Below are 70,688 nucleotides of genomic sequence, written 5' to 3' on the forward strand. Positions count from 1 at the left end.
TCCACAATAATATCCCAGAGATCTGCATCAAAACCCAGAAAGAAACTTTCAAGTCTATCTTTCCAATATTCGAATCTTTGACCGTCGAACATGGGAGGCTTTGCATTGTAACCATCTCTTTGAGTTTCACTGGTGGTAGCCATTGTTTTTCACACCGGCCCGGATCACTGAACACTGTTAGGTGTGGTAATCAGAACTTGCGCTCTGATACCAATTGAAGGTATGAAAAACGGTAGAAAGGGGGGGTTTGAATAACGTTTTCAAATAAAAACTTCCACCTTAAAGATTTTAACAAATCTTTCGAGACTTAAGTGCTAAAGATAAGAGATAGAAAAGCACACGAGGATTTTTATCCTGGTTCACTTGATAAATCCCTCAAGCTAATCCAGTCCACCCGTCAAGGTGATTTCTTCCTTCTTAGAATGAAGGCAATCCACTAATTAGGTAAAGTGTTACAACTGCACTTGAAACCTACAAGTGACTAACAATTACACTGACTTAGCTCACACTAAGATTCACTCTAATAGTCTTCTCTAGGATCCGATCAACCTTGATCTCCTAAAGGTAACTAAACAAACTGTTTAACAAAGAATGTTTACAGGAAATTTGCTTCTGAAAAGCTAATAGTAAACACAATGAATTCAGATGAAAGAATGCTTGAAGGTTTTTGAATATAGCTTGTGCTTGAGTAAATTCTTCCAACCGCATCTTTCAATCTTCAGCCTCTATTTATACTCCAAGGATTAGGGTTTGAGCGCTGCATGGAAATGCTACCGTTGGAGGGCAGTTCTTGAAATTATAGCTTCTGCTGTGGCTGAGAACGTTAGGTAGGTCGTCAGGATGGTACAGTTACTTTTGTACTTGGATAGTGACTTGACCTTTAAACCTAGGAGACTTTTGATCAGGGGAATGCTTCATGTTGGAACTTGTGAAGCCGGTTGATCAGAGTCATAGGGAAGGCACAGATCCTCTGGACGTTGTATCTTCTGATTCTGAACTCAGAGGGAAGTACATGGTCTTCAGAGTTTCTTGCTTATGGACATCAGAGTTTCCACTATTCAGCTTCTGGATCTTCAGAGTCTTCTACACCATCAGATCATCTGAACCTTCAGTGTTTCTTGGTTATCAGAACTTCTGGATCTTCAGAACTTCTAGTGACTGAGTCCACATTAGAGCTTGTAGAACTTCAGATCTTCTGAAGCTTTTCTACTGTTCATAGTGAACATAGATGTTGCGAAAGCGTTGCTTGGGTCACTCTTTAAGCACAGTGCTTCTGATTTGTGTGAGATTGAATAGAGGTCAGAGCCTGTAAATAGCACACTCAGAAAAACACGTTAGAGTACCATAATTGTTCATACTCAAATGTTAACTTGTAATCATCAAAACATAAGAGTTGTACTACACGATCAAAACTTGATCTTACAATCCAAACCTATCTTGCACAGTCGAATTGGTAAATGGGCTTTGGCCCTAACCGAATATTCACTAACTTATGCCCCATTAAAAGCAATTAAGGGGCAAGCAGTTGCCGATTTCTTGGCGGATCACACTTTGCCTAAAGAAATCGTAACTTATGTGGGCATCCAACCTTGGAAGCTATTTTTCGACGGTTCCAACCATAAAAATGGAATCGGAATCGGAATGTTCATAGTGTCCCCAGGGGGCATCCCCACCAAATTCAAATTTAGGATTAAGAGTAATTGCTCGAATAATGAGGCTGAGTATGAGGCGTTGATATCAGGCCTCGAGATCTTGATAGCCCTTGGGGCAAAGAACGTTGTCATAAAAGGAGATTCTGAGTTGGTGATAAAGCAACTTACCAAGGAATACAAATGCGTTAGTGAGAATTTAGCTAGATATTATGTGAAAGCGAATAATTTGTTGGCTAAATTCGACGAGGCCGGAATAGGCCACGTTCCCTGAATAGACAATCAAGAGGCCAATGAATTGGCACAGATCGCGTCAGGGTACATGGTTGATAAATTTAGGCTGAAAGAACTCATTGAAGTCAAAGAAAAATTAAACCCCTCTGATCTCGACATCTTGGTCATTAACAATATGGCACCTAATGATTGGAGAAAGCCAATTGTCGATTATTTGCAAAATCCTGTGGGCACCACTGATAGAAGAACAAAGTACAGGGCGATGAACTATGTCGTCATGGGAAACGAGCTATTCAAGAAGAATGTCGACGGAACACTACTGAAGTGTTTAAGCGAAGATGAAGCGTTCATAGCAATCTCGGCTGTTCACGATGGGTTATGTGGTTCCCATCAGGCAGGAATCAAGATGAAGTGGATCCTATTTCGACAAGGGATGTATTGGCCTACTATCATGAAGGATTGCATGGAGTATGCAAAGGGATGCCAAGATTGCCAGAGACATGCAGGGATACAACATGTGCCAGCAAGTGAACTGCATTCGATCATTAAACCATGGCCATTCAGGGGGTGGGCTTTAGACCTAATCGGCGAGATTAACCCATCTTCTTCTAGGCAGCATAAGTATATAATAGTGGCCATAGACTACTTTACCAAGTGGGTAGAGGCAATTCCTCTACAAAACGTTACCCAAGACACGGTGATCGATATCATTCAGAATCACATAGTATACCGTTTCGGGTTACCCGAATCACTCACTACAGACCAAGGCACAGTATTTGTAGGTCAAAAAGTGGCATCATTTGCGGAATCTTGGGGTATAAAACTCCTAACCTCGACTCCTTATTATGCTCAGGCGAATGGCCAGGTAGAAGCGGCCAACAAAACATTAATCTCCTTGATTAAGAAACACGTTGGTCGAAAACCTAAAAGCTGGCATCAAACTTTGGGCCAAGTGCTTTGGGCTTACAAGAATTCACCTAAGGAAGCTACCGGGGCAACACCATTTCGACTAGCGTATGGCCAAGAAGCGGTACTGCCAGCAGAAGTGTATTTGCAGTCATGTAGAATCCAAAGGAAAGAAGAAATTCCAAGTGAAGACTATTGGAATATGATGCTTGATGAGTTAGTCAATCTCGACGAAGAAAGATTATTGGCATTGGATACCATAACCAGGCAAAAGGATCGCATTGCTAGAGCTTACAATAAAAAGGTTAGAGTTAAATCTTTTATGCCCGGTGATTACGTGTGGAAGGTTATTTTACCAGTCGATAAAAAAGATAAACGTTACGGAAAATGGGCTCCAAACTGGGAAGGCCCTTTCAAAGTCGAGAAAGTGCTTTTCAGTAACGCTTATTCGATCAAGGAATTAGGGGGTCAGAATCGACAGTTAACAATAAATGGCAAGTACTTGAAAGCGTATAAGCCAACGTTGCATGAAATAAAAGTCGAGTAAAGAAAATGAGAAAGATATTGCCAAAACTGAGTGTTTTATTAATTAGAGTAAAACATTACATATATGGCAAAAAACTCTAAAAGGGGGAATTGGCCCTATAACTGTTGTATCTAGCCCTCAGAGGCTCTATACGCCTCAGTACATCTTCTTGCTGGGCTTCCAGTCGTGATTTCTCTTGTCGAAGATCCAGTTCCTCGCAAGCAGTAGTGGAAATCTTGTTAGCCAAGATTTTCAGAGCTCCCACACTCCCCTCGGGACCTACTTGACCCAAAGCAGCCCTCAGCTCGTCAAACTCCTCCATCTTCTCATTGATTTGGTGTTCAGCAAAGAACACTCGAGCGGTGAATTCCCGGTGCTCTTCATACAGAGGCACTGCTTCATTCAGGAGTTCCAGGAACTCCAGGAGAGGAGTCTTCACGGAAGCAATGATATTCCGCTGCAGAAGTTGGTTAATGAGCCCAGTAAGCTCTTCAGCCAGGGAGAGAGAGGAATGTAGCTCCCAGAACAAATCCTGATCAAAGGCCAAGCTCCGGATTTGGTTAAGAAGACGACGGCTGGCCATAGTTAAAGGAGTTCGGAGAAAGAAAAATTCTGGAGAAGTTACTAAAGAGTTACAGTGATAAGAAGTTTGAAGAAGTTACTGAGGAAAAATAATAAGGAATACTCTATTTATAGTACTCGTAACAAAGGGTTGCATTAATTAATGGCAATCAGTTGCCAACTCTTCACCTTATGGTTATAGGCTACGTAGGTTACCACTATCATCGTAAATACCACTACCATGATAAATAGCTTTGGCCTTTCAAGAAGACATGGTAAAAGACTGCAATAAATTGGCCTATTTCCCAGAAATCAAACGACGACGGTATAAATAATGCGTTGAAGTTTGAACGGTGCAACAATAATAGGCAGCCGTTGAGGAGTAAAAGCATAAATGCATTGCAAGAAAACGAAGAGGTTTGGCCGATTAAAGGTTAGATTATATAGCCCAAAAGTCAAGTGCCAAAAACATTGTCGAAATAAGTACATGAAATTTGGCATCGAAAGCCATGATCAAAACGATGTCATCATTACAAACCGACAAATGAAAAGAGAAATCCTAGAGTTGAGACTTGAAAGAACTCAAGCGGTCAGCAAAGGTGGCAATCTTGGCTTCGAGATCCCTCTTGACAGCCTGATCAACTTCCAAATCCTTGATAACCTCCTTCGTCGAGAAGATCAGAGCCTTGGATTCCTTAGTGAGTGCATCTAGCTGAGTCTTCACAGCAGGGCCTTCCTCGACCAAATCAGCTCATTTCTTCTCCAACTTGGCAATCTCTCGACGCAGCTCCTCAAGTTTAGTGTCGACATCAGAAATTTCATCTGCAATTAAAACCTTCCTAGCAGTGAACCTCTTGAAGTCCTCTTTCATCGCCACCACCTGAGCTTTACCAGAAGAGACTTTGGCTTCCTTGAGGCTAACAGCTTGGCCCACATCCTTGGCTTGATGAAAAGTGGCTATGGCATCCGTCAAAAAGGATTGAAGGTTGGCCAAAGCGGCAGCCTGGTGAGAATCAAGCTTTTGGCTAAGCAGGAAGACGAGCAATTCTTTAGCAGTGTGACTTGTTTGAGAGTCAGCTCGAATCTGGTCGAGGAATCCACTGTCGAAGACGATAGCCTTCAGCCGACCCATGCTCTCCTCAATCTGCTGAAGATTGGCAATTCCACTAGACTGAGCAGTCTCAGCAGTAACATCAGCTTGATGGGGAGGAGAATCCCATTCCAAAGTGCCATCGAGAAAGCCATCCAAAGCCGCTAGTGGGTCTTCTTCAAATAAGGTGTCAAGCTTCTCGCTAGACACACGAGATGAAGAACCGCCCTTGGCTTGAGGTGAAAGCTGCACAATAGCAGTCATCGACTTTGGAGGAGGCATAGGGCTAGCATTCTGGTCAGGTTGCACTCTCGAATGCGAGTTATCGGCTGGCAGCAGGACTTCGACCTGAGGAGTTTCTTCTTCATGAATGGGAGAAGTTGCACCTTGAGTTTCCTACGAAAAAAATCAGAAAAGTAAGCCTAGGCCTCTTTAGTGGCCCCTTTAGTAAAATAGGATGCACATCCAAGGAGCCACCAGAACGTGGAAAAATTATGGGGATGAATGATTACCTGGCGAGGAGACCCTTTGGAAGGACTTGAATTGGTGGAGCTCTTGGAATGGTGAGGAGATTTGTGAACAGATTTGCTCCTAGTCTTCCTCCTCCCCTCAGCTGTCGAAGTCTTTTTAACTGAAGACGCAGCCTTAGGGGGCTTCTCGACGCCCCCAATTTTGGATTTTGCAAGGTTGGGAGCTGGAGAATTTTCACGGGATGGAGGATTTGAAGTGGAATGCTCATGGATATCAGCCTGAGGAAAAAGCAAAACTCGATTTAATTGAGAAATCACAAATTAAAATGCCGCAAAGTATTCTTGAAAATAATAAACATACCTGAATAGCGGTGTCGTCACCACCTTCTTTGCCATCGATTTCAGGCTGAGCATCGGACACCAATGTAGAAGCCTTGCTTGTTGTGGAAGCACCAGCCCCCTTGGCCTTCTTCTGGCTAACTGAAGTAGTAGGCTTAGCTTTCCTTTTTCGACCCTGCAGAAGAAAATATTAGTCAATATTCCTAAGAAGTTAAAAGGAAAAGGAAAAGCTGAAAGGAAAATACCTTGAGTTTGTCAGCAAGGCTGACATTATCGTCCTCATCATCATCATCCTCAATCTCGACCGGCTTGTCCTTAGAGGAGTGGGCCACTGGGGAAATAATTCGAGGAGCCGGTTGGATAATGACTTCAGCTGCAAATGGAAAGAGAAGTTAAGAAGTAAAACAGCAAAGGCAAGGCCAAGTCGAACTATTACCTTGACCAATACGCATGTTCAGCGATATGTGGTTGAAGATTTCGACGGGCACATGATACGGGAAGTCCCATAAGTGATATTTAGTCCAAGTCACTCGCTTTCGAGGAGGAAGAGCTTGATTGGCTAACACATTTATATTTATGTGGTCAACCCATTTGGGCAAGACCGGTGGAAAAGCCAATGCAAACCTACTCGTGGGCAAAGATGGGAACCTAAAGCCAGTTTTTCGAATAACAAAAGATAGACCTTCCTCACCAAGAGGAATAACTAACTTGGATTTTTTGGCTTTAGATTCCCATTTTTGCCATAATACTTGAGCTGCTTTCGCAACTGTATCTCGAAGGCGAAGAGTTGGATAATATACCACACCAAAGAACTCTTGAAAGGATCGAATTTCTGCCAGGTGCATACCTTGGTCTTCTTGAGGTCCTGCTTCTGCAAAAGAAAAGCATCTGTCATGCATTGAAGAAAATCTACGAGGGGCTTCGAAATCTGGGCCCAATACTCAAACCACCAGGTTTTGAAAGCATTAGTGGCATAGTACGAAGGAGCATAGTTGAAAGGGCTCAGGTTGAGAAGCTTCTTGTTATAGAAATGAACCGTCGTGTCAAAAGCAGAAGCCTTCTTGATGGTCCCGGGGTATAGGACAAGGCTCTTGTCAAACAGGGTGCTGGGCAAAGCCTGGCTAAGCCCGAATTGTCGAGATACCAATTGAGGGTTATAGCCACATAAAGTTTAGTCGTTACTAGCAAAGCCTACAGTCAAAACCCTAGGCGAAAGGATTGTCCTCCAGAGAGTAACGTGGTGTTCCTTGGGTGATGTGGGGTCACATGTGTTAGGGTAAGAGTTCCTCAGCCAAAAAGGGCCACGGCTAGCTTTGCTATAAGGAGAAAAACTAGATCGATAATGCTTCAGCTCAAGAAACATGGTAAAATATCTCCTGAAGTCAGCTTCAAAACTCGACGAGTCATAGGCCGGGGTCAAGGTTTCAAGCCTATGAGCATCAATCCTAGTGCTAAAACCAGTCGGAGGATTGTCTCGCGCCGGCAAGAGAGATTCGAAAACTGCATTCAACCAAAGTTGAAATAACCACAGAGGTCCAGCCGCAATCAAAGAAATGGTCTTGGTGCTCCGAACGTCCCCGACAGCTTCATTCAGCATTTGATAGAGGTTGCCGAGAACAAGCCTAACCATAGCGAGTTGTCGACCCTCGTGGAGCAGGTTGGCTAAAGGCAAAAGCTTAGTGGGTATGCGCAAGGACTTGGTACAGAAAACATAAGCTGAAAGCCAATACAACAGGAACGCAACATGTTCAGCATCGTACACCTCGCCATTCTCGACATAATGGTCTTTAATAAACCGGCCAAATGAGATGTTATCAGTAGGAATCGAGATGGACTTAACAGCTGCAGGCACGGAGTGATAATCATCGCCAATAGGCCATAATCCAGTGATGGCAGCAACATCCAGGAGGGTTGGGGTAATCATGCCAAAGGGGACATGAAGGCAATTAGTAGACCTCTCCCAAAAGTAAAGCGCACTCAATAGCATGGCAGGGTTATACGAGATTTGGGATCTCGACAGCTGAATCAAATCGAGAATCCCAACATTTTTCCAGTGTTGCCTCTTGTGCTCCTCAACCCTATCTAACCATTTGAGGTAGGCTTTGTCGTTAGCAGAAGGGTTAAGAGGAGCTGAACGAAAGGCCCGTTTTGGGTCGTTAAGAAATGGCATGCGATAAGAAGGTTGGAAAGCCAAAATAAGCTCTTCTCCCCTAACACTAGGGTGAAACGATTCATGTTCCTCAGGAAGACTATTGGGCCTATCATGCTTCACTACTTTCAAAGGACCCAAAATGGCGCGTAAAGTACCATTAACAGAGAAAGGAATGAGTACCTGAGATTTCCAGATAGCTCTCTTCTCTGCTTTGTTGGGGGGTTCTGGGATTGCCACACGTTTGGATTCATCCAGCTTGAGCTCGGTGGCCAACGGAATGGTCTGCTCAGGGTCAGAAGCCATTGAAGAAAACGATAGATGTGCTGAGGGAAACAGAGGAAGACAGGGTAAGAACTCTGGAGAAGAAAGCTGAAAGTTTTGTGAAGAAAGTAAAGCTTGAGGAGGAGCGTTAATGGGGTATTTATAAGCAGAAATGCAGACGGAACTAAGGCCACATTGTGCTCCAGTTTATAAAATTTGGAGTCCAAGTGAGTATTTTATTAATTAAATCATGTCATTGCCCAGCTTTTTGGCATAAAGGAAATCATGGCCCTAAAAAGGCTATGACTGTCAGCTAGTGGAAAGTCATCAGACGCTATGGCTACTGATTGGACCTAAGGATCGAACGGTCAGGGATGCAAAGCATTTGAATTGTTGAGATTGAACGGACGCGATAAAAAATGCTTGGTATCTTCAAGCTAAAGCAGTCGACAACCAACATTTTTGGGGGGCAACTGTTGAGCTGAAATTATCAACGCTACGATTCTCGACACCGATGTTGGGAGGACGGTTTCTCGACAGAAGGGACCATGGTGAGGCTTGAGACTCGTCAGGTAACATTCACCAAAGTCAAGGGAGTAAGGGAAAATTCGACAAATTCAACGAAGGAAGCAGTTACCGAGTGATGGGCTATTATCAGCACGTGCGTGCACCCACGATGCCACGAATGGCAACGGTTACCCACGACTCAAGACCACCCACGTTGCAATTAAAATCACGTGCTCAGAACCTCCGGTTGAACGTGGGGCAAGGCGCCAAAATTCAAACCCACGAAGCCCGCGTACATTGAAGAACAACCGCCAAGAATGTGGAGGAAGAGAGAACGCTATAAATAGAAGAAACAGCATCAGAAAAGGGGTTCCCAACTCAACTCTGAAAAACTCACTAAAAAGCTCTAATGTCCGCATCAATGAGACTCAAGGAGCAAGACGTGATGATGGAGGAGTACGTTACAGAACCAGTTGTTTATCTTTACCGCGTTTAAGCTTGTCGCATTATTTGTTAATTTCCTGGGATTCACTAGTCCTGTTGTTTAATTTCTTGTCGAAATTTACGTTCCCTGCAGTTTTCTTTTCACTTTGTTACACTTTGATCTTCATGTAATTGATCCGTGTTTAATGAAATCCAATTCCTTTCGAATTGTGCATCGTTGTCGAAAATATCAACTCACACACAACACTTTGGCAAGACGTTTTCCCAAAAGGACCCTGAATCTAAACGTCCTTTAGTCGAACTAAGAGGATATTTGTTTACCAAAAACCACCGTAAACAAAAGGGAAGAGATGAAATGTTGATTCCATATAACCTAAGGAAGATTAAAAAAAAAAGTACTTTCTTTGCCATTTCTAAATTTTAGAGGTCTCACATTAAATTTTTACTTTCTATGTTACAGCACAGGTTGCATTACCTGCTGTAGTAGGTAAAATTAGATGATGTATCATCAACCATCAGGAGGTGGTTCATGTCACAAACCACCTAATGCGAGATTAGAAGAAAAATATGTTATTTTTTATGGGATAAACATATGAAAATGTTAACAACACTCGCTTTTACAAATATTGTGTAGTCACTAAAGGATGAAGTGAAATGCTTCTAGGTTACATAGATAAGTGTGTTATATATCTTGGCTCGGGTCGAATTCTTTCTTTTTACGTCAAAATTTCTGACCTAAGACCATAAGCGACCTCTTCAGATTTGTTAAAATGAAATTCAATGGGTCAGCCCTGAGACCCGAAAATCGATCCAACCCGCAATTTTGTGCTCAAATTGGTTCAAGTTTGTCAAATCTACCTGACCATGGGTCAGCCCTGAGCACGAGAGACCTACCGTTTAGCAAAAGCTATAACTTGATTCTTCAACCACAACCATATCAAAAGCTATAACTCGATTCTTCTAACAAAACCATAATAATTTTGAGGATCATGCAATTTTTCGCCTGAAATAAATATTGCTCGAGCTAGCATTTGCTTAATTGCACCTGACAAACTCAGAAGTGGACAGGGTCTGCCAATTTAACGAGTAGTATTTAATATAACAACTAACTAGCTATCAGTTTCTCTAGTAAAACTAGTAAAATGTCCGACCATAATCAATGAATAGCTTGCCATGAAAATCAAGACCATATACTTCATCACGTGATGATAAACAAGTGGAGTACGACTATGGTGAATTATTCAGGGTCACTAAGACTAAGGATAATTTGTTGGCATACGAACATGAACTTTCAATTTATCAATTTCGTGATATCATCGTATCACTATTGTAGTTGGATTTGACTTGCTCACCTGTCGCACCATTCATTCTTGATATGCAATTCATACCTCTAATCAGTAGTAATCAAATTTTCAATCTCTTCGTTAAAAACTGGACTGGGCGAGACCCCAGGGTTCCTCGCCCAGGGAACCTGACCTTGAGTGGGGAACACGTCATGATCTTGGGTCTCCCTTCCCGAGGCCCAACTGACCCATTTGGATAGGTTAGAGGCGCCAAAGCCAACCTCACCTCTATAAATAGGAGGGAAATACCAATTGTAAGGGACTCTTAGCTCATTTGAACATTTATAGCATTGAAATTCAGTTACATTTTCTCTCTCTAATTGGTTAGAGCTTCTCTCTCTAAGCATTCTCATCATCTTCCTCATACTTTGGGTACTACCTTCCCTCTCTATGTTCTAGCACGGAACATTTTGCGCCGTCTGTGGGGAACGATAGATTTCTATTCCTGGACTATGTGGATCGTGCTTCAAAGGAGTGGAGCTTGTTCTTCTAAGCGATTGTTCTCGAGTTTTTTGGAGATTGTGATCCAGAGGAAGATTCTTTGATTTTCCATACAGTTTCTTCCGTTTCCGAGTTTTTCCGGAGAGATTCTCCAATTCCGATGGAGACACGTCGCAGACGACGTGATGACGATCCAGAGCATCGGCATGTTTCGCCGACGCGCCGCATGAGAGGCAGGCCACGACGCGCGCAAGTTCAACGAGAGGAGACGGATTAGGTGACTCCTTCTGCTCCACCTCCACCTCCTCCTTCTCCAACACCTCCGTTACCCTCACCGTCGTCCTCGCCGGAGCAACAGAGGTCACCAACGACGTCAGGAGAAGAGACTCAGGCACCTCAGGCACCGATCTCCAGTCAAGATTGGAGGCGTCTGATTAGTAGTATTGACGATATACGACAGCGAAACGAGTATCTCCAAGAGCAGCTAGAGTATTACCGCATTGACCACCAAGATGAGGGAGAGCGCGAGGCAGAGGCTGTGGCGGAGTTCGAATCGTTTTCAGCGGCAGTGAGAGAAGTTGCCATTCCAGACAATATGAAGAATATAGTGCTGGAAACCTACAGTGGAAAGGCCGACCCCAAGGAGCACTTGCTGTATTTCAACACGAAGATGGTGATCAGCGCCACTTCTGATGCGGTCAAGTGTAGGATGTTTCCAGCCACATTCAAAGGAACGGAAATGGCATGGTTCACGACTCTGCCACGTGGATCCATCACGAACTTTCGTGACTTCTCGTCCAAATTCCTTGTCCAGTTCTCGGCGAGTAAAACTAAGCAGGTGACGATTGAAGATTTGTACAATGTGCGTCAATCCGAGGGCGAGACTTTGAAGCAGTACGTGAAGCGGTTCAGCGCTGCGTCAGTAAAGATAGAGGAATCTGAGCCAAATGCCTGCGCCCGCACCTTTAAAAACGGATTGCAGCCAGGAAAGCTAAATAGTAAATTGAGCCGAAAGCCAGCCAAGTCAATGGCGGAGGTGCGAGCCCGGGCGTACATACTTGACGAGGAGGATGACACTTTTAAGCGGAGGCGCGCAAAGGTAGAGAAGGATGGCAAACAGAGGGACGTGTCACCAGAGGACAAGCCAAGTAAGGAGAAAGCAGAGGGAAGCAGAAGACGGGACAGGAAGGTTCGGACTGGGGAAAAGGCGTCGAGGGAATCTTTGTATCCCAAAAAAGGAAAATTTTGAGCGACGCCTGCCCTGGCATCAGGCTGACTCTCGTCGCCGAGAGGAGGCAGGAAAAAGCTTGAACGCCCACCTGACGGAGCTGCTACGTGAAGTTAAGGCGACGCATGCAGTTGAGGAGGGCGAAAGAAGGAATGACCCGCCGCGGGCAACGACGGACAAGACCAAGTGGTGTGAGTACCACCGTTCAGCAGGACATGACACGGGGGATTGCTTTACTCTGAAGAATGAAATCGAGAGGCTCATCCGAGCATGCCGGTCGCAGCTGAATGAACGTGGCGACCGTTGGAACAGAGAGCGACAGCAGGGGAACAGGTACAGGGGATCTCGCCAACAAGACGAATGTCGGCGAGAGGATCGTCGCCAAACGTCGACTACTGACAAAAAGGAGACGCTGGTTTCAGGAAAGAAGGGAGTAGAGGAAACCTTTAAAAAAGACCTTGAACCGCCGGTTGGCACGATAAATACAATTGCAGGTGGTTTCGGCGGGGGTGGTGCAACGGCTTCAGCAAGGAGTAGACACGCCAGGACGGTGACGTCGGTACAACAATACGAGACTCCTTTCGGTTTCCAGCATCCCGACATAATAGTTTCAACGGCAGACTTTGAGGGGGTTAAGACGCACAAGGATGATCCTATAGTCGTCATGATCAGGATCAACAGTTTCAACGTCCGCCGAGTTCTTCTGGACCAAGGCAGCTCTGCTGATATCATCTACGGAGACGCATTCGATCAGCTGGGATTAACGTATAAAGATTTAATGCCTTATAGAGGGACTCTAGTGGGGTTTTCGGGCGAGCAAGTTTGGGTGCGAGGATACATAGATTTGGACACAATCTTTGGGATTGATGAGAATGCCAAGCTCCTTCGTGTGAGATACCTTGTGATACAGGTCGTAGCTTCATACAACGTCATTATAGGAAGGAACACACTTAACCGTCTTTGTGCGGTGATCTCCACGGCTCACCTGGCGGTTAAGTATCCGCTAATGTGCGGAAGAGTGGAAAAGATAGCAGTCGACCAAAGGCGAGCCAGAGAATGTCACAATAACTGCCTCAGCATGTACGGCAAAAAAGGAGCTGGCGAGGGACATCGGTGTCATGAAATAGAGATTCAAGAGGGAAATCAGAACAAGAGGGTAAGCAGGAGCACAGGGTAGGAGAGATTGCCGGGGAAAAGGTAAAGAGACAACGGAAGAATCAAAGGCAAGCAAAAGAGGTTGAGGAAACAGAAAGAAAGGGACCGTTCACAGACATTAGAGCAGAGGAACGCTGGGCGGGGATAGTTTAAGATCTAGAAAGGTACAAATTCAGTAGAGGAGTGTTGGCAATTGAGCCCAGGCTCACGTCTGAACAGGAACGGCGTTTGGAAAAGTTGGTAGAGGAAAATTTTGACCTCTTCAGCTGGAGCCCTAAAGATATGGAATTTTGGGAACTTCCGCGGTTCAGGACGCCAGCTTTGATAAGCAAGGGACTGAGCGTGCAGGGGGAAAGAAGAGCAGTGAGCCCAGGGGCGGACTTGAAAATTCTCCAACGCCTGGAGGGCGGGAAGAAAAGAACAGAGCTGTTTAAACAGGATTGGGATAAGCTAGAGGCAGGGCGAGGAGGCCCGACCTACCGCATCAAGGATAAAGGTAAGGCCAGGGCGAGGCAGCAAAAATCGGCGAGAGGAGAGGTCTTCAGGGGCAAGAAAGGTAAAAGGAGCGTGCAAGAGAGCGAATTGGCAACCCGCTGGCAAGAACGCAAAATCCGCGGTGGCGCGGAATGGGTGGCAAGCACGTCAGGTACAAAGGATGAGGTTCTGGGCACGATACTTTGACAGGGAAGTTCGTTGACAAGGGCGAGAGCGTAGCGGAAGGGTCGGATCAAAGCCAGTAGGATCAAAAATAAAGATGCACTCTTTTTCTCCGACACGGGAGTTTTTTAATGAGGCATCCCTCGATGTACAACAAATATTTTACAAATGAAATACAAAAAGGATATTCACCAGCAATACTCCTAATTCAAAAGATACGGTCGCCCGGTGCGAAAAACACCCGAAGGTGGCAATCCCAACACGACCTTGATGTCTGGGGATTGCTCTGGGAAAGTCCGGTGCGAACCGGTGCTATCCAAATAGCAACTCAACTAACACGTCACGTTCGCTCGATGGGAAAAATTCCCCGAAGGTGGCAATCCCAACACGACCTTGATGTCAGGGGATTGCTCCGGGAAAGTCCGGCGCGAAACGCTAACCTCTCGTTGGCGATGTGTGCGGGAAAGCGACTCAGACCCAAAATGGGGTGGGTCCCTTATCCCCTTAGTCTCCCCGAAATTTGGGAATACGAGGCCTCCCCGAAATATGGGCGAGAAAATAAACTGGGCATAAGTCTGGGTAAACCCATATGGCCATTGGGCCCCCAGCAGTGTAAGCCCTTGGCGGGATGAAACCGCCAAGGCCACACCTGCTCTTACGGGAAATATTGGTGTGAAATAAAGCCTCAAAATGAGCAAAAGTCATAGTTTCTTCGGCACACCTTCAAATCGCTACACGAACGCAAGGCGAAAATTCCTAAAAAATTGCCTAAATGGCGACGGGCGAACAAAAAATTGCCTAAGTGGCGACGGGCGAGCAAAAAAATGCCTAAAGGGCGACGGGAAAACGCAAGATGAAGTCAAAATATAGAAAAATATAACAACATTAATCCATCACAAAAGATGATATTTACAAAAGATGACAAAACATAATTAACTTTACATTGACGATTTTTCCCTCTCAATTTCAGCAGCAGCGAAATGCTCGGCAGTAAAGCCTGGAGGATCGTCAGGGCCAACAAGCCCACGCGGGGTAATCTTCTTGAAAGCTCCCATTCTGTCAAGGTTAATTCCTTGATAAAGATGTTGAACTTGAGCCTTGGCAAGAAAGAAGCCGCGGCCACGTTCTTCCACAACCTTAGCAGCAACGTCAGCTACTAACCTGGCTTGAGAGGTCTTGGTCTTGGAGTCCATATCTGCGAGGGCCTTGTTTTCTGCCTCAAGTTGCGACCTCACGTCAGCCAGGGCTTCATTCGTCGCTCCCAACTCGCTCTGAAGAAAAGCGATCTCTTGACCTTGAAGGATGCAAGTGGCCTTGCCGGCGTTGATTGACTCCGTTTTTGCTTTCACTTCTTGCTGGAGTTCATACCAATCCAACTCCAATTCATCTGTCCTTTCCTTACAAGCAGCCATGTCCTCGTCGTAGTAGCTCATCTCAACGCCCACGTTGGTCAGTTTCCTCGTTTGAGCTGCCACTTGGGTTAACAACTTGTCCCATTCTTTGTAAGCCTACTGCGTGGCCACGCGGTAAGTGTCAGCCTCCTGTTGAAGCTTCTCCACTTCTGCGGAGGAAGCTGAGTCTTGGGATAGTTGGGCAAAGAGGCACCCCGCTCGTAAGAGGTGGTTGAGGGCTTCCTGCGCTGCGATGTCAAGGTCAGGAATCTCGGCAGCTCTCATATTGCCAAGGAAGGCGTTAGACAACATAAAGTCGATGAGGGAAGGCTGTTGGCTCGCTGAAGGTCCCGTTTGGTCGCCGGAAATAGCATGGTTAGTTTCAGCATTGGGGGAGCAAAAGACTGGCGACCCTTGGGAGTTCGCAACTTCGTCCCGAGGGCTCGCCGATCGAGCGAGAGATGCTCCAGCTGGGTTCGCCTCGATTGGATCACGAGAAGGAGTTGTTTGGGGGGGAATTTGCAGAAGGTTGTTGAGCAGCGGAAACCCCCTCCGGGCAAGGTGAGGACTCAGCACCGCCCAAATGCTTCGGCGTCTCTTCGCCCGCCAGGTGTGGGGCGGACGCTTCGTCAGCTGGGGGTCTCTCGCCTTTCTTTTTCTTCTTTTTCTCCAGGCGTGGGGCGGATGCTTCACCAGTCGAAGATTTCTCGCCTCTCTTTTTCTTTTTCAACTTTCGGGGCGAGGAAGTCTCGACCCCGGGTTTTCCCTTTGAACCAGGGTTAACTTCTTTGGATTTCTGGGACCTCTTCGGGGGGGAAGGCGGAGCGGCGTCACCATGGAATCTGGGAGTTAGGTCACCAGTAGGCTGCAATGGGGAGACACCTGGGGTAGCCTCATCAGTCCCGGCTGCGCCGGGAACAGGGTCAGCTGAGGAAGACCCTTTGACTTTCTTCGACGGAAGAGCGGCAGTTTCGGCGTCAGAGCCGACGGCGACGCGTTTCCTATTGCTCACCTGGGTATTGAAAACGGGAGGAAACTCGAGTGGATCGGCAGTTAAGGCGCGCTGTAGTGCGGCCGCAGTAAAATCAATCCCTTCTAGGAGGGTGTGGAGTGTGTTTTCGTGAGCGGCTTCGAGCAACTGGGAGCATTCCAGGATGGGGAACCCAACGAGGAAGCCAAGGATGGCTTTGTCTTCCTTATCCAGTGATGTGTCGGGTGGCGGAGGAACGTCGCAGAGATCCTCGGTCCGGTAAAGAGGAAATAAAGCAATCCCATCCCGGCGTGTGAAAGCTTCAGGATAGAAGGGGTGAACGATTACGTGAAAATATCGGCGCCCGGGCCCCATCTTGATATTACTCTTATAAGGATGGAGACGCTGTCGACCCGTTCGAGACTTCAGGGATACCCACCCGGGAGTCTCAACTTTCAAGGATCTTGGCTCCACGCCACAGAAGTAAAAGAAATGGGAGGTTTTGGCTTCAAGGTTGATGGCATCACACGGGATCTCATAGCATCGGGCGAAGGCCCAAGCGTTCAAATGAAGTTGGCTTGGGGCCACATTGATTTCTCTCAAAACTTGGCAAAGAAAGGGGGAGAAGGGTAGTTTGATCCTGAAGTCAAGAAAGAAGTACTCATAAACGTAGAAGAAGTGGGGCTCTTCCGCGCCTTGCTCGAGTGTGCGGCACTTCCAGGGGCGACGGCTGCTCAAGCCCCGGCTGGTGATAAGGACATCTTCGAGAGATTTTTCACGACATAACCCTCCGGCTCGGCATGCCAGCTCGGCGATGGATTTGTCAGTGGACAACTCGAAGGGTTGGAAGATGGCTTTCAGAACGGGTTCTCTGGTGGCGGACGAAGGGAATGTAGAAAGAATTTTGTGCCAGAAGACATTCTTTTCATTTTCATGAAGGGGATGCCCCCCGGCAGGAGGAGGAACGGCCGGGGCGCGGGATGTTTGAGCGGGGCTTTGGAGTCGTGAGGATCTTTTGGTGCGACGTTGAGGAGTCACCTTTTTGCAGAAAGGAACTAAGACGGAAGAAGGGAAGATGCTGAGGTAATAGCTTGGTTAACTTTGCAAGGCTGTGGAGGGTTTCAAAAGTGGCAAGTGAGAGAAAGGAGTTGAATTTAAAGGTTAGGTTAAGAGGCGGTTGGGAGAACGTGCCTCATCATGGCAAAGGTGGAATGATTACCTCAGGAGACGTGACACGGATTTTGGGGAAGCGGGGGTGCCGCATTAAATGAAAGCCGCAACAGTTGCTGCCGATTGGTTGAAATTCAAATTGTTAAAGTTGTGATGTGACTGGAAGGGGCATGTCAAGGGTAGCGGTTGAGATTTTGGGGATTCGCTGACCCTGTAACACCTCGATTTCGGTGGCGTCACTTTAGTAACCAAAAAGAAAGTTTAAGCGGAAAAACGTGAATATTTTTTTGATCGATAATATAAACAAGACTGAAAGAAATAAACTCCCAACAAAAGATAACAGAACTAATATATAATATAAATACAGCCCCAGCTGTAAGTAGCAAACCACGTCACGAGTAAACCTCCAGTGACGGAAAGTAGTAGAAAGTAGCGCCCGTAGGCAAAAAGTACAAACCAAAAGAAAGGTCAAGTGTTCGCAACACTATCCCTCAAAATGAGAATAAGTTAGCTCAAACGGCCTAAAACAAGACCTCCTAGCCCAACCAACTCTCTGTGATTCCCGTAGAGAAACCACACAAAAAGCTATAGGCGGGAAACTACCCTGTCCCCAAAGAAATAAATGACGGTCAGAGCTAAGACTCTACTCCTACACTAATCCTATCTCGAGGAGCTCACACCAGCACTAAAACCTACATGCTAGCATGATCGTCGTCCGAATTCGAAATCCAGAACGACCTAGTCTATGTACACCATCCATCCTCCTCTCGCGACCGCGATGCGCTCCTGTTCCAGCATCTCAACCCTAGTTCCCCCCGAAGGGTGAACCATCGTGAACCAGCCCGCCAAAGACATCTGACAAAGGGCGTAGTCCGCCAAAGCACACACAGAAGACGCGAGGGTCAACTCCAAAGAATTATGTAAGTAATATCACCAATAGATACAAATAAGAGAATAGCCACTTAGGCTTATAGTTATAGATAACATCCTAGGGTTGCATATTCCATAATGAATGTAACGACAGTAATCACAGTTAACATGCATCAAATAGAATTAACAAGTATCAAACACACTCAGCAACAATGTCAGTATGCATGTTGCATGAAATGAAATGACGGTTAACCCAGTTAACCAAATGAATTCCGGAAAAAGGATGGGCATCAACGGATCAGCCCTAACACCAGCCACGGTGGGACCATTTCGGCCTGCGTGCCTCTTACACCACACAAAGGTAGCCAGATCAGCAGTGAACCCGAAGGTCTGCCATTTCGGTCTGCTACTAAGAGTCGCCTAATAGCACTCTTACGCGGAAATCCGGGTCTTATGACCATTTTGGAATCCACCGAGGTCCGAAGTTCGTCTCGTGTTAATACCTCAAAATGTATGCATGAATGCAAAGTGATTAGCCAAACAACGTCTCCGACCTCACTCGACACGTCGCCACGTGTTCTAGCTAACTTATTGTCTCTAAAAGCATACCCTAAGGTAATAGTCGATTCTGCGACAAAATACAATTAATCATAAAATGAGTGCAACCACTCACGATAACTCTTCGAGTCATCAATGCTTCCACGAAGTCTCACGCTTCAGTGGAGTCTTATACAATCACGAAGTCTCACGCTTCAGTGAAGTTTTATGCTCTCACGAGGTCTCACGCCTCAGTGAATTTACACACTTGCACGAAGTCTCACGCTTCAGTGAAGTTTCATGCTATTCACGAGGTCTCACGCCTCAGTGAAGATCCATGCTTTCCACGAGGTCTCACGCCTCAGTGAATATTCTCGCTTTCACAAGGTCTCACGCCTCAGTGAAGCTTCTCGGCACATCCCTTGGATGGCTAAACAACTGCTCAAAGAGCGAAGGAGTATCAACATACTCAGAACTTACAAATTTTCTCAACACTTGGATCCGACGACACTTCTCGTTTTCCAAAGGCTTAAAAGCACATTTGATCCCCCACGAATGAGGTTTGTGCAAAATGAGTCCCTAAACTAATTTATTAGCATTCTCAGTCCCCCACGTTATCCCCCGTTACAACAGTTAGTCCTTCTGTTAAAATTTAAACGGATTTTTCATCCGTGTGATTTTTTTATTGACGTGGAAGGTGATTAAAATTAAAAAATATATCAGAATTGTTTATAAATCTAATATTTAATTAAAATTTAAAAAGCCTGACAATTTCAATCCCTTTCCAGTTTCCAGAACCTTCAATATCTGCAATTCCATACTCACCACCATCCAAACCATCAACTTCGTATTCACCATCATCGTCGTCCTTGCCCTTACAACTCATCCACATCTCAAAAGCTTCCTCTTTTATCTGACCTAAGGAGTTGACGTTGCAGATTGAAACAGAGACAGAGAGAGGTCGCAGATCCAGTCCTAGTGGAAGCAGAGGCGTCACGGCGAGGGGATCTGCGGAGGCGATTCTAGTTCTGTGTGGTGGTGGGTGTTGTTTCTGATCGTATCTGAGGGAGGGGATCCCAGATTCTGTTGTTTTCGGAATGGGATCTGAATTGTTGAGGAGATACCAAACCTTGCTTCAACCTGTTGATGGAGAGTTGATACAAAATTGCAATGATTGCATGTTAGTTCAGGCCTCAGGGTGAAGAAGATGACGATGAAGAAGATTAAGAGGAGGTGGGTTTGTGTTGTGCGTTGAACAATTGATGTGCGTTGTGTGTTGTTCTCCTTCTTATTCTCTTTGCTTGGTCCCAGATGCCAAAAGCTTAGGCTTACATCTTGGGTTTTTCATGCTTGTTTTAATATCTTTATTCTTTTCAGATTTTGACAATTAAAAAAAAAAACGTTAAAATGAAATTCTGGGTCTTGGGATTTTTTTTATTTTTTCTTTTAAAGATGATGAAGATGAATGGAGAAGGAGATGAAGATGATGATTTGTGTCCAATTTGGCCTCATCTCTCTCCTAATCAATATCCATGTCATAAAAAATGTGCCACTTAGGAGAGAATCGTTAGTTTTTGACGGAAAAGGGGTGAGGGACGAAGAATGTTAACGGAGGATAACGTGGGGGACTGAGAATGCTAAAAAATTAGTTTAGGGACTCATTTTGCACAAACCTCATTCGTGGAGGACCAAATGTGCTTTTAAGCCTTTTCCAAAACTAAGATTTGAATCCTAAGCTTCCTTTCGAGTTTGTTATCATTATTTGAAGATTTAGAGGTTGTTTAATGTCTTATGAGTTTTCTTTACAAAATAATATCCTTTTAGTCTTATCGCAAATCTTATGAATTTTCAACATCCCACGATCCCAATTAACTCCCCGAGAATGTCTCGATCCATCATAACCATAACAAGGCCCGAATCTCGTTCGTCCTATCAAGCTTTCCCCAAAATCTCAAAATAAAATAGGCATGACCTGTCCGCTATCCTCACTACTCAGAATCACAGATATCATTGAAAAGACATAAGTAAATCAGCACAGTCAACAAACGTGTCATATATCAACACATTCTAGAATAATCACGTAGCACTTAGCATATAAAGCATGCATCACACATCCTAGATTACCCACTTAGCACGTACCATGTAATTCAATCTCAAAAGCAATTAGTAGATGAATCATCTACATTGTCAGCCGAAGCCTCAGAAAACATTTTTTCCAGTCAACCACACACAAGTGCATAAACAGTAAATCAATGTCGAAAGCATCGACCCTAAGCATTAACTAAGGATTCAGTGAGTAGCCCTCACCTGTAGATTCTCCAGGATTGTCCTCGAATGTTCCTTCACAACCAGCTCCTTGTTCTTCAGGAAATTCTTCAAAAGAACCTTTAGAGTAAAACCACAGAATTCCATCAAAAACTATCAGAAACTCAGTAATCGATACTCACTAAGGTTACACGAAGTGGTATATACTCCGAGGTACGATAATCTAGCGCGAAAGGACAAGTTTTTGAAACAAGAATTTTCTTCCTCCCCCCCCTAGGGTGCTCGGCCACTATTGGTAATTAGGTGGGTCGATTTTTCTTCGATCAAACTTGGTTCCTAGGTTATTATTAGTCGTAACTAAGGGTATTCTAAACTCGGAAAAATTATCGGATCGAAAACTGTCGCAGGGGTATTTTGGTCAATATTTTAGCTCAGAATTTCAAAACTGAAATTTCGAAAAGCAAATTGGATGGGGACGTCACCAACGACGTTTATGACAACTAATCCTACTAGCACTAAGCTAAGGCGATAGTTTTCAGCCCAAAGGACGAAGCTTTGCCCCAAAATGGGTATTTTAAGCAGAATTGAAACTCGACGGTAGTTTTTCGAGAATCGGCGCAGTATTATTAGCTAAACATGCTCTTGGGCACGTAGGGAAGATGTTTAGAATCAAAAATGAGGTTATCAGGATAGTTTTGCAAAAACCTCAAAACTATGAGCACAGAAAGACATAGAGAAAAGTTACAGAAAAGACGATCAGAGGTAAGGATTAGCGACTATACCTCGATACCTTCAAGTAGCAACTGTTGAATCAACGATCAAGCAAGAAATGAAGAAAATCTCTTATCCTCCTCCTCCTCCAAAGCTCGCGGGTTCAAGAGAGAAAATGGGTAAGATTTTGTGATTTTTCTCATTTCTTGGCTATATATAGAGGTTGGAAAAACGCGGGAAAATGAAAGTTTCGCGAATCTGATTTTTCCGGCTTCATTCTCCGTGAATTCTAGGATAGGTTTTGGCGACATAAATCCAAAACTCAAAAGAGGTTTCCTTGTATTTTAGGTGACTAATGCAAAGTTGGTGTAAAACTATTTTACCCGATAAGTTACTTTTTGCATCGAATGTCGGAATAGAAAACTTCCTTCTGAAGAAAGATTGAAATCATCAAGAGAAATGGGTGTACGCGTGTAGAATCTTCATCTGAAGCTCCGAATAGAAAAAGTCTTCATCGTCGGTTGATTCTAGGGTTTTGAACTATCAGGGTTTTAGTTTCGGCAAACTTCCGAGGATTGGAATCGGACGTTCGTAGATTCTAGAGTTTCGCCTCGAAACGATTGTCGTATATGGAATAAGAGAAGTTCTAACATTTCTCTGAAGATTTTTGGAATTAATTTCCATCGTGACTTTAAGTGAAAACTAGCTATATACTAGGGTTTCTGACCTAGGTTTAAGCGTATATCGATCGTGCTATACCTTTTATCGATTTTGATACAATCCTTAGACTTTTCCTGAACTTTCTCCTTCATAAATTTATTCCATTCGATAAACTCTTGTTCAGGTTTTTCCTTCACGATACGTCAAGCCTAATCATAAATGGAAATCTCTTCCACTTATTCTAAGCTTAAAAACTTGGGTCTTACAGACCCTGACATCGTTTCAAGGCTTGACGCATGGGATGGACGCAACACGCGACATAGTATCACGATTCAAGGCACGTGCGTAACTATGTTGAGGCGGGCAGACTAGAAGCCTTCGCCACAAGCCTGCTTGTGGACTTGGATCGCCCGGAAGAGGAGGGCACGGCTGGAGATCCAAAGTGTTGATTGTGAAGGCTTTATTTATTAGGCCGTGTTGGCCATTATTTTCCACTTCTAGATTTTCAAGGTTTTTTAGGTCCTAGTCAGTATTCTTAGGGATTTCGCCTTATTTCTTACTTAAAGACACACTTAGCTCTCATGTTTCGAGCTCGGTGTCTTGTGGACTGGGCGAGACCCCAGGGTCCCTCGCCCAGGGAACCTGACCTTGGGCGGGGAACACGTCATGGTCTTGGGCCTCCCTTCCCAAGGCCCAACTGGCCCATTTGGATAGGTTAGAGGCGCCAAAGCCCAACCCCACCTCTATAAATAGGAGGGAAATACCAATTGTAAGGGACTCTTAGCTCATTTGAACATTTATAGCATTGAAATTCAGTTACATTTTCTCTCTCTAATTGGTTAGAGCTTCTCTCTCTAAGCATTCTCATCACCTTCCTCATACTTTGGGTACTACCTTCCCTTTCTATGTTCTAGCACGAAACAAAAACAAAAAGCTTGACTAAGACGTCAAAATTCAATAGAATTCAGATGTGAAAAGTTGAATAAATAAGAATAATAAACTAAAATCGTGCCATCCACTCTTGGGTAATTTATTTTATCATTATCCGCTACATACTCACAGAGATATTGTGAGTTTTAAACATATTTAAGATTATCTGCATGCATGATTCTCAAACTCTAGTTTTAACTCTTAAGATTGTGGCTACTGACTTCCCAGCAAGGTAGATTCATCCATCAGCAAGGGTCATGAAAATAAATATTGATGTAGCAATGGGGATATGGGAGAGATAAGCAGGCGAGCTTTGGAATGGTGGCGATGGATAAGGATGGTAAAGTTCTAGCGGCAGCATCCCTTTATCCAATTGTGGATTTGTCCCTGGCGATAGCGGAAGCACTTTGTCTTCGGTGGATGTGGAGTTTTCTTCTTAGTTGGACTTCAGGAGAGTTCAATTTGAAATGGTTTGCCTCCAACCATGCTTGGAGAAAGTGTGGTGGAGAGTCTTATTTGATTTATGTTGTTCATGACTGTTTTAGTTTCTTGGGGTTTTTTGATCGTGTTGATTTTTCTTTTGTTCGTAGAGAGGGAAACTCTGGTCCTGACTTTATAGCAGGGAACGTCTTCGCCCTTTCGGGTGTTGTTTGGGTTGAGGAGGGTCATTCGGGTTTGTTAGCTTTTTTGCACACTGATGTTTTGGCTTCCATGCCAATTACTGTTTAATCAAAAATTGCTCCATTAAAAAAAATCATATGAGTTCGCCCTTTCAGATGTTCTTTGGGTTGAGGAGGGTCCTCCAGGTTTGTTAGCTTTTTTGTACACTGATTTTTGGCTTCCATGCCAATTCCTATTTAATCAAAATTTGCTCCATTAAAAAAATCATGCGAGTTTATGATCCTAAGTAACCAAAAAGAGTTACAACGCTTGTAGACTCTTTTTTTAGCAAATCGGATGAACTCATGAGTTTAATTCTGAATTCACAAGTTGAACAGGAAATGAAGAAAAAACACTCTTAACCAAAGTTTCATCATTTCTTGATATAATATTTGTCGTACTACTTGTATTCTTCACAAATTCCTCTCACTTTTGCGGTTTTGCCTCTTTGCTTTTCTCTAATATTTCTTTGCTTTGTGCACACAAGAGTGAGCTACTACAATATTTCTAAAAGTAATTTTCTGAGAGAATGAGATTGTGATTTAGTGAAGATGAAGATGAAGAAGAGGGGTGTGAGATTTCGATTAAAAATTTTAGAATTAAGAATTTTAAGGGAGTAGGAAAATTAGTCAATATATAGAAGTCTTTTGGTTTTAGACTCTATTTGATGGCATATCCAATGCTGATGTGGACCTTCGTCAACCTTGTCACACTTTTTTTTTGTAACGGAGACTAATGACACGAACTAAAACCACCTATTTTATAAAGTTAGAGATCAAATCGACACGTTTTGAAATGGAGAGACTAATACCAAATGACTCCTATTTTATAGAGACCAAAAACATATTTAAGTCTATAAATTAAGTAAATCCATGAATATTTGTCAATGTCGATAATTTTACCGACCACAAATTTTTTATCCGCGGGTTTCACATAAGTAATTTTGTCATCCATAATCACAATTGGCCAAAGATATCCGTGCTTCTGTTCATAGAAATGATAACTAGCAATAAGATACCTCTAATTCTTTCATTTTCGTAGGCTGAAAATATGATCATTGAACTTCTAAGTTGTGCCAAAAGCTAAACTGTCACTGGGATGATTGACCGGAAGATTTTGCCCCAAAAGAATTTGATTCTGTGCCACAAAAAAAAGTTAGCCCTTTTATCAAATCACATGGAGGGATTAGCAACAACATATCCAGATTTGCGTGGATTTGAGGAATAGTTTTCTTAAAGCTATTTGAGTCGTTTTCCACAAGTTGAGATTATCTTTTCCTAGTGGGTCAGCATTATAGAAGGACATGCTTCAGTAGTGTCACATGTTAATTGTATGGATGTGATTCTTTTTCTCATCATTTTGCTCTCTTAATTTAGATGGGTACGTATATATTCCCTGTTTGCTTTTGTTCTTCTAACATGAATTCCAACTTGTGTTGATTCGCAGATATTATTATTCTCTTGTACATGCATCGTTGATCATACATGTATACATCCAATAATTAATGGAATCTCTATGCAAAAGAGCCACCAGATATGGTAGATGGTGCTATAAGTTAATAAAAAATTTATACAAGGGCATTCCTAGATCTACTTCCTCCTAATGACCCATTAATAATTAGGAGTCTGAACACCAGCCACATTAGCACAATGTTCAGCTTAGCTTTTTTTTTTTACCACTTTATGTAGTATATATTTTGACAAATTTCTCAATTAAGAAATTTTTGTATTTTTTTTTTTGAAATTAAGAAGTTTTTGTAAATAGCTTCTAAATTTTAGATTGACTATGTGAAAATGAAAACTGATCAAAATTGTATTAAACATAGATAAACAAGTATTTCATGTGCTAAGGCGATTTACTGGAATTAGGAATTGTGAATGCTTGGGTGGCACCTCACTTTATCATGATAGAGCCTTTCCGACTGCCTTGGATCTGCCTATAGTTGTACCTGCGAAGAGACTCTAACACCCATATTAGCATTTGAAAGAGTAGAGTATGATAAAAGAGTTAGAGAGTTACCTAGGTCTTCTCTTGTGGTATTTTCTATGGGTACGAGGTCTGAGGGGTCTGGGGTCACATTGATATCACAGTTGGTCATAGATTCATCGTGCTTTCAGGTCAACCCTTAAATTTGCCTAAGGAGTTGTGCTATCAGTCAGGAGATGAACGACTGATAAGCCCTTTGCTTTTTCTCTATTCCCTCGGGTCATGCGTCGGGGCGTGGAGAAATGTGCTCATAATAGTTTTAGGAGCGAAACACATTTTGGCATGTGCCCTATCTTCTACAGGCTTTCTTGGTTAGGTTTTACTTAAGTGTTGATTCATGATCCTTTGAGCGAGGCCTCCACCAAGGAGTTTTTAGTTCGTTTGGACAAATCTTCCCATTAGGACGTGAGTGCCTAGATCGATACCAGTCATGAGTGGGGTTGTTTTAACCCAAGTCGTTTCGAATGTTGTGTCCTAGGAGAGATGTTCCTAATTTTTTCCTAGATAAGGTGGTTATGTCTCGGTCATTGTAACTCAGTGGCGATTGCTATGTCTCAACAATAATCCTGTAAGTTAGCCCCAATGGCTATATCTAGGTCAAATGCTTATAGGTATGCGAGAGTGATTTAGGTCTCAATTCGTGGGACGTACTTAGAGACGAGGTTACAACATTAGTTTAGTTTTTATTGATGTGCGTCGAGAGACACCATAGCATAATGGTTTTGAGTATAAATTATAATTCCTATATATTAACATTGAAAATAGTTCTTTATATATCTGATTAGATTAGATTTTACTATATCTCACGGTATTGAAACTAAATTAAAATTGTAAAAAGATAATGAAATAAATGTGATCCAACATCTTTATAAAACTGTTTACATGTGTCACTTTGTAAATAATAGCATACTGGAGCTGTAGAAGGAAATGCTGCTCAATCAGCTTTTCTCCACCTGAAAAGTAAAGAAAGAGCCACGTATGATTTGGACATTCAACCAATATGGACAAATAATTTAGGCTAAAAAGCAGTTTTTGCCCCTGATGTTTCAGTTTTGTGCAAAATATACCCCCACACTATTTTTGTCATTGAAACTACCCTCCATGTTATTAAAAGGTCCACCGGTTACCCTTCTGTTAGCCTGACGTTAATTCACTAACGGAGAAGCTGACGTGGAATTTTTTTTATTTTTAATAAAGCCACGTGGATTAAAACAATGAAAACTAAAAAAAAAACAAATTGATTTGGGGCCCGGTTTGTAAACCCGATTTGGGGATTTAGGGTTCAAATCCCTAATTAGCAACCCTTCATCGTGTTCATCGACGAGAGAGACAGGTTGAAAGAGTGAGGGAGAAAGAGCAGTGAGAAGGCAATTCGTGGAGCTGAGGGAGAAAGAGCCGTCCCAAAACTTGGTTGAATTCGACATTCTCACATGGCTGGTGGGTCTTCAAATCGTGGATGTCGAGGAGGTAAAGGAAGGGGGAGCCCGAGGCAGAAGAAGGGGAAGCATGTGGTCCCTGAGCATGGCACATGCGAAAAGCCAACATATGACCCTACCTCTTGGTGGGGGGAGAAATTTCCAGACAATTTCAAGTTTAGGTAGGTACCTTTTCAAGATTCTTTGTCAATTTCTTTATCACTTTAGTTTGTCTCTATGTGGTAGTGATGTCTTTATCTGGTTTTATCTAGTTGTGGTGCTTAATTTATTGGGATATTGAATGTAATCTTGACATTGTTTACATTATTTGTAGGCCCATTGCTAGAAATTTAGTAAATGTCCATGTCTGGCATAGTGGCAAGTTTGTGTCAGAACCTAGTCTGGATTATTTAAATGGTATATGTTTTACTGTTGACAAATGGGATGTAGATGAGATAAATTCCATTGATTTAGGCAAAGTTGTAAAAAGGTTGGGGTATGTCTCATTTAATATATGGTATAGTCTATAGACACCCTGATTTTGGACTTTCTAGTGGTTGTAAGCCATTTAGGGATGATGGAGATGTGGTGGCTTTTCTGAATGATGTAAAGGGACATAGTGAAGTTGACTTTTATGTTGAGCATTTAGTAGAGGAAGTACCAGAACTTGTAGATGACTTTCAGTTCCTTGAATACACACAAGCTGGTCAGGGTGAGGGAGTTAAGGAGAATGGTGAGGGTTCTGTTGGTGAGGGTTCTGTTGAGGGACTTAATGATGGCCAGGGTGGTTCTGGTGAGGGACAAAATGAGATTGTTTATGAGGATTGTGAGGTAGTTGGTGAGGGAGTTAATGAAGGACAAAATGAGATTGTTAATGAGGATTGTGAGGTAGTTGGTGAGGCAGTTAATGAAGGACAACATGAGATTCTTAATGAGGATTGTGATGTAGCTGGTGAGGGACTTGATGAAGGACAACATGAGATTCTTAATGAGGATTGTCAGGTAGCTGGTGAGGGACTTGATGAAGGACAACATGAGATTCTTAATGAGGATTGTCAGGTAGCTGGTGAGGGACTTGATGGAAAAGATGATAGTGAGATCAGTTTAGATGACAGTGACTTTGATGAGAAGTGGGAGTGGTCCAAAGTCCTTCCAACCTTTGGTTCAGTAGATGAAGACCAAGTTGCTACCAAGGATAAAAATCCAGCTTGTTTGGATGAATTTGCAAATGAGGATGGAGCTTCTGATGACTTGGAAACACCACCTGACAGTGATGATGAAATTGGTCAGCAAAGGAAAAAGTTCCCAATTTTCAAACTCCCTCCAGATGGTGCAGAGGTTAAGTTTGTAGTTGGGCAGGTATTATTCTTCTTTGACATTTACTGTTTTAAGAACATTTCTTTGCTGTTTTAAGTACATTTTTACAAAAGAACATTTTCTAACTTGTCTTTTGTTGCAGAAATTTACTACTTCCAAACTCTTTAAAACAGCTATTAAAGAGTATGCTCTTCAAAGGAGGAAGAATGTAATTTTAGAGAAGAGTGATAGCAAAAGGGTTGTCATTAAATGCGAGGGTGAGTGTCCATTTTATTGCAGGCTTTCCAAGTATGAGCAGAACAATTTCTGGCAGATTGTCTCACTGGTTGATGAGCACTCATGCTATAGGACCTCCAAGAATCGCCATGCCAGGCCTAAGCTACTTGCCAAGAAATTGATGCAAACAATAAGGCATAACCCTGGAATGAAGTGCAATTCTGTGGTTGCTGAAGGCCAGCTTAGGTGGGGAGTAGTGCTGAATAGATTTCAAGCATCAAGAATTAGGACAGCAGCCAAAAAGATGATTGATGGGGCAGAGCAGGAACAATATAAACATCTAAGGAGTTATGCTAATGAGCTATTGAGGAGCAACCCAAACAGCACTGTGATTATCAAAAGTGAGATGGGAGCGGATGGCCCTGTGTTCTAGAGAATTTATGTGTGCTTTGCTGCTTGCAGAATGGCTTTTGCAAGACACTGCAGACCACTCATTGGATTGGATGGCTGTTTCTTGAAGGGTGTTTATGGTGGACAGCTGCTTACTGCTGTTGGTAAGGATGGGAACAACCAGATGTTCCCAATTGCCTTTGCTGTTGTTGAGGCTGAGACTAGAGATTCATGAGAATGGTTTGTGTCCCTATTACTGGATGATCTGAACACAATACAATCAAGGAGGTGGTCATTTATTTCAGATCAACAGAAGGTCTGTTTTCCCTAGGCTTCTATTATATATGACTATGTTTGTATTGTATTTGACTATGTTCTTTGATATTTCAGGGCTTGGTTCCCACCTTAGCAGCATTGAGTGAAGATGTGGACCATAGAGTATGTGTTAGGCATGTTTATGGAAACTGGAGAAAGAAGTATCCAGGAGAGGAAATGAAAAATGCACTATGGTCAGCTGCTAGATCATGCACTGTGCCTCAATTTGACAGGGCAATGCAAAAGCTTAAGGAGATGAATGAAGAAGCATGGAAGGATCTATGTGAGATACCTCTTAAGCAGTGGGCAAAAGCACATTTTAGTACTCATTCTTTGTGTGACCTGCAAGTGAACAACATGTGCGAAGCTTTCAACATGGCAATTCTGGAACACAGGGATAAACCCATCATATCACTCATTGAAGGCCTAAAGCACTACATCAGCTCTCGGATTGTGAAGCAGAGGGACTTAATGTTGAGGTACAAGGGAAACATATGCCCCATGATTCAGGAGAAATTGGAGGCTCACAAGTTAGCAGCACAAAACTGGGCACCACATTGGAATGGTGATACCCTTAATTCAAAATTTGAGGTTACAGATGGGACTAACAAGTATCGTGTGGAGCTGGCCAAAAATCATTGTGCATGTAGGAGATGGGATTTGACAGGTATCCCATGCTGCCATGCTATTCCTTGCATGTGGCATAACCGTACTCACCCTGAAGAATATGTGGACAACTACTATAGGTAATGGTTTAGCCTTGTGTTAATTTGTGTTGGTATACTATAGGTAATGCTGCCATCATAATGACTTCACAATTTTATTGTTTTGTTTTGTAGGAGAGATACTTTTCTGTCCACTTATGCATATATAATTGAACCAAACAATGGTCCCATACTCTGGCCTGTCAGTGATCTGACACCACTAAATCCACCATATGTGAGAAGGGCACCTGGAAGACCTAAGACTCAAAGAAACAAAAAGAATGATGAGCCCAGGAATCCCTACAAGCTTGCAAGGAATCAGACCAAGGTTAAGTGCAGTAGGTGTGGAAAGTGGGGTCACAATATAAGAACTTGTGGAGGGAAAACTGGTGCGGATAGGGAAATAGAGAAAGGGGGGAACAAGGTAATCCACTTAACTTTGAGAATTAATGTCTGAAGTTTCTATGTAATCCACTTAACAAGGTAATACTTGTCATTAATTACCATATGCCACACTTGCAGCAAAACTCAAAGAAGACTCACCCAAAACCTAGAACAAGAAGTGCAAGGACTGCTGATGCACCTCTAAAGCCTACATACAAGCCTGCTGCAAAAGGAAAGAGGAAGACTAAAGCAAGTGAGCCTACTGCTTCTCAGCCAATGACAGCTCAAGCTAATGGAAGTCAGGCAAATGCATCACAACCACAATCTCAAGCTAATGGAAGTCAGCCAAATGCATCACAACCACAATCTCAAGCTAATGGAAGTCAGCCAAATGCATCACAACCACAATCTCAAGCTAATGGAAGTCAGCCAAATGCATCACAACCACAATCTCAAGCTAATGGAAGTCAGCCAAATGCATCACAACCACAATCTCAAGCTAATGGAAGTCAGCCAAATGCATCACAACCACACTCTCAAGGTAGCACAATTACAGCTTCATTACCACCAGCTGGTGTAGCTAGAAGGGGAAGAAAGAGATCAAGAGCTGGACTAGGAACACAAGAGAGCACAAGCTGAATGGGAAAGTGCTTTGTTGTTTCTGCATTTTGTATTTTGTTTCTATGTACTTGGGAAGCCAAACTAGTATGGCCTATGATTATTGATATTTTGGTATGGCCTTGTATGACCTTGTAACTCTGCACTTTATTTTGATACTATTAGTTAAGTGTAGACCTTTATTGTTCAAGTTTAAATGTAGACAATTTAAAGCTTGGTTAAGTGTGAACCTTTATGGCCTTGTAATTCAAGCATCTTTATGTATCCATTCTCTTTTCAGTATCAATATCAATTCTGCATCTTTATGTATCCATTCTGATATTGCCATTTAAACTTGCAGATTACATTACATTTCAACAATTACATTAACCCAACATTACAATTTTGATACTGTTAGTTAAGTGTACAATTTTGATACTGTTAGTTAAGTATCCATTCTCTTTTCAGTATCAATATCAATTCTGTATCAATATTGTCATTCAAACTTGCAAACTCATTGCATTACTTTTCAACAATTACATTAACCAGACATTACAATTCCTCCACAGTCTAGAACACAAAACACAACACTTAAACACTATAATTCCTTCACACCCTAAAACCCTAAAATTCTACTTCATCAGTTTCAACATTAGTGACACAGTTACAATCAACAGAACTGCACAAAAGGACCATCCTAGAACACAAAACTTCATCAACACAACTTGGCTCTTCTTCATCCCCTCAATTCTACGAAGAAGGCCTGCAATTATCTTCTTGTCACGTGGGTTGCCTTCATTCTCATCATACCACACAAAAAAATCACATTGCCTCATCTTTTGTTCCTGTCAAGAGTAAAATTAGGAGCAGCATTAGGTGGAGGAATTGCAATAACAATTAGGAACAAGATTAGCAAGAGAAATTACCTGGAACTTTCCACACCCATAGAAGCGCCTTCCAATGTTGCCATTTTCGTTCGACCAAGTAGTGACCAACGGTGCCTGAACTCCACACTTGCAGAAAACCCTCCTCCGAGAAGACCCAGTAGTCACAGAGCTACATCCCGAGATATGGCTTTCTCCACCCATCTCAGCCTCTACCGATCGCTCCTTCTCACTGCTCTTTCTCCCTCACTCTTTCAACCTGTCTCTCTCGTCGATGAACACGATGATGGGTTGCTAATTAGGGATTTGAACCCTAAATCCCCAAATCGGGTTTACAAACCGGGCCCAAATCAATTTGTTTTTTTTTTTTAGTTTTCATTGTTTTAATCCACGTGGCTTTATTAAAAATAAAAAAAATTCCACGTCAGCTTCTCCGTTAGTGAATTAACGTCAGGCTAACAGAAGGGTAACCGGTGGACCTTTTAATAACATGGAGGGTAGTTTCAATGACAAAAATAGGGTGGGGGTATATTTTGCACAAAACTGAAACATCAGGGGCAAAAACTGCTTTTTAGCCAATAATTTATGGGGATGATCACCATTTCAATAAGTTATGAATTGCTTTTGTTGGAGAAAGGAGTAAACATAATTGAAAATTTCAAGAACTTATTCTCAAATTACAATTATTTGTTTTGGGGAGTGGGGAGGGAGAGGGGTATGTATAATTAAAAAAATTTAATATATGTTTGGTGATGATGAGACTGCTTAACTTAAAAATGGATTGGTTACACAACTCACTCCACCTTGTGCACCTTTGCTTCACATGTAATAGCCTTTCATCTAAATCCAAATGTATTCAAGTTAAATGAATCCTTCATGAATTAAGGTAAAGATGCTTCGCTATTAAAAAAGAAATCATTCTCAATTTAGGTGCGTTTTGCTTTGGTGATGATAGAACAGTTAATTTATCCATGACTCTTTTGTCCTACTTTCTTTATACAATAAAAAGAAAAAGGAAATAAAATGATATCATGGAACCAGTTGACCAGATTAGCAAGCTGCTGGTATCCCAAATTGGAGTGGTTCTTCTGAAGGATCTGTGACTCTCTCTCTCTCTCTCTCTCGTGAGGTCTCAAATGCAGTTGTTAATGGCATTGGCTAAGCATATAGTAGATCAGTTATGTGGGTTTATTTATTTATTCTGTAGACACACTAGCCTTTCATTCTGAGTGTGTTGTCTGTTGATTACAATTCTTTGATTCTAAAAAACACACATATCCAAACCCTGAAATTCTCACTACTTTTTTTCATCAAAAAATAGAAGATGCCAAGTTCAGTTTAGCTCATTGGTCTGCATCATCATCTTTCTCTTCCCTCCAAAGTCCAAACCACTCTGTAAAAACACTAGTACCTAGAAAAAAGAATAAACCTTTTCTCTTCCCTCCAAACTGTGCAGGACCTAATCTACAACAACAAACCCACTCCTCTATCTCTTTCTCTGGTACAACCTGATGGGTTTTGGCAACAACAAGTACAAAATGAGATTCCTTTCCTCAAATGTTAACACCCCAAGTTTATGGGCTTTCAAAGTTCACAACCTTAGCACAAAGGGTTGAAGAAACTTGAAAGGAAAGTAGATAAAATCATCAGAAATGCGTGGTTTAAAGCTCCCTGAACGTTTCAAGAGCACCCAAGTTCACGCTCTGAGTTCTTCATCATCAGAAACCAATGGTGGGACTAGCAGCAAAGGCATAGTAACCGCCACAAAACCTCACAACATTAGCAGACACAGAATCTGGTCAAAACCCAAATCCAGCACCAACAAATCAACCTCAGCATTTGCAAACCTTGTCCCTCTTCACCTTCCTTCCACCGACACCATTGAACCATTCCTAGAATCTCACCTCAAACCCATCAATCCCATAGAGACCTTAGCAGAACTCTATCATCGCATAGAGTGCTGCTCACAGTCCGAGAAAGCTTCACTCTATGTGGAACAGTTCTCTCTCTTGCACGGCCTCGGTGACCAGAAGATTCTCCGAAGATGTCTCAGGACAGCGCGACAGAACGCTGAGGATGTGTTGTCAAAGGTAGTGTTGTCTGCGTGGTTGCGGTTTGAGAGGAGGGATGATGAGCTTGTTGGTGTTTCTTCAATGGAGTGTGGTGGGTATGTTCTTGAATGCCCAGAGAAGAATTTGGAACATGGGTTTAGTCTCTGTTCGATTGATGATCGCTGTGAGTGTCAGCAAGAGCCAAAAGAGGAAAGTGTAAATGAGAATCTGTGGTTGCTTGGTGAGGAAAGTGATGTTTTGTTTTCTGTTGGGAATGAAGAAATCAATTGTGTTAGGTGCAGAATTGCTGCACTTTCAGACCCATTAAATGCCATGCTTTATGGTGGTTTTGCAGAGTCCCAAATGGGGAAGATTGATTTCTCAGGAAATGGGATAACCCCAGAGGGAATGAAGGCAGTGGAATTTTACAGCAGGACCAAAAGATTGGACCTTCTCTCTCCCATGACTGTTTTGGAGCTTTTGTCCTTTGCCAATAGGTTTTGTTGTGAGGAAATGAAGTCTTCCTGTGATGCCCATTTGGCTTCAATTGTTGTAAATATTGAAGATGCATTGGTACTTATTGAGTATGGATTGGAAGAGAGAGCCACTCTTCTTGTAGGCTCTTGCTTACAGATGATGCTAAGAGAGCTTCCTAATTCTCTGTATAATCCAAAAGTGGTAAAATTGTTCTGTAGTTCTGAGGCAAAGGAAAGGTTGGCTATGGTGGGGTGTGCTTCTTTCTTATTATACTATTTCCTGAGCCAGGTTGCTATGGAGGAAAGCATGGTTTCTAAAACTACAATGATGTTATTGGAGAGATTAGGGGAGTGTGCTAGAGAAAAGTGGCAGAAAGCCCTTGCTTTTCATCAATTGGGGTGTGTGTTGCTTGAAAGGAAAGAATATAAAGATGCTCAGCATTGTTTTGAGGAAGCAGTTGAGGCAGGTCATGTTTATTCCATGGCTGGTGTGGCCAGAACCAAGCACAAGCAGGGTCAACCTTATTCAGCTTATAAGTTAATTAGTTCTCTCATATTTGAGTATAAACCAGCTGGGTGGATGTATCAGGAGAGAGCATTGTATAATATGGGTAGGGAAAAGAGTTTTGATTTGGATGTTGCCACTGAATTGGATCCCTCCCTTTCCTTTCCATATAAATATAGAGCCCTGGCAAAGGTGGAGGAGAAGAAGGTAAAAGAAGGAGTCATGGAGCTAGATAAGTTTATTGGGTTTAAGCTCTCCCCTGATTGCCTTGAATTGAGGGCTTGGTTGTATATTGCACTTGGGGATTATGACAGTGCCGTGAGAGACATTCGCGCGTTGTTAACCATAGAGCCAAATTACATAACTTTACATGGGAGGATCAAAGGGGAATGCTTGGTCCAACTTCTAAGCCGTGGAATTCAGAAGAGTCAGGCTGAATGCTGGATGCAATTATACCAACAATGGTCTTCTGTAGATGATGTTGGTTCTTTGGCTATTATACATGAGATGCTAGAGAAAGAGCCTGGAAAGAGCGTGCTCGAGTTTCGTCAATCTCTACTCCTATTGAGGTTAGCATCTTTTCTTTGAACTTTGAAATTCTCTCATTGTGTTGTGTTTGTGGCCCCATTCATGGATCCTTAGAACCTGAGTTGAATGTTTGACACAATCAAATGAATCAATAGCTTGTTACATCTTGTAATGTCCATAATGTCGTTGCTGGTATGTAGATATTGTATGCCTCTTGATGCTTCCTGGTCTTTTTGCGCATGTAGCTATTCTCATATTCAAAGTACTCACTATTTAGCTATATTTACAATTTCATTCAAGAGAATTCCTCACTTCTATGAAATTCACAGGTTAAACTGTCAAAAGGCTGCGATGCGCAGTTTGAGGATGGCCAGAAACCATTCTAGCTCAATGCAAGAAAGTCTAATTTATGAAGGATGGATTCTATACGACACCGGTAATCGTGAAGAAGCTCTTACAAGGGCTGACAGATCCATTACAATTCAGAGAACGTTTGAAGCTTTTTTCCTAAAAGCATATGTGTTAGCAGATTCTAGTCTAGACCCTGAATCTTCTTCTTATGTTATCCAGCTTCTGAAAGAAGCACTTAAATGTCCTTCAGATGGTCTTCGCAAAGGACAAGTTCGTGATATCTTCTGATACTATCCCTTTTGCTAATGAAGTCTGTGTTGTGAAGTTATTTGATTGTCTTGTGCAATGTTTTGCAGGCACTGAATAACTTGGGGAGTATATATGTGGATTGCGGTAAACTAGAACTTGCAAAGGAATGCTACAACAACGCGCTTGCAATTAGGCACACCAGAGCTCATCAGGGTCTGGCAAGAGTTTATCATCAGAAAAGTCAAAGAAAAGCTGCATATGATGAGATGACCAAGCTAATTGAGAAGGCGGAGAGTAATGCTTCAGCATATGAAAAACGATCAGAATACTGTGACCGTGAGATCGCAAAGGCCGATCTTGATGTTGCAACACAACTTGATCCTTTAAGGACATACCCTTATAGATACAGGGCAGCAGGTACACAATCTCCTATCTTGCATTTGATTTTTAAGAAACTAGACAAAAATCTTTAAAGAACTATTGTGACGACCTGACTTTTTAGGATCAAGTTGAGAGTTAACTCTTAATTTAAAAATTCATAGGATCTCTAGAAAAAGTTATTTTATCTGTTGTCCTTGCTTTGATGGTCTCAATTTATTATAAAGATTCACTTTGTGTAAGTTCATGTTTTAGATGACTTAGTATCTTTGGAGAAGGTAGTCAATACAATAGCATGAGTGATTCAAGGCTACGTATCACATTTAACTTGTAAAACCAGTGACTATACTTACATAGAGTATCACTTATACATGACCAGTGATGATGGATGAGCAAAAGGAAACTGAAGCTGTAGAGGAACTCACAAAGGCCATAAAATTCAAGCCTGACGTGCAAATGCTTCATCTGCGAGCAGCATTTTACGAGTCAATGGGAGACCTATCCTCTGCTATCCAAGACTGTCAGGCAGCTCTTTGCTTAGACCCCAACCATGCTGGCACACTTGACCTGTATCAAAGGACACGCAAATTGAACATCTAATCTTAAACTATATGTGCATTAGAGAAAAAAAAAAAGTGGTGGTTTCGGTAAGAGAGTTTTGGGAGCATCCCCAAGGACTGTGGAAAAGGAAAAGAAACGCACGAAGCAATACTTGTTTGGATGAAACAAGAAAAATATGGATAATAGAGATTGAGTTGTGTTTATACATTATATCATCAAATAGGGAGGGTGATTCAGGTGTAAATCAAAAGAGTATCATAGCAGTAACACCATTGATATTATATAGATTCTTGTGAGCCATGGACACAGAATGTCTTGCACTATTTACACTTCCTCTTGTACAGATACAGGGTTATAAAACAGATTGATACCTCTTGTTTTCATCGTTGAATAATTTATTTTTTGCGCGTTTTTCACAAAGATGGGAGAATGATCAAATAATAACTTGCTCTCAGATTTCCTTCTGAGAAAGTAAACCTTACAACCTGAAATTCACATGTTCATTATAAAGAGAATATCACATCTTAAGTGGGTGTATATTGAAGATTCTATTGTATGACGATTATCCTATCTTATCTGCTCAATCTCCTGTCTCTATCTTATCCTAAGATGGCGTGGTGGTCTTGTTTTCCATGGCTAGTATTTAGAGAAAGAAGCTCATTGATGTGCTGACTATGTTTCATTTGACAAAAGGATGGAACTTGTTTACAAAGTTCATGTAGAAAAGCATAAAAACTTGAGATTTATAGGAAGCACTCTTCATTCCTCAAATATTTACAAATATCAACTGCTCTTCAGTACTTTTGTTAGCTTCAAAAGAAGAATCTAAAACATAATCAATACAAAATTAGACGAAAAAACCTAAAAATGACATCAAACTCCAAATTCAGAGCAACTTCTCAGATTATTATCAAAAGTTATATAGTTCTTTATTTTGAGCTATGGATTAATGTCTGAACTTAAATCAGCGGAAATGATTTCCAACTCTGCCCACCAAAGAGGGGATGATTTTGGAGTTGCTCCATCAGGCCCCATGGAAGTGATCTCCTTCAACTTAGCTGTAACCTCTCTCATAGTTGGTCTTTTTTCTGGATCTGGATGTACACAGTTATTAATAACTTCGGACCATTTCTCAATTTCATCTGGTTTCAGAAAGTTCAAGCTTATATCCACCATTTCTCTCAAGGGTTGCCCCCTTATATATTCTGCTGCCCAATCTGCAAGAAAGTCATTGTCCACTCCAAAGGGAATCCTCCCTGTGATCAATTCAAACAATATTACACCAAAGCTATACACATTTCCCTTTATGTGCGCTGAAGTTGTTTCTAAGAGCTGTGTGGCTTCAGAAACCTTCTCCGTAGCTACTATGTCGCTCCAGAGACTAAGATCCGATAATTTAGCAGCATAATCTTCAGTCAGATATATAGAGGAAGTTAGCAGGTTCTTGTGGGCAATGGGTGGTGTCAGCTGATGCAAGTGCTCTAAACAGTAGGCTATTCCCATAGCTATCCTCATTCTCATTGCCCAGTCTAGTTGTTCTGCTTCTCTAACTGCAAGACATAAATGAATGGTGTCAAGCTTAAGTTTTGAAGTAAAAACCCAATAATGATTTTCAAATATATGTCCACAAATCTTTCTCTTGCAACCTGATTAGTAAAACATGTAAAGGGAAGGTCTAATAACAGCTCTTCATGCATATTTCTTAGTGCTATGTAACACAAGAAGTAGCTAACCAAAGCTATTTTGATAAATTTCTTACGAATAACTAGTAAGTATCAAGTAATGTGAGAAGGATACACCATAATGATAGCTGCTTGTTCGGCAGCAATGATTCATTAATTCTTAAAGCGCATGATCGCCACTGCAATCGTGTATGTTAATTTTGTACAAAACGACACTCACTGTGTAGATGCTCAAATAGCGATCCATTTGAAGCGTACTCAAAAACCATCATCCTTGTGAATGGCTTGTTCTCTGCACAATACCCTATAAGATTCACAAAGTTCTTGTGGTTCACCCTTGATAACATCTCAATCTGGAATATAAAAAAGAAAAGTTCAGAAGTAAAACCAGATAAAATCATTATAGTGCATTAACTACTTTTGTTGCTTCCGTACCTTCTTTCGGAATTGAGCTTCCATAGCTTTTGACCAATTTTTGGATGACGTTACCGCAGGGGACGCTACAGCTATCTCAACTCCACTTGAAAGAGTCCCTTTATAAACAGCCCCATAGGGCAGAGAACCAATGATGTTGCTGAAATCTTCACAAGCTACCTCAAGTTCTGCTCTTTTCAGACTTGGAACACCTAAATCATACATGCTAATGAGTATGCATTTTTCAAATGTACAAATATAAAGGAGGAAAAGACTAAAACATAAGCTTCAACCTTGGTAATGATGTAAATAAAATAAACACGACAAGGAAAGATCCATTAGAGAGGAAATTTTACCTGTTATAAATGCTTTCCTCAGCTGACCACTCAACCCTGTGGCCCAAGGTTTTACAGTTACAACCTTACTACTTCTGAAGCAAATTAAAACAGTTGCTGATACCAAAATCAGGAAGGAGAAGCCTCCAATTGTAAACCAAATAATCACAGAATGTTGCTTTATGTTTGAACTGTTTGAATTCTCTTGGTTTGGAGATGAAGCAGAGGAGTTTGTTGAATCCCAATTAGAATTTGGTGGTGTGGACTCAATTGAAGGTGTATTTGTTAAAAGTGATTTCTCTGGAGTTGGTGCTACCAGAGGTGAAGGTGAGGTTGAAAGAGTAAAAAAGAAACTTGAGGGTGAGGGAGAGAGGGAGGGAGATGGTGAAGGGGAAACTTCTGGAGATCTCAAAAAAGATGACGGTGGATTTGAGGGACTTTCTGATGTGGAAACTATTGATGGTGATGGTGTGAAAGGCTCAGAAACTGGTGATAATGAAGAGGGAAAATGTGATGTTGTTGGTGAAAGAGTCTCATTGTCTTCATCCCTTTTAGTGTTGGGTGAGGCAGTATTTGATGCTTGGAGAAGTGACCTTCTATATGCATTAACTCCTTGTCGTCCAATGTGCCTGTCACAAGCAAGCAACTTTTAAGGCTATGTTTGTATATCGGTATAAACTAGTGCAAACAAACGTTAACACACACTTCAAGAGAAAAAAGTGAACGAAACTATTCTTATGAATTGGGTTTAAAGTCCATTCACGTTGCACTAGTCAAACATGTAACGCCCCGAATTTCGGGTGTCACTTTAGTAACCTATTAAAGTAAATATGCAATATTTTCCAAAAGAATGTATAAACACGAGTATATTTTTTTTCTCCTTTTGAAGTATTTCCAAAACATATCATGTATACTCCCAACTGTAAATAAATTTACATTAAACCTTGAACAAGGCGAGTATCTGCAACCCCAAATATAAATCTCTAAACTCATTATGCAAGCTTAAACCAATAACGGTAAGCTCTCTAACCCAAGGCTCTAGCCCTACACCCGACTCTATTCCTCGAGTCATCCACAGTTCTTCAAGTTCTTCTCTCCGACTCGTACGAAGGTCAAGCTCCATTGAAGATTCTCCATCGCCTAATAGCGTTAAGCGCCCAAACAACAAGTAGCAAATAGAAAGGGTTAACTCCATACAACTACCACGTATAAAAGAGAAAAGCATGTTATTCAAATTTAATTGCATAACATGATGAATAAACTAGCAACTTAATTCAAGTTAGATGACAACTCATCCAACAATATGAAGTCAAATTACCTATCAACGAAATCGACAATAGGGATTTAAAACATATATCAACGACTTCACAACATATAACCACAAATAGATAAGCTAACAATATAATCCAAGACAGATATCAAGAGAAGCAGCAACATAGAATTAAACCAGATATTAACAAAACTTAACAACATAAACTAACTCGTGAATCAATAACTTAACAACATAGATTAATTCATATAACGATAACTTCAACAGTATAGATGTAGATCAAATTTCAACAAAACCAACAATACAAATCAACTCATATATCAACAAAACCCACAATATAAATCAAATCAGATATCGTCAAGCCAACAATATAAACCAACCCAGATATCGATAGAACCAACAATATAATCAACTCGGATATCAATAACCTCAACAATATCAATCAAACAATAACGTCTCGCAAGACGGGACAATCACGTGGGACAAACCCACCTCATCGCCACTTTAGCGTCTCAAAAGACGGGACAATCACGCGGGACAAACCCACTTCATCGCCACTTTATAACGTCTCGACAGACGGGACAATCCCGTGGGACAAACCCACCTCATTGTCACTTTAGCGTCTCAAAAGACGGGACAATCGCGTGGGACAAATCCACCTCATAGCCACTTTATAACGCCTCGACAGACGGGACAATCACGTGGGACAAACCCACCTCATCGCCACTTTAACGTCTCAAAGGACGGGACACTCGCGTGGAACAAATCCACCTCATTGTCACTTTATAACGCCTCAAAAGACGGGACAATCCCGTGGAACAAACCCACCTCATCGCCACTTTAAGCAAACCAAAACATCTCATCCAACTCAGTAGTCACTCAAACAACAATCTCAAATCCAATAATCAAATCAAGGTAACTACATGTTATTCATAATCTCAACGAACATAAATCAATTCAATGCATACCAGCTCAGTTCAATGACAGAAACCAGTAAACGGCCGAAGCCTCTCAGAAAACGGAGACACACGTCTCAATAAGTTCACTCGGCCGAAGCCTCCAGAAAACATTTGGCACAAGCCTCAGAAACAGTCAACATAAGCAAGCATATAACATTGCAAGCATACCAACATTTCAATCAATTGCCAATCAAATTAAACATCTTCATCTCAAGCGCATGTAGTGCGAATAAATCATGCAAGACTCAAATGACGCTCTAAAACTGAGTTACCCTTACCTTAGCCAATTTCTCCATCCAAGCTCAACATCCCAGTCCAATCCAAAATAAAGCTCCCGAACTCAGCAAGTTCCTCGGGCGTCCTCCTCAGTTGTGAAACCTCACCAATTGCTCCAAAGTCTCTTTCCTCAACTCAACTCGTTCCAAACCTTAAGCAAAGTATCATTGCTTAGTTGCTAAGAAACAATACAACTAATAACACTATCATAACCCGAAAAGAAGCTTTCGAAGCTTTAGAGTTCGACATTTAGGCACGAATGGACAATAAGACATGTTTTCGCTAAAATGCGCATAACTCGAGATACAAAACTCGGAATGACATGAAACCAAAGCCAAAATTTCGATAACAGAGAGGGCTACGCTATGACTCAGGCCATACAAACCCAAAAATTATTTTTGGACACGGTACAGCTCCAAAAAGTTTCGACCACTACCAAAAATCGGGTTTCCCGAACTTTTCTTCGATCTAATTTAATTCCTAGGTATTCGTAGGTGATATCTAGGCCAGGGAAACTCTCAGAAATATTTACCGACTGAAAATACGACTTAGGGGTATTTTGGTCAAGAATTAATGACCCAAAACTCAAAGTTGAAATTATGAAAAACAAAATTGATGGGGTTGTTCACAACGACGTTTATAACACTTAATCTCAAGGGCACTAAGCTTGGTTGTGACTTTTTGATAAAAAAGTAAGCACATGTGAAGAAAATGGGTTTTTAGTCCGTTTTTCAGATCTACGACGACTCGGTGAAAATCCGAACGATCCGACAGTGATTATAGCATGTTGGGTTAGTGGGGAAGATAGTTGAAAAGAAAAATCAAAGCTATCGGACATTTTGACATTTTGCCCCAAACTTTTAGCACAGAAAGAAATAGAGAAAAGCATCAGAAAGAAAGAAAGGATGCAAGGGTTATGAAAGTTACCTCGCTAACAATCCCATGCAACTGAAATCGTGACGATCGGGCAAGATACGAGAAAACGGCGCCGGAATCTCCTCCTCCCCCCTTGCTCGCGGCCATGGCTGGTTGGTGGTGGAAAATGGTGAGATTTTTCATTTTCTCTCCTTTTATAGCGGAGCGAAAATGTGGAAAAAGAAAGATTCTGCTGATAAAAAGTGAATATTTGGCGACAGAATGCCAAAACTCAAAACGAGGTTCTTTAAATTGAAGAAAACGATCCAAACGCAGTATGAATCGATTTACGCCGAAAAATTACTTTTTGCAGTTGACGTCGGATGAAGAAACTTCCTTCTGAAGAAATGTCGCAATTGCTGAAAGAATTGTGACGGCGCGGATAGAAACTTCGTTAGAAGCTCCGAATAGAAAAATCTTCATTCAGGGTCTTAATTAAAGTCCCTAAGAAGTTAAAGTCTAGCTTCGACGGACTTCTGAGAAGCAAAACCTAACAAGCGTACAGTCCAGGGTTTCGTATCGAAACACTAGTCATGGGAAAAATACCTAGAGGTTCTTATTCTCCCTTCAATTCTAAAATTCTCTTAAACAGTGCTCTAGGAGCGGATATAGCCTTTTTCGGACACTCTCGACCATAGTCGGGTGCAAATATGGCTCGTGCTATTACTTAAGCTGACTACAGTGTCAACCTTAAACATAATCTGAACTTAATTATTATATAAATAGTTTTCGTGACTCGTAATAGGATTCGAGTCATGAAAATAACATAAAACAATAAAATATAATTACTTAATTAATCAATACGACGAGAGTAAATAAATAATCTAATTATTTAATTCGGGGTCTTACAAAACACACAAACATGATCTGATGTATCCAACAGATAATTAAAGAACTTAAAGCAATGACGGGAGTTAGAAGAGAAGAAAAACTCATTGTATGCTGTGGTCAAAGGCTAGTGAATCAAAAGCAAAATCTGATTCAACCGAGGACTTCTCTTACTAGTTGATTGTTCAGTTGCTTACCAGAAATTAGAAATGCCACCACTTGTGTTTCTTGTCAAATCACCAGTTTGCTGTTCTTCATGTACATGCAATTCAGAAATGATCTTGAGCTTATACACATCATCTGGAGTCAGGTTTGATAGATAGTCATTGTTGTCCAATAAACTGCAGTGCAAATTAGATCATTTAGACTGTGTTTGAATATGCGTTAGTAGTAGTACCGGTACAAACAAACATGAGGGCACATTCAAGAAAAAAGTGAATGGAAGTATGTTTGTATTGTACTCAACTGGTATCTAAGCACCGATTTAATAACAAAAGATCATGTGAACAAAATATTTGGCATGAAAGAATCAGCTTACAGGGTAGTCAGAGATGGATTGTTGGCAAGGTCTTCAGATGGAAATGGTCCACTGAAGTTGTTAAATCCCAAGTCAAGAACTTCCAGTTCCTCCAAATGTAGTATCTCCTTTGGGATGTCTCCGAAGAAAGAATTGTTACGCAAAATACTGCATAACATAAAATGGTTATAATAATGGCTGTTGAATTTTATTTATTTATTTTTGGCTTTTTAATCATAACTCATAATCAATGATGGCATTTATATAATGTTCTTACATTGATTTTATGTGAACCAGCTTCCCAATTTCTGGTGCTAGTGTTCCGTGGAGGCATAGATCTTTCAAATTCCTGCAAGTTGAATAATCTATAATTCATGTACATGTTGGTGTGATTGTAATTTAACCGAGCCTAATTGGATCGAATGATCACCCGCTTAGGGTGTGTCTAAATAATCATATGTAAAGTTTGAGTTAAATTATCCGAGTCTTAAGTAGACCAATAATATTTAAGATAAGTGAATTAAAAATTTCATATTTTATTATTTATCTTAAATATCATTGTTTCTTTTAGAATTTGAGTGATTTAACCTAAATTTTTGCTAAATTCATTTACTCTTATATAATGAATTTTTGAAATATTTTGCTCACGTTTTTCTCTTTTTCTTTTCAAGAAAGAGACATTGTTGTTTTATTAAGAAAACAAACCACTACATTTTAACTAGATTAAGTGATAACCAAACCCATAAGGGTTAAGGCCAAAATCCTTGAGAACAAGTGCAAAATGACAAAGGGCCAACAATCACATTCAACCAAATATAATTTAAGAAAAACATACTTGTAAATCCTTGGGATGCTATAAGGAACGTGAATATCCAGTAAAAGACCCCAAATATAAAAAATAGAAGAACTGAAATATCGAATCCAAGATTCATTCATATTGAAAAAAATGATGGATTGTTATAATGAATTTCCTATTTGTAGAAACACATACTAGTATTCTTATAGATGACTCATACCCCAAATAAAACATGAATAAAAGATAGATAAATATATAAAGCTAATGATTGAAAAATAAGAGAAATTGAGAGAAGTGAGGGGTGTGAAAATTTTACAATGTGAAAAAATGGGTTAATCTTCTAATTGGTCCCTGTGGTTGTGTGGCCGTCTGAAATTAGTCCCTCCCGTAAAATCTAAGTCCTCGCGTTTGAAAAAGTGTGTGTAGCAGGTCCTCGCCGGAAGGACTAATTTCCACACACTTTTCAAACGCGAGGACTTAGATTTTACGGGAGGGACTAATTTCAGACGGCCACACAACCACAGGGACCAATTAGAGGATTATCCCTGAAAAAATCATAACATTGTAATTTAATGATTTGAGAGTGAGTCCTACTCCTACACTAAGCACGAGGAAAAAGAAAAAAAAAAAGCAAAATCAGAAAACAAATCTAACATGAAAAGGAGGAAGAGCTTTGCTTACAAGGAGACAACATTGCCTTCGGAGCACTCCACTCCGAACCACGAGCACGGATCAATGACTCCTTCTTCATCATTCCAACTCCATAAAGCCTCCAAAGGATCCCTCGTCACTCTCTCCCTCATCTTTAACATCGCCAACCCTGCACACATCTCAAATAATGTTTCATCTTAATTATGATAGATCGAACTCTAAACTTTATAGAAACTCTGATATCACCTCATAAACTAATAATGGTAAAAGTTTAAGCTGTTAGGAAAATAAATTAACTATAGTCATTTGCAGCTATTTTCTCAACAGCTCTCTACTGTAGCCATTAATTTCTTACATTAAATGGTAAATTAAGATTGATTGATTAGGAAAAAGTTGAATTGATTAAAAGTTTTAACAAGTACTAGCTTGTGATCATTTTGCACAGGGTATTAGAAATTGGGAGGCCTATACTCAACCACAAAAGCTAGCTCAAGAGTTGAGGTTTGCACAACCCTTATAAACACTTGATTGGCCTTATCTCTAGCCAATGTGGGACTTCTAACACACCCCCTCACGTCCAGGATTGAACAGACTGGAACGTGGGAACAACAACGGGTGGCCCAAATATGGGAGGTCTCCACACAACAAATGGATCTAGGATAGGCTCTGATACCATATTAGAAATTGGGAGGCCTATACTCAACCACAAAAGCTAGCTCAAGAGTTGAGGTTTGCACAACCCTTATAAACACTTGATTGGCCTTATCTCTAGCCAATGTGGGACTTCTAACACAGGGTAGCAGAGAATTCGAATTCATGACCCTTACCTTCGTTGTTCAAAGTGGAACAACGACAATGATGCATGCTCAACGGGAACGGAGATACCATCAGCATAAATGCCACCACGCGACAGAACTTTAACCAAGTGAAGAATCTCCATGCTTCTTCTTCCATTTTGAAGATGAAAAGAATCTCTGAAACAATAATATCTTTAATTAGCTCTCTCTGTTTATCTGGTCTATAATAGAGAGAAAATGAGAAGAGAAAATGAAACTAACCGATACAAAGTGAAAATGTTAAGAGAAAGCAAACGGAAATGGCATGATATGGAGAAGAAAAACAGTGTTTGTGGGAAGTGAGACAGGGTCTGAAAAAGCGGATTAATTGTTATTGTCGTTTTTTTAAAGAGTTTGCCTTATGCGGCGGTCAAGTGTGTGACGGCACGGTGGCTTTAATTCACCGATTCAGAGGATTGAATTGGTTTGGTTTGTGTCACGGAGTTGGAGGAGTCAGCACAACCACCCCCTATCACTATTTATATATGTGTGTATTTTTGTGTGACCAATGTACCTTACCTCATAAAAGGCACGTGCCACCCTTTAATTTGTATTTTATATATCACTAGTAGCAAATCTAATAGCTACATTGCACCATAAACAACCTTGCATCAAATTAATATATGATAAATAAATGTTTTCATAGTTGCTAGTAGTAAGAGCATTTTCAATGCAAGGTTCTTAGTTCTTATTTTTGAGTTAAGAACTAAGAACTGAGTTCTTAATTATTGGAGGGGAAGATGTGGAGTTCTTATTTCTTAAAAATAAGAACTAGGTTCTTATATAAGAAGTTTTACTTTTTGAGTTCTTAGCATAAAATATTATTATTTTTCTCTCATTCATTTAATCTCCAATGCTAGTTATTAATTGTTATTTCTTAGTATTATTCATGTGGGTCTGTACTGCCACATGTGCTTAAACAACTCTTTGCAAATTTTGCTCCAACCACGTGGTATATACTAGGTAAACCTTGACTATATAAATGGTTTATTTTAAATTCTGTAAATGTGGCTTAAAAGAAAAAAAAAATCTTTAAATATTCTTTTCCCACTCTAAAGCACTAAAAAAATTATGACTGACAGCTTAAAGTTTAGATAGAGTAAAAAACAATAAATAATCAACATTAGAATGAAAAAATTTAATAAGGCCATTGGCCATCATCTTGCAAATCAGGTAAAGATAACACGGTATGTTATCATCTGAAATATCATGGCATGGAAGAAACCCAATTTTTAATATTAGAAGGGGAAATTTCATATCCTATTCATTTTGAGTTTGGTCGAATACACATAGATCTTATGATAAATCTGGAGATGACATATGATAGATTGAGTTCTAGCTTCTTCAGGGATACTCTCTTTGAGATCAGCATTTCTCCTTCTTTATGTGATCTAATTCTCAATTGTGTTATCTTATGTTCATTTCAGGTTCTCTTCAATGATGAGAAGACGAAGAGCTTCGTTCTCTATAGAGGCATCTGCCAAGGGGTTTATCTCCCAATTTGTTTGTTATGTGCAATGAAAGACTTTCTCATCATCCAGCGTGAGGTTGGAAAGGGAGGTGGAAGCTTATTACTCTCTAGAGATGGTCCTTATCACACATCTCTTCTTTGCTGATGATTTGCAGTTGTTTAGTGAAGCTTCAATACTGAGTAGATGGATGTCATGATGAGATGTTGAGATGACTTTTAAGAAACATATGGATAGAAAGTGAGCAAAGCTAAGTCTTGCATCACGACTTGGCTAGGAGGAGGATCAGCCAATCAACGAGGATTAGATTGAATTTTGATCTTAGTAAGTGACCAGGCTGTTGGGGTTGATTGCAATGTAAATCTCACATTGCTAATGAAGGAAAAAAATGAAATCAGAAATTTATTGGAGAAGTCCCACATTGCTTATATTAGTGAGGGGTGGGGGAGTCCAAGGCTATATATATGGATCTTAGGTTCCTTGTTTCAACACACCAAAAACACCGAGCAGTAGCACCTGAAAACACTTTAAGTTTGTATTTGTGTTTTCTTTTACTCTTATGCTCTTGTTTTAGAGCATTGTGAGATGTAGTTCAAATATTTACTTTGGAGACTGTGAGTGTACTGGGGTCATGGGGTGGTTGAGAGTGAAGTCTATATGTTGTAACATTTTTCACATATTGTTTATTTTCTGGTTGTCGGTTTTGACAATGCCCGTGGTTTTTTCTCCGATTTTAGAGTTTCCACGTTATATCATTGTGTTGTTGATTGCGCTCCTGATTTATTTTACTTCTTCAACTGTATTATTTCCTAACACAGTCATCCCTCTAATTCATAAGACACCCACACGCGTGCCACTTGTGATTTTATTTTGTAGAAAACCCAGAGGAGATTATCCTCTTGAAACGTTAATTCTATGAGCTTTTTAAGTAGAGTGAGTCTTACTAAATCTGTCATTTATGCTCTTCCTAGCTATTGTATGCAAACTATGCTCCTTCTCTAAGGAGTGTGTGCCTCCAATTGGATAAGATGCAAATAGGTTTTATATGGGGAGTTGAAAACGAGAACCAAAAGGCTAGTCAAGTCATTTAGGATGTTATTTGTGGACAAAAGGAACAGTGTGGTCTTAGTTTTAGAAGGTTGTATGATTTTAACCAAGCCATTGCCATTAAGATAGGTTGGGGTTTGGTCACTAGTCTACACCAGGTTCTCTTTACACAAGGGTGATTAGAGGGAAGTATGGAGGCGGAGGCTCTACAATGTCGGTTGTGAGTAGATGCAAAACTAATTCTCTTATGTGGAAAGGGGTTCGTAAAACTTGGGGGACCGTTCTTTCCGGCTGTAAGTGCAAGGTGGGGGATCGGAGGAGCATTAAATTTTGGAAAGATGCTTGGCTTTTATCATACCATGTTTCAGAGCAAGTGGCTACAGATACATTCCTCTGGAGATAGAGGATCTGACTGTTAGAAAATTCTATATCGAAGGGAGAGGATGGAAATCTTTTTTATTTTCACATTTACTTCCTTGCGGATTTTTTTTCAGAAAATTATCTCTTCTGCTTCCCTTGACTCGGCGTGAGGTTCAGATCTGGTTGTTTGGGCTAGAACACCGTCAGGGATGTTCACCACCAAATTTTCCTACGACCTGGTGGCTGCTCCTCAAAACCATCGACCAGTGGAGGATTGGAAGCGGATGTGGAAGATCAAGGGCTCTCAAAGGGCGAGGACTTTCATGGGGAGATCTTGAATAACGGAGTTCTAACAAATTCTCGCAGATACCCCAAAAACATGGTTGATTCAAATTTATGTCCTATGTGTGAGACTTGCGAAGAGACTTCTTTGCACTTCTTCTGTTATTGCATGTCAATAACAGTCATTGGTAAGAAGAGTTGTTACGCCCTTCTCCGATTTGGTCCAAGATCTTAGGCTATCTAGAAATATCGTTGAAGCAGTACATGACAAGATTTTGATGGATTGGCCGTTTTTCTTCATTTTTCCCCTCTAGGTGATCTAAAATGTGAGAAACGATTGGGATATTAATCGACTAGAACCCAACATCAATCGCATATGGAGTCTCATGGCCTCCTTGGGATGGATCAACAAGTTCTTGCGGATGCGAAGCAATCCCTATCTATTTTTCACAACTAGCAAGAGACTTTCAATGGTAATAGATTGCGTCATCGTGCTGACCAGGAAGGGCGGATGTACCCTGCTGAAGGATGACTGAAGATGAATGTGGATGGTTTGATGATGGAGGTATTGCAAGCGAGTTGTGGCGGTACAGTGAAGAACTAAGAAGGACAGTGGGTCTTGAGGTTCTGCAAAAATTTGGGTAGTTATGGTAGTGCTAATGCTTTCCTAGCACAATTGTTCGTGGCACCTACGACGATGAATGTAGTTATTAGTGATAGAATAGAATATTCGTTGTAATAATTTCTGATTATTCTCCTGTAATTACGTTGTAACACAATTAGTTAGTTGACCATACGTTATAACTAATGTATATATATTATTCACAAATCAATGAGAAAGGTACCCAATCAATTTCTCACATGGTATCAGCAGTAAAATTTTGATCCAAAATTAACCTAGTTTATGTTTTCTCTCTCCTGCGCCTGTTCTTCTCTGGTTTGACTGGTCTCCCTCTGTTTTGACCAGCCGCCAGACCCAATGCTAATATTATTCGTTGTATGTGGATTTTTCGGCATAAGAAAAAATTTGATGGCTCTGTTGAGCGTTACAAAGCTCGTCTTGTAGGTGATGGCATGTCACAGGTTGCAGGTGTTGATTGTGATGAGACTTTTAGTCCAGTGGTGAAGCCTGCTACAATTCGCACTGTTCTCACCATAGCTCTCTCCAAGTCTTGGCCCATTCATCAACTCGACGTCCAGAATGCCTTTCTGCATGGTGACCTTCATGAGACTGTCTACATGCATCAGCCCCTCGGTTTTCGTGACCCACATCATCCTGATCATGTCTATCGCTTGAAAAAGTCCCTCTATGGCCTCAAGCAAGCTCCCAGGGCGTGGTACCAACGGTTTTCTGATTATGTAGCCACCATTGGTTTTCGCCATAGCACTTCAGATCACTCTCTCTTCATCTACAGACAGGGTTCTGACATGGCATACGTACTACTTTATGTTGATGACATTATCCTCATCACTTCCACTCAGGATCTTCGACGTCGGATCATGTCTCTCTTGGCCTCTGAATTTGCATGAAGGATCTAGGCCCTCTGAGCTATTTTCTGGGCATTGCCGTTCATCGCCATCCTCATGGCCTCTTTCTCAGTCAGAGAACTTATGTCCCAGAGACTATTGAGCGTGCTGCCATGGCGTCCTGCAAACCGTCTGCCACTCCTGTTGATACCAAACAGAAGCTCATTACCACCTCAGGCACTCCTTATGAGGATCCCACTCTATATCGGAGTCTTGCAGGTGCATTACAGTATCTCACTTTTACTCGCCATAATATCTCTTATGCTGTTCAGCAGGTTTGCCTTCACATGCATGCTCCTTGCACAGATCACATGCTTGCTCTCAAACGCATCCTGCGTCATGTTCAGGGTACTATTCATTTTGGCTTGTCTTTGACCCCATCTCCCATTCAGAAGCTCATTTCTTACACTAATGCTGATTGGGGTGGATGTCCTGACACTCGACGTTCCACGTCTGGCTATTGTGTATTCCTTGGTGACAACCTCATCTCCTGGTCTTCTAAACGGCAGCCTACTCTCTCCCGTTCCAGTGCTGAGGCTGAGTACCGGGGCCACTTTGGTGTATTGTGACAATGTTAGTGTCATCTATCTCTCTGGTAATCCTGTCCAGCATCAGCGTACAAAACATATTGAGATGGATATTCATTTTGTTCGGGAAAAGGTAGCACGTGGTCAGGTACGAGTTCTTCATGTTCCTTCCCGATACCAGATTGTATATATCTTCACCAAAGGTCTTCCCCGTGTTCTTTTCGATGATTTTCGGACCAGTCTAACCGTTCGTGACTCTCCTGCTTCGACTGCGGGGGTGTGATAGAATAGAATATTCGTTGTAATAATTTCTGATTATTCTCCTGTAATTACGTTGTGTCATAATTAGTTAGTTGACCATACGTTATAACTCATGTATATATATTATTCACAAATCAATGAGAAATGTACCCAATCAATTTCTCATAATTAGTATGGATATGCCCCATGTAATCATTGAGAGTTACTCCCTAGAGTTTATTTAGTTTGTTACGTCTCCCCGTGATGTTAATGCTTCCTTTGCTCAAAGGCTTCTGTTCTAATCTTAGCATCCTTGCATCTGCCAACATTTTCCTTGCATAATTGAATGCGGTGTTGACAGCTACAGAGGTCGTGATGAGTTTGGATTTGCTCCAAGTAGTCATCGAGAGTGATTCATTAGAGGTAACCCAACTCAGTCGGTGGTGCGTATGAAGGAAGATCATGGTGCTTTGTTTTTCCAGCATACTTATAGGGAGGCTAATACTCTTACCGACTATTTAGCTCATGTGGGGTTTGCTTTTCCTTTTGGTTCGCATTAAATGGACTCCCCTTTTGGAGAATGTCATAAATTATTGCATCTAGATGATTTGGAGGCCTCATCCTCTCTTTCTAGTTATGCGTCGGTGTAGCATGTCTCAAGGCCTAGCCCCTTCTAATTGTGTGTTTTTCTCTTTGTTGTTGACTTTCCGATAAAAAAAAACAAATTAAATACAATTAATTAAATGTTTAACCATTCTTCAATAGAAAAAAAAAAACCAGATAAACGTTTAGTATATGTGAAGTTTATATATCTTAATACTTACTCTATGTGGATAGACAAACACATAGAGAGAAGAAAGATACATACGGTTTTGAAAAATAATATAAAGATTAACATCAGTTCAATGATTTGGTTTCTTCTAATTAAATTGACATGGTTCTCATCACTTGCATTGCATTAAAAATTACAATATGCTTGTCTTTCTGGAATATAATAATAACATTCTATCCAATTCTTTTCCTGTGACTATGCGTGTACACCATCGATATTTTGGCTACTCCTTTATTGTTATTGGCTACTACAATATAAGCTATGCCTGAACTCAACCATCAAAATAAAAGATGCCTGAACTCATGGTCAATTAATTATATTGATTGATAATTCTAGGTAGCAATATAATGGATATTACTCCTATATTATAAATATACACGAAAAATCTTCTTGCGTATGGTGTACTAATATTGACCGCTTATACATCACTCATTCGTGGGCCAATTCATGTTTTGGAAACATTTTTATATAAGCATACACCTATATATATATATATATATATATATATATATATATATATATATATAGGGCTCCTTTGCCTATATAAGGAGCACTCCTCCTCATTTGTAAGCATCAAGTTTCCTACCTCATATTGTTGAAGAACTTCCAAAGTTCCCTGAGCATGTCTCTAAATACACTTCAAAGTTTTCCAAGATGTTAAGGAAGAATGCACCGCCATGGGGAAAAGCTCCTTTTCTAAATATTTTTGCCCTTTTATCAGTATGCAGATTTAACAAATGCTCTTATGGCTACCGCCATAGATGAAGAACCTTCAGTAACGATGGATTATTGCCATAACTTGATCAGTGAAGGATCTATTTCCAGATCCACATATTGTTCTACAGGTTCCCTGTAGTACGATTGTCCTACACGATGGTGGGACAATAGGTTCGACAATCGCTTAACAGTAAAACAGAACTTTAAAACAGAAACAACAAAACACAGTAATTGTTAACCCAGTTCAGTGAAAAACTTTCACCTACGTCTGGAAGGTTTGCACCCAAAGAAAGGAAATCCACTATCTCAAGATTCAGGAATTACAGACACTCATGAACACCTCAGTTCATAGTTCACTTCCTAATCTACCCAGTGTATTTCTACTTAATATCTCAACCTAAGTATGAGAGCCCCTCTCACTTTCTCTCAATCACTGCCACAATGATTGGTGAACACAATAAACAATCAGAGTTTGAACGCAATCAAACACACAGAACCCTTCTTTGCTTTATAGAATCAGTGAGCAAAGAGGATTCACAACTAACAAAGGACAAAGCACAAACACAAATCCTAAAACACTTGATGTCTCTCTATGGCTTCGGTAGTCTTCAAGTTTTAGGTCTTCATCCTTTTATAGACTTCAGCAGTGGTAGCATGGGCTATAGGGTTAGCATGGACTGAAGTAACAGATTGCAGCAACAGCAATTCAAAACGTAATCTTGATAGATTTTGTTTACTTATTGCACAAGTAAAGATATAAATCAATCTTTTAACAAAGATTGTTTCAACAAATAACAACCCATAAGTAAAACCCTTCTGGAATAGCTACTTGTTCATCAAGTAACACGAAAACATATCTTCAGTTAATCTTCAGAGGGCCCACAACAGAGATTCAAGCTGAAGTCAGATGCCCTAGCTTCACAGAATCAGATGCCACGGCATCTGCTTTGACAATCGATTGTTTTGACAAAATGCAAGGCAACATGTACCAACATAACTTTTCAGGGGGAGCTATATAACTTGATGTCTAATTCTTCAATTTGGTAGAGGCATTTTTGAAGAGGTCCACAAATCCACATATGTATCATTTGATTGGATGAGTACCTAAGAGACATAACCTTTCAATTGAAGGGCCTTAGTCAATTACCAGAATTCACATATTTAATTTGGGTGCTCCTGACCCTCAATAACCAACATTATCTATAATATATATGAAGATTGATATCCAAGTTGGATTTGTATATATGATTTCCATGTGTGGACCAAAGATATGTGGATGAAAGCTGAGGATGAACTAATAATAATTTAAAAAATGAGACTAGTTAGCAAGTTAATTTTATGTTGAAAGGATATGTTCTCTCTATTATATAATGACCAAACATCACTGTAGGAAAGAAGAAAAGTCATGGCGTGAATAATAAGTACATAGAGGATGTTGGTATTGGGTGTCTGAAGGGAACGATAATCATTTAGAAACAAGAAAACGATTGAAGGATAAGGAGATCCAATCTTTTTTGTGAATATGTTATCCGAGAAAATGTTGGCATATAGCATTAAAAGAAAATATGTTTTTTTTTTTTTGAAATGGCTGAAAATATGTAATTATTCATGACTTTTTACTAATGGTTTGAAACCATTGCAAATCCTAGCATCAGTAAAGCGTTTTCTAAAACAAAATAAAAAAATAAAGGGCTTCATTGCATTTTTGGTCCCCCAACTTTGGTCTTCCTGTAAAAATCGTCCCAAAATTTCAAAATTAGTAAAAACCAACCCTGAAGTTTACACCCGGTTGCAAAATTGGTCTTTTATTAAATTCCGTTTAAAATCTAACAGAGTATTCCGTTAAATATGAATTAAAAAGTAAAAAAAAATCTAGCAAAAACAACAATAAACACTTAGAAAAAGGAGGAAAGGTTGGATCTATGGCTTGGAACGATGAAATACAAAGGTATCGTGGCTGAGTTTGTGGGTTTTTTTAATTGTTTTTGATGTGGTGATGTTCAGATGTGGGTTTTTTAGGTCGTTTCTATAAGTTTGAGTTTTTTCCTTGGTGGGCATGTGGGTTCAGAATTCAGATGTGTTTGTGATGTTGAATGAAAGAGAAAGAAGGAAATAATTGAAATTGGGAAAACCTTAGCATTTTAGCGAGGCATCAAAATACCAAAGAGGATGATGATGTAATTGGATTTCCATGGCAAGGGGAAGAAGCTAAGGATTTTCTACAGGAAAAACCTGATCTTGATGAACCAGAGGAGAAGCAGGGAGAAGATGCTAGGGATTTCCATGGCTAGGTGTTGATGGTTGAGGAGTGGTGGTTATAGAGTGTGTAACACCTTCTAAACCCCGCGTAGTTATTATAGCATAAATCAGAGTAAAATGCACAATCACAGAGGGTGTCACACTTATTCTTTAAAACCATAAATCAAAACACCTGTCATGCTCATAATAAATATATAAATTTTCCAACTTTAATGTCTCAACTTCATATGCATAGCACATCGGATTTATTTCGACTCCAAGATAAAACATAATCCAAAGAGAGTTCATAAAATAACTCTTAACATCAAGATACAAAACTAAACGTTTTCTCCGGTGTTACATAACAGAGCATGACTCCCCTAACTAAACCATAAATGAAAGACTAGCTCCTCCAACTAACCCTCGCGAGAAGCTCCACTATACTTGGTACCTGAGCGATGTCGCATAGAACATCATTCCAACAGAAGGGTGAGAACTCATATCATATGGATAAACATAATAATAAATAATGTAAAAGCTTATCTATATTCCACATAAATTCTTCACACTTTACTAACAAATAATAAATTATGTAATTTAATTTAATCAATCAATATCACAGTTATGACAATACTTCATAATTCATAGCATCAAGTAAGCAAATATTATTGTCTCCAACTACCACAACATCAAATCTCAAAAAATATCACAATTATCATTAATTAGCATCAACAAATCCCTAACACATATGACTCAAGTGAGACCCGTGCAAATGTCTTTGGTACCAAAATTGTTATCCTTAGCGGTATCACCGCGTCCACTCCAGACAGATAACCACCAATAAAGTCATCGCTCTAGGCTTCAAAATCACTCCAGTTTTGGGACAAGTCACTAGCCTCCACGAGAACTAGCAAACATTGCATTTTGACAACTATGCAGTGTATTGTGCAAAACTCAACTAACATATGCATATTCGTTCTGCAACTATTATACAAAAACTGGATTCTTCCTAATTTTCTCCAAAATCTCGTCATCTCCCCGCATCATCCCCCTCGTGCGCGCTATACCGCGCGCACCACTACCTACATGCGCCACCTCCCTCGCGCGCAACCCTCGCCATGTTCGCGCGCCACCGCGCCTTGCGCATCACCACGCGCGCGCACTACATCAGTTTTTGAATACAACAATTGCACCTAAAATGACTCATAAAAATCCAATATTTTTAACATGGTTTCCCATACACGTTATATAAATCCCTGTAAATATTCAACTCTAAATTCGAAGTACAAAATTCAGGAAAAATCTAACGGTAACAGCAGTTCGTGAGAAACGAGACAGTTTAACCTATCCTCACTAAAACGCATCTAACTCGAGCTACAGACGTCGGAATGACATGAAACCAGCGGCAAAAGTTTTATAACAGAAAGGGCTACAACTTTTATGAAGACTACTTCTTCAAATTCGGTCATTAACACAGCTCGAAAACGGGTTCAAGAGCTCGTAAATTTCTGCAGCCCCATGCACGGCCCGCTACCCCCTCTCTTCCACCCACAATTCATAACCCTAAATTCAACTATCCACCTTTAGTTTAGAAAAAACCACATCCTAGGGTTCCTAAATTAGGCTTTTGATCATTATCCACTATCATACCAATCCAATGAACATGAATTCAAACTCTTACCTCTTGAAGATCAAAGTCTAGATTTTCTTCTCTTTTCTCCCCTTCTAATTCTGATTTTTCTTTCTTTCTTTTTTCTATTTATTTCACTCCTAACCCTAAACTAGTATTACTAGTGGGCTCCACTCCATATATCACCTAAATCCAACAACCTTATCTAATTTAATCTTATCTCACTCAAATACAAATTAAATAAATTACTCACTCCATATATCACGTAATAACTTAATTATCTAATAAACTCACTTAATCACTTTATCATCTAATTAAATCACATAATCACCTTGTCATCTAATTAAATCACATAAACTATCAAGTTACCATATAACATAATAATAATTAAAATAAAATAGTAAATAACCTAATAACAGAAAATGAGGTGTTACAACTCTCTCCCACTTAAGAATTTTCGCCCTCGAAAATTTCCTTAAACAAACAACTCGAGGTAGGACTCCTTCTATCTTACTGACCAAAACAATATCGATTGTGTCATAAACACATATCGAGTACAACATGAATTAAACATGCTAATATACCTAGCCTATTGACCGATCATGCTCTGATACCACTAATGTAACACCCTCTAAACCCCGCGTAGTTATTATAGCATAAATCAGAGTAAAATGCACAATCACAGAGGGTTTCACGCTTATTCTTCAAAACCATAAATCAAAACACCTGTTGTAACACCCCGATTTCGGTGGCGTCACTTTAGTAACCAAAAGTAAACTTAATGCGGAAAAACGTGAATATTTTTTTTTCCGATAATAACTAAGACAAGACTGAATTAAATAAAACCCAACAGTAACAGTAATCAGAACTAATATACAATATATAATACAGTCCCCGCTGTAAGTAACAACCTCGTCACGAGTAACCTCCAGTGACGGAAAGAAAAGTGTAGCGCCCGAAGGCAAAAGTACAAACCAAAAGAAAAGGTTAAGTGTCCGCAACACTATCCCTCAAAATGAGAATAAGCTGGCCCATCGGCCTGAAACAAGACTTCCTAAGTCCAACCAACTCTCTGTGATTCCCGTAACAAAACCACACAAAAAGCTATAGGTGGGGAAACTACCCTGTCCCGAATGAAACAAATGATGTTCAGAGCTAAGACTCTACTCCTACACTAATCCTATCTCGAGGAGCTCACACTAACACTCAATCCTACATGCTAGCATGATCGTCGTCCGAATCTGAATCCAGAACGACTAAGTCTAGGTACATCCTCCGTCCTCCGCTCGCTATCGCGATGCGCTCCTGTTCCAGCATCCCAACTCTAGTTTCCCCCGAAGGGTGAACCGTCGTGAACCAGTCCGCCAAAGACATCTGACAAAGGGCGTTTGTCCGCCAAAGCACACACAGAAGACGCGAGGGTCAACTCCAAAGAATTACATAAATAATAGCACCAATAGATATAGATAAGAGAATAGCCACTTAGGCTTATAGCTAGGGATAACATCCTAGGGTTGCATTTTCCATAATGAACTTAACAGCAATAATAACAATTAACATGTTCCAAATAGGATTAACAAATAACAATCACACTCGACAACTAAATCAGTATGCATGAATGCAGGATGATTAGTCAAACAACGTCTCCGACTCTCACTCGACACGTCGCCACGTGTTCTAGGTAAATTAAAGTCTCTAAAAGCTTACCCTAAGGTAAAGTCGATTCTGCGACAAAAGACACTTCTTCACATCAACATAGTAACTCATGATGATCTCCGGATCATCCGACTCATCTCAATCCGATGGTCACAACTGCTCCACAAGCAAAGAGTATCACATACTCGGAAACTACCGGTTTCCCGGACTTATCCCCAGGATAGCCCAACAATTAGGCATGTCAAGTCGATCCAACCCCCTGGGTTGAACATACGGACTCGCACACGCAACTCCCACAATTAGGCATGTCGAGTCGATCCAACCCATCGGGATGAACATACGGACTCGCACACGCAACAAATGACAACGCCAAGTCGGTTCACTCAAAAGAGTCGAACATACGGACATTGCGCGTGTCCAATGACTATCGCCGAATCGATCCAATCCATCGGATTGAACATACGGATCCGCGCGAGTCGAAAGGTTATCGCTGAATCGATCCAATCCCTCGGATTGAACATACGGATTCACGCGAGGTAAAATGGCAATCGCTGAATCGATCCAATCCATCGGATTGAACATACGGACTCACGCGTGCCTGAGTGACTACCGCCGAATCGATCCAATCCATCGGATTGAATATACGGATTCGCGCGTGTCGAAAAGTTGTCGCTGAATCGATCCAATCCCTCGGATTGAACATACGGATTCACGCGAGTCGAAAGGTTATCGCTGAATCGATCCAATCCCTCGGATTGAACATACGGATTCACGCGTGCCTGAGTGACTACCGCCGAATCGATCCAATCCATCGGATTGAATATACGGATTCGCGCGTGTCGAAAATTTGTCGCTGAATCGATCCAATCCCTCGGATTGAACATACGGATTCACGCGAGTCGAAAGGTTATCGCTGAATCGATCCAATCCCTCGGATTGAACATACGGATTCACGCGTGCCTGAGTGACTACCGCCGAATCGATCCAATCCATCGGATTGAATATACGGATTCGCGCGTGTCAACAATTATTGCCGAATCGGCCCAACCCGTCGGGTTTGGACATACGGATTCGCGCCGCAAAGTCGAAGATACACCCAACAACATAGCTGCTCCAACAGCACAACCACAATAGCTGCTCCAACAGCACAACAACAACCGCTGCTCCAACAGCACCACAACATCTACATACTCGAAGCCCCTCCACTTTCGCAATGCTGGGATCCGACGACACTTCTCGTTTTCCAAAATTATGATTTGCATCCAAAGCTTCCTTCCGAGATTATTACCATTACTTAAAGATTTAGAGGTTGTTTAATGTCTTATGAGTTTTCTTTACAAAATAATTATCCTTTTAGTCTTATCGCGAATCCTATAAGTTCTCTGGATCTCCTAATCCCCAAATGACTCCAGAGAATGTCTCGATCCATACAACACCACAACAAGGCCCGAATCTCATTCGTCCTTTCAAGCTTTCTCAAAACTCTCAAAATAAAATCGGCATGACCTGCCCGCTTTTCTCACCGTTCAGAAACTCAGATTATAGTGCAAAAGCAGAATTAACTCATCATAATCAATCAACATGTCATATGTCAATATCTTAAGCAATAACCACATAGCACCTAGCATATAAGGCATGCACCACACATCCTAAATTACCCAATTAGCACTTAGCATGTCATTCACTCATCAAAAACATTCAGTAGATGCATCATCTACATTGTCAGCCGAAGCCTCAGAAAACATTTTCCAATCACACACAATTCCAGTGCATAAACAGTAAACAATGTCGAAACATCGACCCTAAGCATTAACTAGAGATTCAGTGAGAAGCCCTCACCTGTAGATTCTCCAGGACGATCTCCTAACACTTGTTCACAATCAAAGCCTTGCTCCTCTGGGAATTCCTCAAAATCACCTTTAGAGCAAAACCACAGAAATACTATTAGAATCTATCGAAAACTAAGCTATCGATACTTACTAAGGTTACTCGAAGTAATCTATACTCTAAGGTACGATAATCTAGCGTGAAAGACAAGTTTTCGGAAAAGGAAATTTTCCTCCTCCCCCTTAATAGGGCTCGGCCACTTTAGGTAATTATGGGGCTCGATTTTTCTTCGATCAAACTTGGTTCCTATGCTTTCATTAGCCGTAACTAAGGGTATTCTGAACTCGGAAAAATTATCGGATCAAAAACTGTCGCAGGGGTATTTTGGTCATGATTTTTAACTTAGAAATTTCAAAACTGAAATCCCAAAATAAAATTTTGCAGGGACGTCACCAACGACGTTTATGACAACTAATCCTACTAGCACTAAGCTAAGGCGATAGTTTTTAGCCTAAAGGTTGAAGCTTTACCTCAAAAACTCCAAAAATGGGTATTTAAGGCTAAAATTGATTCCGGCGGAATTCCGGCGACATAACGGAAAATCTAATCCGGCAGAAGTGATCTTGGGCACATATAGAAGAGGTTTAGAATCAGAAATGAAAGATTCAGGATAGTTTTGCAAAAACCCATAAACTATCCGCTCAGAAAACTCTACAAAAAAGCTATGGAAAAAGCGATCAGAGGTAAGGATTAGCGACTATACCTCGAAACCTTGAAGCAGCAACTGATTAATCAACGATCAAGCAAGAGATGAAGAAAAACTCTTCTTCCTTCCTCTTCAATGGAGCTCGCGGGTTTGGGAGAGAAATGGAGGAGTTCTTGTAAATTTTCTCACCTTTCTTGCTATATGTAGAAGATGGAAATTCGCGGCGAAATGAAAGTTTCGCGAATCTGATTTTTCCGGCGTCATTCTTCATGAATTCTAAGATATGTTTTGGCGAAAGAATTCCAAAACTAAAATGAGGTCTCCTTATATTTTTGGCAACAAATGCATAGTCGGTGTAAAACTATTTTACCCGATAAGTTGCTTTTTGCATCGAATGTCGGAATAGAAAACTTCCTTCGGAAGAAAGATTGAAATCATCAAGAGAAATGGGTGTACGCGTGTGGAATATTCATTTGAAGCTCTGAATAGAAAAAGTCTTCATTGTCGAGAAATTCTAGGGTTTTGAAATACCAGGGTTTCGGTTTCGGCAAACTTCCGATGATTGGAATCGGACGTGCGTAGATCCTAGAGTTTCGCCTCGAAACGGTTGTGATATATGGAAAAAGAGAAGTTCTAACATTTCTCTGAAGATTTTTGGAATTAACTTCCGTCGTGCCTAAAAGTGAAAATTAGCTATATACTAGGGTTTCTGACCTAGGTTAAGCGTATAACGATCGTGCTATAACTTAAATCGACTTCGATAAAATCCTTTGACTTTTCCTGAACTTTCTCCTTCATAAATATATTTCCTTTAATAAACTTTTGTTCAGGTTTCCCTTCTCAATACGTCAAACCTAATCGTGAATGGAAATCTCTTCCACTTATTCTAAGCTTAAAAACTTGGGTCTTACATTACTACCCTCCAAAAAGAAAGTTTCGTCCTCGAAACTTAGGGTTCAGTAAAAGCTCTGACTATTGTTCTTGATCTTTTCCTCTAACTCCCATATGGCATCGTCTGTGTTTTTGTTCCAAATAACTCTTACTAAAGCACTCTGCTTTCCCTTCGATTGTTTCACTCTTCTAGTCCCAATGTTGACCAACGGCGTCTCAACAGACATATCATCTTTCAACTTGCCGAGGTTTAACTACAATCATCAATGATAACACCACTAAAACTCTTACTCGATTATGATCTCCAGCTTCTGAAGTCAATCTTTACCCTAAGATTCTCATTCCACTTAGCAAAATTCACTCGCTAATCTCTAGCTTGTATCACCGAAATCCATAACAAGTTTCATTCACTCTTAGACTTTAAGCAACTTGTCCAAATATGACAACCTCAAGTGTTCATCTTAATACTAACCTTCCTTTTTCTGTAACTTGATCACCATCTCGTCAATCAACTTCTTAATCTCTCTATCAAATCCTAACCAACTTCGAGTCCTAGAAACTTAAGACAACAATTCATAGACTTAAAACCTGAACCTTCACCGAGTTTGGACCTCTAATGTCCGTTAATTCTTCAATGCTTCCTAAATGAATATCCATTTCTTCAAACTATATCTCCTTCGCAAGAGAACTTATACTTAATGTGAACTTTCTCCTCCCAGCTCGACTAATCCTCGATCCAATCAAGTTAATCTTACCAATCCTTCTATCAAAGTCCATAGCCAGCTCTGATTCCGAATATCACCCCCTCAATATTAAGTTGATCAAGCCTAATACATCGAAGGTGAAATTTAGAAAAACCCACTGGAACAGTCAATGAGTTCCTATCATCCAATAGTCACAAATATCCTGACCTCACATCCTCAACGATTCCGCTACGGAACTACACGCCCTCGACATCATACGTATACTATCCATAAGAAATCTCTATGAGATTCATTCTTCAGCTTCTAGCTTCCTTTTAAACGCATTGGTGCAAAACTACTTTCTAGGTTTACCGTGTTATTCTAAACCTCGTGTAACTTCTATAGTGGAAACACGAGTAGCAGTCAAATAAACTTTTGTAGGTGTAATAACTATAAGGTCAAAGCTTAGACAGTATAAATAAGTTAGGTGTGTTTGCACACGCTACGGGAGTGACGAAGGGTATATTATACTAAAATGAGAAAGAATGGTTAGAAAGTTACCATCGTTCTTGCGCTCTCTTCTGACTAATCCATCAGCTCCCTCGTCGCACAAGACATAGGCTCTTCCCCGTGCAGTAGGATGTCTTCCCCTCACCGTATGCACAGATGGCTCAACCTTGGTTATATTGCAATCCTTGGCTTGATGCCCTGGACGGTTGCAGTTGAAACATAGAGGTCTCCTTTCTGGACACTTGTTAGTGTAGTGCCCCACCTTCTTGCACCTGTAACACGTCACTCCTTGACCCAAAGTCTTGTTTCATGTTCCTCCGGTAACATTTATGGGCTTATACTGCCCCGAGGTAAAACCTTCCGCCACAGGACGTTGATACGGCTTCTTCTGTCGGAATCTCTCCATCCCATGATTATTTTGAAAGTTCGACCTCATTGGTCCCCCAGTGCCTGTTCTATTCATCCTCTTGTTCTTCATAAGTTCAACTTCTGTTGCCTTCTCAACCAAAGCTTGGAAACGCATAATTCCCAATGGCCTCACAGAGTCCTCGATATCTGGCCTCAGTCCATTGACGAAACGCTTACACATGTAGCGCTCATCGACATGGTCGGTGAAAAATTGGAAGTGTTTGGCCAAAGACTCCAATTTAGAAGCAAATTCAGGTACAGACATGCTCCCTTGTCGGAGTGTCAGAAACTGTGCCTCCCGCTCGTCCCGAGCACTAGTTGGAAAATACTTTTCCAAGAATGCAGTTCGAAAGGAGTTCCAATTCACCTCCTCGTCGTTAGCTTCCATAATTCCTCTGGTACCCTTCCACCAGTACTCAGCATCGCCCAGCAGCAGATAAGTTGCCAGGCCCACCTTAGCCCCTTCAGCAGTCTGCAGTACTTCGAAAATCTTCTCAATCTCTTGGACCCATAGATCCGCATTGTCTGGGTCAGTCCCGCCCGTGAACTTGGGTGGATCCTGCCTTCTAAAATCATTCAGTCCCCTGTTCTGGTCTAGGGCTAACTCCCTCTCACGCTTATGTCGCTCACGTTCAGCCTTGTCAGCACGCCACTGAGCGTTCTCCACGGTTTGATTTGTCATTGCCTGGGCCACAGCAGTCATTGCCCCAGCGAGTTGATTCATGTTCACCATGATCTCTGTAAGACCCGGATTTTCGGAACAAGTTAATTTCCGACTCACGCGTGGAATCAGTGTAAGTGTGACAGGAGTTTGATATTTGAGAAAGATTAATGAAGAAGAAAGTTCAGGAATTGCTCGAGGAATGTGGCGTTGTTTCTTTCGGAGCTAGTGCGAGTCGTCTGCACACCTGCCTTATGGCGAGCATGTCCAGAATAGGCTAATTTCGCTTTTAAAGCAATGTTTAGGCGATATTTCGAATTCTTGGAAAATTTAAAGATTCTCTTTATTTTTCCTTCGACCAGCATTTCATTTCGGAACTCTGGACTGTACGCACGATAGGTTTCACTTTTCGGATGTCCGCCGACGCTAATTTCTTTGCTTCGAAACCCTATTTTCGAGCAATGGATGAAGACTTTTTCTATTCGGGACTTCTAACGAAGATTCCGTCCGCGTTGCCAGATTTGTTTCGACGTTTCCAATCTTTCTTCAGAAGGAAGTTTTGTCGTCCGGCGATCACAGCAAAAAGTAGTTTTTCGGGACAGATTTAACTTACACCTCTTTTGAGATTTTCGATATCGTTTTTCCCATATCATAGATATTTGTTTTGAGTTCTGGATTTCTGACGCCAGAATCTCTTAGAATTTCTCGGTGATCGTGCTGCAAAAATCGGAATCGCGAAATTTTAATTTTCCCGCGATTTCACCCGCCTATAAATAGCGCGAAAAAGCAAAAATCCTCTCATTTTCACCATTGGAGGCCCAAATTCGTGGAGAGCAAGGGGGGAGGAGATTTTCGCGAAAACTTGACCAATCTTCGTGCAGTTCGTCCCTACTTCTAGGTATCAAGGTAACTAACACGATTCCTACCTCTGATTGTTGTTTCTGTTGCGTTTCTGAAGTCGTTTCTGTGCTCTAAGTTTTGAGCTTTTTCTAAAATTGTCCGATTTCTCTGATTTCTCGCTTGGGTTATGTTCCTTATGTTCCCCTGAGTCTAAAACCTCTGTCAGTAAACTCTGATTGCGATTCAGTTGTCCAGGATCTGAAAAATTGACTCAAAACTCTTTTTGTCTCACATTTCGAAACTTTATTGTCGTAAAGCTATAATCTGACTTCGTGCCTATAGGATTTGTTGTCACGGATGTCATGAGGATCGTTGCTGTCAAATCTGTTTTCAGAACGGATAACTTTGAAGTTTTGAGCCTTTATTTTGGACCAAAATGCCCCTGCGTAGTCGTATTTCGGCCCGATTGTCCGAAAATTGTTCTGACAGTTTCTTTGCCTTAGTTTTACCCTAAAACTACCTTGTGAATTGATTTGATCAAAGAAAAAGAGCCGAAGCCCTTTTTCCTTTGAGGCCGTGGACTATTTCCTTTAGGGGGGAGTTTTTCGGTTTCGAAAACTTGTCTTTTCGTACCTGATTGTCCTATTCTGAAGCTTTAATGCTTTGTCTATCGTTTATGTATTGTTTTGCGATCGAACTAATCGATTTTGTTTGGATTCTGCTTTGTTTTTCTCCGAGGTTCAGTTGAGGGAACTTTGGAAGACTCAGAGCAATTGTTTGAGGAGAACTTTGTTTGCGAAGCTGGAACAGCTCGAGGTTAGGGCAACTTGCTATATTTAGCTATGATTTCATGATAGGCGTCGATAAACTCGACCTATGCTTTATCTGATGTTGTATATGATGATGATTTCTTGTTATGATTGTTTCATAACTTATGATATTGATGATGTGTTGAATTGAGCGTTTTGACGCAACTTCGGAGTGGAGGTTCATTGATCTGGTGATCTTTGACATTTCGGGTTGGATGAACAACCCTAGGCAAGTCCGAATGTGGGGTTTGAGACTTAGCCATTTGTTGGGATTCGTTGGAATTCCTAGACTTTCCCCGGGAAATGTTTTTGGGTGGTTGATTTTTGGAAACTTAGAATGATAGAGCTTTCGAAAAATAAAGACTTGGGAAACTTAGACTTTGAGAAATAAACTCATAATTTGACTAATTTGAATTGAAATCATTTTTATTAACGTTTAAGCATAGGAGAACTGAAGGGGAAAAATATTTACGAAAGGCGGGGAAAAATCGACCTTTGTTGTGGGTTTGGAGAGTTATCGGAATTGGGAAAGCCACTAAGGTGAGCTATGGTGATGATTGAAAGTCACCGAGTACGTTAGTACTCTTGGGGAGTGTTGTGGAGCCGTGTTGTATTGACCGACACCTAGTGATCTTGTTGTTTGGGCTGTGTTGTATTGACCGACACTAGACCCTCGTGTAATCTTGTTGGTGGAGTTGTGTTGTATAGACCGACACTAACTCTTGGGTTGTTTTGAGTTTGGGTCGGAGCAGTTTTTGACCATCGAGATTTGATGAGTCAGATGACTCAAGAAGTCATCAAGGGTGATCGCACTCCTTTCATAATTAATTGTCTTTTGTCGCCGAATCGACATATACCTTCGGGTACAGTATATCTATATACCTTCGGGTACAGTATATACCTTCGGGTACAGTATATCTATATACCTTCGGGTACAGTATATACCTTCGGGTACAGTATATCTATATACCTTCGGGTACAGTATATACCTTCGGGTACAGTATATCTATATACCTTCGGGTACAGTATATCTATATACCTTCGGGTACAGTATATACCTTCGGGTACAGTATATCTATATACCTTCGGGTACAGTATATACCTTCGGGTACAGTATATCTATATACCTTCGGGTATAGTATATCTATATACCTTCGGGTACAGTATATACCTTCGGGTACAGCATGCCTTCGGGTAACTCGGGCATTCGTTGGAGGGAAAAGTCGACCCGCAGGGTTAGGACTGATCCGACTATGTCAAGGTTGTAAGTGACACCCGAGGGTTATGGTCGGCACAATGCTAGTGCTAGGACCGACTCGATCGTGCCCAGCCTATTTCTTCCGGAACCTTCTTAATTGACGTTGCATTGACATATCATGCACTCTAACTATATCTGTTGAGATATTGATGATTTGATGTTGATAAACATCGTTATGTGTTTTGATGATTGAATTGTATTAGGGAGTTGATACAATACATAACTTATATGTATATATACAACATATATATATACCCCCTTTATCGCATGTTGATTGTATATCTATTGTATTCTGTAAGTTGACCCTAGCACCTTGGCTTTGTTTGTATGTTTGTGTTTGGGCGGTCGGCCTGCTGCCAGGCGTCTGTCAGCCGGTTCGTGATGATTCGTTGTGCGGGAAAGACCCGGAGCGAAATGTCTATTACTGAAGCTTTCGACGAGGACCCGGACTTCATGGCTGATCGAGGGAGAGTCGATAATAGTAGTGTGGGATATGGGTGGTTAGAGTCTTTTGAGTTGGTTGTCACTGTCATAGCTCTGATTCGTCTTACTTTTGGGACCGGGTAGGTTCCCGATATATGGCTTTTTGTGTGGTTCTCTTGCTGAGGATCACAGAGAGTCTGTCGGACTATAGGGGTCTTGGGTTGAGGCCATTTTGAGGCCGACTTTCTCTTGGATAGTGGTATATTTGATGCTTTTGCGTACAGTTCTGGTTTGTATATATTCGCCTACGGGCACGCTACCTTGGAGTCACTGCGTGTGCGCGTGACGGGATAGTGCAGCAGAGGCTGTACCTTTGTATATGTTGTTTATCGGTTAGTTTAGTTGTTGGGCTTTGTCTTTATTTCTTTATTGCTTTTATTAAAAGGAAACAATAAAAAAAAAAAAATTACCTGTTTTCCGCGTAAAGTTTATTTTTGGTTATTAAAGTGACACCTGGAAATCGGGGTGTTACATTGTGGTATCAGAGCTTAGTCGAGTCTTTTGGGAGTCTTTGGGGAATAGGTCTTCTGTGCTAGGTTGTGTGACTCTGCAAAGAGTGAAAATTGATTGTCTGTAGAGCGATTTTCGCTCTAATTGCTTGCGTTACTACTCAATCGGATTGAGTGGTTTGTCTAGTGCTACCGTATGGTTAGTACTAATCAGACGTTCGATGGGATATAGGATGGTGGATCTTAACCGGATGGCGGAGGCTACACGTGAGCATCATCAACGACTGATGGCGACAGCAATGTATCAACAAAGAGGAATGAACCGAACTGGAGCTGGGGGACCAATGAGGTCAGGTTCCCAAGGCTACAACGGAAGGAAGAGCTACCATAAGTGGGGACCATATCAGCGTTCCGAGGGAAGAAATCTTATCTCAAGAGAGTACAAACCGACGACTGCTGATACTGGGGGGGAAGCCAGTTGGTGACAAAGGAGTGACATGTTTTCGTTGCAGAAAGTTTGGGCATTTTGCTAACAAATGCTCAGTGATTGGACGGAGATGCTTCAAGTGTAACCGAGAGGGGCATCTAGCTGTGAACTGCAAGACCAAAGAAAGTCTATGCTTCAATTGCAACCAACCGGAACATTTCTCCCAAGATTGCAAGGCACTCAGGGGCGAATCATCAGGGAATGTTGGGAAAGGAAAACAACTTGCTCCAGAGGAAAGGATTCATGCCAAGGAGGGCAAGAGCTGAGGAGTTGAACGAGGAAGAACGTGGGAACGATGTAGGACCTTATTCGAGGTTGCTCGTGATTTAACTATAGAAGTTACACGAGGTTGGGAATAGCACACTAAGTCGAGAAAGTAGTCTTCCACCGATGCGTTTATGAGGAAGCTAGTAGTTGAAGAACGAATCTTAGGGAGATTCCGTATGGGTAGTATACGTGTTATGTTGAGGGTGTGTAGTTCCTTAGCGGGATCCTTAAAGGATTTAGTATCAGGATATTTGTGACTACTGGAGGATAGGAACTCATTGACTGTTCCAGTGGATTTTTCTAAATTTCCACCTTCGATGTATTAGGCCTGATCAACCTAATATTGAGGGGGTAATATTCGGAATCACAGCTGGTTATGGACTTTGATAGAAGGATGTGTAAGATGAATTTGAATTGATTGAGGATTAGTCGGATTTGGGAGGAAAGTTCGTGTTAAGCACTTGATTGTGAAAGATTAAGATTTAAATCTTTGGAATTCGATGAGTGTCGTATAGACATTGATTGGTTAGTTCGTGTGATTACTCCAAGTAGAGGTAGACTAAGTCAAGAGGTTTAATGCCGGAAAAGTATTAAGTAGTTTCTCGGAAGTTATGAAGTCATAGGTTATGTGATTACTGAGTGGAATTGTTAGAGACTAAATAAGTTGAATGTAATCAGGTTTTAGATGATAGCTTGATGGTAGCGAGATTGAGAAGAATTAACTCTGAACTAGATTGTTATAGTCGAGTTCGAGGAATAAGTTTTGCTAAGCGTTGGATTAATATGTGGAGACATTATAGTCTTAAGAGATGAATTTTCGCTTGAAAAGTGTTGAATTAATGATTAAGTTGGAGAAAGAAAGTTTTAGCATAAGTTGAATACTTGAGGTTGTTGATATGGATTCCAAGGAAATATGCTGAGATTACTAAGTGAGATTTACTAAGTTGGATTGAAATCTTAGGGTTAAGATT

General features: G+C 41.0%; 7 protein-coding genes across 7 annotated transcripts; 5 read left to right on the plus strand and 2 right to left on the minus strand.

The window, feature by feature from the left end:
• Positions 1-8,736: 8,736 nt before the first annotated feature.
• On the plus strand, positions 8,737-12,172 carry LOC130725216 (uncharacterized). The gene is made up of 2 exons (XM_057576464.1): positions 8,737-8,760; positions 11,384-12,172. The coding sequence occupies exons 1-2, from the start codon at positions 8,737-8,739 to the stop codon at positions 12,170-12,172; spliced, it is 813 nt and encodes a 270-aa protein (XP_057432447.1).
• Positions 12,173-27,543: 15,371 nt separating this feature from the next.
• LOC130725217 (uncharacterized) lies at positions 27,544-29,503 on the plus strand. The gene is made up of 4 exons (XM_057576465.1): positions 27,544-27,710; positions 27,863-27,945; positions 28,019-28,887; positions 28,988-29,503. Exons 1-4 carry the CDS (start codon positions 27,544-27,546, stop codon positions 29,492-29,494), a joined length of 1,626 nt encoding a protein of 541 aa, XP_057432448.1. The 3' UTR covers positions 29,495-29,503.
• A 128-nt stretch (positions 29,504-29,631) lies between these two features.
• LOC130722000 (uncharacterized) lies at positions 29,632-31,694 on the plus strand. The gene is made up of 4 exons (XM_057572589.1): positions 29,632-29,767; positions 29,842-30,512; positions 30,606-30,894; positions 30,993-31,694. The coding sequence occupies exons 2-4, from the start codon at positions 29,944-29,946 to the stop codon at positions 31,491-31,493; spliced, it is 1,359 nt and encodes a 452-aa protein (XP_057428572.1). The 5' UTR covers positions 29,632-29,767; positions 29,842-29,943; the 3' UTR covers positions 31,494-31,694.
• Positions 31,695-32,083: 389 nt separating this feature from the next.
• Positions 32,084-32,539, minus strand: LOC130725218 (uncharacterized). Its single transcript, XM_057576466.1, has 2 exons — positions 32,378-32,539; positions 32,084-32,296 (listed from the first exon to the last, which is right to left on the minus strand). Exons 1-2 carry the CDS (start codon positions 32,537-32,539, stop codon positions 32,084-32,086), a joined length of 375 nt encoding a protein of 124 aa, XP_057432449.1.
• Positions 32,540-33,234: 695 nt separating this feature from the next.
• Positions 33,235-37,817, plus strand: LOC130723196 (ethylene-overproduction protein 1-like). The gene is made up of 4 exons (XM_057574156.1): positions 33,235-35,936; positions 36,225-36,516; positions 36,603-36,912; positions 37,253-37,817. Exons 1-4 carry the CDS (start codon positions 33,988-33,990, stop codon positions 37,471-37,473), a joined length of 2,772 nt encoding a protein of 923 aa, XP_057430139.1. The 5' UTR covers positions 33,235-33,987; the 3' UTR covers positions 37,474-37,817.
• Positions 37,818-38,176: 359 nt separating this feature from the next.
• Positions 38,177-47,370, minus strand: LOC130723197 (inactive receptor-like serine/threonine-protein kinase At2g40270). Its single transcript, XM_057574157.1, has 10 exons — positions 47,136-47,370; positions 46,905-47,051; positions 46,108-46,246; positions 44,908-44,979; positions 44,652-44,798; positions 44,311-44,454; positions 39,887-40,494; positions 39,552-39,742; positions 39,337-39,469; positions 38,177-38,984 (listed from the first exon to the last, which is right to left on the minus strand). The coding sequence occupies exons 2-10, from the start codon at positions 47,029-47,031 to the stop codon at positions 38,374-38,376; spliced, it is 2,172 nt and encodes a 723-aa protein (XP_057430140.1). The 5' UTR covers positions 47,032-47,051; positions 47,136-47,370; the 3' UTR covers positions 38,177-38,373.
• A 4,341-nt stretch (positions 47,371-51,711) lies between these two features.
• LOC130725219 (uncharacterized mitochondrial protein AtMg00810-like) lies at positions 51,712-52,167 on the plus strand. Its single transcript, XM_057576467.1, has one exon. The coding sequence runs from the start codon at positions 51,712-51,714 to the stop codon at positions 52,165-52,167; it is 456 nt and encodes a 151-aa protein (XP_057432450.1).
• The last annotated feature ends 18,521 nt before the right edge of the window (positions 52,168-70,688 follow it).

This window comes from Lotus japonicus, chromosome 6 (assembly GCF_012489685.1).
Source record: "Lotus japonicus ecotype B-129 chromosome 6, LjGifu_v1.2".
NCBI classification, from domain to species: Eukaryota; Viridiplantae; Streptophyta; class Magnoliopsida; order Fabales; family Fabaceae; genus Lotus; species Lotus japonicus.

Bases quoted from the DNA above. Each gene is read 5' to 3' on its own strand.
- LOC130725216 (XM_057576464.1), top strand. From the start codon at position 8,737: ATGGTGAGGCTTGAGACTCGTCAG. The intron at 8,761-11,383 runs GTAACATTCACC...GATATACGACAG, and splicing joins TGAGGCTTGAGACTCGTCAG to CGAAACGAGTATCTCCAAGA.
- LOC130725217 (XM_057576465.1), top strand. From the start codon at position 27,544: ATGGCTGGTGGGTCTTCAAATCGTGGATGTCGAGGAGGTAAAGGAAGG. The intron at 27,711-27,862 runs GTAGGTACCTTT...CATTATTTGTAG, and splicing joins CCAGACAATTTCAAGTTTAG to GCCCATTGCTAGAAATTTAG. The intron at 28,888-28,987 runs GTATTATTCTTC...CTTTTGTTGCAG, and splicing joins TTAAGTTTGTAGTTGGGCAG to AAATTTACTACTTCCAAACT.
- LOC130722000 (XM_057572589.1), top strand. From the start codon at position 29,944: ATGAAAAATGCACTATGGTCAGCTGCTAGATCATGCACTGTGCCTCAA. The intron at 30,513-30,605 runs GTAATGGTTTAG...TTTGTTTTGTAG, and splicing joins TATGTGGACAACTACTATAG to GAGAGATACTTTTCTGTCCA. The intron at 30,895-30,992 runs GTAATCCACTTA...CCACACTTGCAG, and splicing joins TAGAGAAAGGGGGGAACAAG to CAAAACTCAAAGAAGACTCA.
- LOC130725218 (XM_057576466.1), bottom strand. From the start codon at position 32,539: ATGGGTGGAGAAAGCCATATCTCGGGATGTAGCTCTGTGACTACTGGG. The intron at 32,297-32,377 runs GTAATTTCTCTT...TACTCTTGACAG, and splicing joins ATGGGTGTGGAAAGTTCCAG to GAACAAAAGATGAGGCAATG.
- LOC130723196 (XM_057574156.1), top strand. From the start codon at position 33,988: ATGCGTGGTTTAAAGCTCCCTGAACGTTTCAAGAGCACCCAAGTTCAC. The intron at 35,937-36,224 runs GTTAGCATCTTT...TGAAATTCACAG, and splicing joins CAATCTCTACTCCTATTGAG to GTTAAACTGTCAAAAGGCTG. The intron at 36,517-36,602 runs GTTCGTGATATC...AATGTTTTGCAG, and splicing joins ATGGTCTTCGCAAAGGACAA to GCACTGAATAACTTGGGGAG.
- LOC130723197 (XM_057574157.1), bottom strand. From the start codon at position 47,031: ATGGAAGAAGAAGCATGGAGATTCTTCACTTGGTTAAAGTTCTGTCGC. The intron at 44,455-44,651 runs GTAAGCTGATTC...TTTGCACTGCAG, and splicing joins AATCCATCTCTGACTACCCT to TTTATTGGACAACAATGACT. The intron at 40,495-44,310 runs GTAAGCAACTGA...TGCTTGTGACAG, and splicing joins GGTGGCATTTCTAATTTCTG to GCACATTGGACGACAAGGAG.
- LOC130725219 (XM_057576467.1), top strand. From the start codon at position 51,712: ATGGCGTCCTGCAAACCGTCTGCCACTCCTGTTGATACCAAACAGAAG.